The sequence below is a fragment of the Mandrillus leucophaeus genome, unplaced genomic scaffold (genome assembly GCF_000951045.1).
Source record: "Mandrillus leucophaeus isolate KB7577 unplaced genomic scaffold, Mleu.le_1.0 Scaffold327, whole genome shotgun sequence".
Lineage (NCBI taxonomy): Eukaryota > Metazoa > Chordata > Mammalia > Primates > Cercopithecidae > Mandrillus > Mandrillus leucophaeus.
In genome coordinates, this window is record NW_012103443.1 from 971,570 (window position 1) to 1,043,658 (window position 72,089).

Below are 72,089 nucleotides of genomic sequence, written 5' to 3' on the forward strand. Positions count from 1 at the left end.
GAGAAAGAAAGAGAAAGAAAGAAAGAAAGAAAGAAAGAAAGAAAGAAAGAAAGAAAGAAAGAAAGAAAGAAAGAAAGATCAGACTTCAACTACATTGAAGAACAAATGAATCTAATAGATATATGTGGAACATTCCATCCAACAGCAAAAGAACACACATTCTTTGTAAGTGCACATGGAATATTCTCCAGGAAATATCATGTTAGGTCACAAAACGATTTTCAACAAATGTAAGAAGATGGAAATAATATCAAGTGTTTTTTTCCAACCACAATGGTATGAAACTAAAAATCAATAACAGGAGGAAAATTTTTAAATTCACAAATATTTAGAAATGAAACAACACACTTTTAAACAACCAATGGGTCAAAGGAGAAATCAAAAGATAAATTTAAAAAATCTTGAGACAAACGAAATTGGGCACTCAACATACTAAAACATATGCGATGCAGCAAAAGTAGTTCTAAGAGGGAAGTTTATAGTGATAAACATGTACACTCAGAAAAAAAAGGAAGATTTCTAATAATCAACCTTATTTTATACCTCAAGGAACTAGAAAAAAAGAAAAAAACTAAACCCAAAGTTAGCAGAAGGAAGGATATAATGAAGATGAGTGCAGGAATAACTGAAATAGAAACTGGAAAAACAATAGAAAAGCTCCACAAAGCTAAGTGTTGGTTATTTCAAAAAATAAATAAAATTGACAAAACTTTAGCTAGACCAGGAAAAAGAGAGAATACTCAAATAAATACAATCAGAAACGAAAGAGGACATATTACAGCTGATACCACAAAAATATAAAGGATTATAAGACACTATTATGTACAATTTTACACCAACAAATTTGAGAACCTAGAAGCTACAGACAAATTCCTAGAAACATGCAGCCTCCCGAGACTAACTCATGAATAAATAGAAAATATTTACAGACCAATAAAGAGCAAGGAGGTTGAACTAATAATCAAACACCTCCCCAAAAAGAAAAGCCCAGGACATGATGGCTTCTCTGGTGAAATTTATAAAGCATTTAAAGAATTACTACGAATCCTCTTCAAACTTTTCCAAAAAAATTAAAGAGGAGGGAACACTTGCAAACTTGTTTCACAAAGCCAGCATCACCCTGAAATGAAAGTCAGCAAAGACATTAAAAAAAAAGAAAGAAAGAAAATTACAGACCACTGCTCCTGATGAATATAGAAGCAAAAATCTTCAACAAAATACTAGCATATCAAATTCAACAGCACATTAAAAAGATCATACACCATGATTAAGGAGGATTCATCCCTGACATGCAAATATGGTTCAACAGATGCAGATCAATAAATGTGATACACCACCCTAACAGAATGAAGGATAAAAATCACAGGATAATCTCAATCAATGCAGAAGATGCATTTTTCAAATGTCAACATATTTTCATGAAACAAAGTTTCAACGAATTACATTTAGAAGGAATGCACCCTAACTTGTGACAAGCCCATAGCTAACATCACCTTCAATGTTGAAAATCTGAACACTTTCCTCTAAGATCAGGAGCAAGACAAGGATGCTCACTCTCAGGACTTCTGCTGAATATAATACTGGAAGCCCCAGCCAAAGCAATTAGGCAAGAAAAAGAAATGAAAAGCATTCAGATCTGAAAGGAAGAAGTAAAACTGTTTCTGCAGATGACATAATTTTTATGTAGAAAACCCTAAAGGCTCCAACAAAAAAAAAAAACTGTTAAAACTAATACATGAGTACAGTAAAGTTTCAGGATACAAAATTTAGTTGTATTCATAAAAGCTAACAACAAACTCTCTGAAAAATAAATTAGAAAATAATATCACTTACAATAGCATCCCTCCCCCAAATACCTAGGAATAAATTTAACCAAGGAAGTGAAAGATCTGTTCACTGAAACTTATAAAACATTGATGAAAAAATAAAGAAGACACAAATAAATGGAAAGATACCTTCGTGGATTAGAATAATTAATATTGTTAAAATGTCTGTACTATCCAAAATGATATATATAAAACTTTTGATGTTATTTTTCATAGAAATAGATAAAACACACCAAAAATTCACACTAAACCACAAAAAACTCCAAATAGCTAAAACAGTCTTGTGCAAGAACAAATCTGGGGGTATCTCACTATATGATTTCGAAATATGCTACAATGCTATAGTAATTTTAAAAGTATGGTGGTGTATAAAAGCAGATATGTAGACCAATGTAACAGCACAGAGAGCCCAGAAATATGATCAGTTTATCTTCAGCAAAGATGTGAAGACACAATAGGGAAAGAATAGTGTTTTCAATAAATGGATTTTGGAAACTGGATATCCATATGCAGAAGAATAAAATTGAACCTTATTTCATACCATATAGAAAAATCAGCTCAAAATTGATTAACATTTAAACATAAGACCTGCAACTGTTAAAATACTAGAAGAAAACAGAGGGGAAAGATTATTGGTCTTGGCAATGATTTTTTTAATATAATCCCAAAAGCACAGGCAACAAAGCAAAAATAGTCAAATGGGATTGCATCAAACTGAAAAGCTTCTGTACAGCAAAGGAAACAATCAACAAGGGAAAGAGATAACTACAAGATAGGAGAAAATATTATCAAGCTATTCAGCTGAAAAACTGTTAATATCTGAAATATATAAAAAATCCAAATAACTCAATATCAAGAAAACAAACAACCTGATTAAAAACAGGCAATTTAAATAGACATTTTTCTAAAGAAGATATGCAAATGAACAATAGGTATATGAAAAAATGCTCAACATCACTAATCATAAAGGAAATCCAAATCAACACCACAATGAGATATCACCTCACACCTGTTAGAATGGATACTATTAAAAAAGACAAAAGATAAGAGCTGGTGAAAATATGGAGAAAAACAAACACTTGTACACTATTGGAGGGAATGTAAATTAGTAGAACCATTACGGAAGGCAATATGAAGCTTCCCCCAAAAAAAAAGTAGCAGATTTACCATCCAATCTAGCAATCTCATCTCTGAGTATATATCCAAAAGAAATGAAATCAGCATCTCAAAAGAGATATCTGTACTCCCATGTTCATTGTAGCAGTATTCACAATAGCCAAAATATGGAATTAACCTAAGTGTCTATCAATGGATGAATGTATAAAGTGTGATATATACCTATAAAAAATTGAATATCATTCAGCTTTAAAAAAAAAGAAAATCTTATTATTTTGTGATAGCATAGATAATCCTGGAAGATGTTATGTTAATTGAAATAAACCAGGCACAGGAAAATATATACTGCATGATCTCATTCATATGTGGAATCAAAAATAGTTGAACTCATAAAAATGAAGAATAGAATGGTGGTTGCCAGGGGCTTCAGGGTAGGGGAAATGGTGAAATGTTGGTGAAAGGGTACAAAGTTTCAGCTACACAAAATAAATGAGTTCTGGGGATCAACTATAGTACAGCATGGTGACTATAGTTAATAATCCTGTCTTGTATACCTTACATTTGCTAGAAGTGCAGATCTTAAGTGTACCAGGCATATAGACACACAAAGGTAACTATGTGAGATTATGGAAATGTTAATTATATATCAAAACATCATATTACATACCCTAAATTTATTTTTCATTTTTACCTCAATAAAGCTGGGGAAGAAAAAGACCTTTCCAAGAAAAAGGAACAAAAGTAAAAAGGGTAGCTGAATTCTCAGCAGAAATGATAAAGCTTTAAGGCAATCAGATGATATTTTCAAGTGTCTGGGGAAAAGAAAGAAAAAAACAACCAAAAAATGCCAACCTAGATTTCTAATACTCGTAATGACTCAGAAAAGAAGAAAGAAAAATAAAATGCTCTCAGACAAGAATAGAGATTTCATCACTAGTAGATCTTCTTTTAAAAACGCTGTGTATCTTCCTTAGACTGAAATAAAATGATCCCTGAAGGAAGCATTGAGAAGCTGGAAAAAATAAAGAAAAAGAGAAAAGAGAAGCACATGGACCAATCTAAATGAATATTGACTGTACACAGTAATACTACTGATGTCTTGTGGGAGTTACTATGTGTGATTAAAAGATACAACAACATAAACAAAAAATACAGAAGTAAGAAATGGTGTTAAATGTATTCTAAGATCCTTACATTACTCGGGTAGTGACAGAAATAATTTAAGTTGGAAATTAATACATCAAAGATACATGTAGTAACACCTTAGACTAACCTACTGCAAGGACAGTGAAAACTGTAGCAACCACCACTTTAAAGAAGCCAAGAAAGAAAGGAAGATAGGAAAGACAAATAGAACACAAATAAGATAACAGACTTAAATGTAAACATATCAATAACTACACTAAATGTAAATAAACAAAATGCTCCTATTTTTAAAATATCAGATAGTATAAAAAACTATAGGCTGTTAAAAGGGACATACATACTTTAAATACAAGGAAACAGAAAGAGTGAAAGTGAAATGATGAGAAAATATACATTGCAAAATGAATCAAAACAAAGTTGGTATAACTATATTAATCTCAAAAAAAGTAGAAATCAGGAGAGATAAAATAGAGACTTTTCATAATTATACAATATTTGGTTAATAGGAGGATAAAAACTAAATGTATGTATTTAATAAAATAGCCACAAAATATACAGAGCAAAAGTTGGCAGAAATAAAATAAGAGAGAAATCAACAATTGTAGGTGAATATTTTAACACAACCTTCTCTGTAACTAATAGAATAAGTACACCAAAACAAAACAAACATATGATAAGAACACAGACAACATGATTAATACACTTGACCTATATAAGACCACATTCAATGATTACATTTTTTTCAAAAGTATATAGAATATTTACCAAAATTTATGACGTTCTGGGCCATAAAGCAAGTTTTAATAAATTTCAAAGATTGGGATCATGCAGAGTATATTTCCTATCCAGAGTAAAATCAAGCTAAAATTAATACCCACAAACAAGTAGAAAATCCACAAATACAGAAATTAACCAATATATTTGTTGTAAAAACACATAAATCAAACAAAAAATTACAATGAAATAAAAACTATTTTGAACCAAGTAGTATGAAGCTATGATATCAAAACTTATGGGGTGTAGCTACAGCTGCTCAGAGGGAAAATTATAGTCATAAAAACATATATTAGGAAAGAAGAGAGGCTGAAAATCAGGTCTCTAACTATTCAGAAAAAGAAGAATAAATTAAATCCAAAGATGTAAAAGGAAGGAAACAATAAAAGGCAGAAATAACGCAATAGAGAACAAATGTAGATATGATACTAAACGGCCAAAAGTAAATTTTGGAACACTAATCCACTGAAAAAACCAAGTATCAATAACAGGGAGAAGTTACAAGTCACCAACATCAGAAACAATAGGAGGCTTATAACTTCAAATCCTACAGACTTTAGGAAGACAAAAGAAACTATTACAAACATTATTGTAATACATTTGGTGATTTGCATGAAATGTATAAATGCCTTGAAAAACAAAAATTTTCAGATTTGACCAACAAGAGATAAAAAACCTGAATAGTCCTATATCTGCTAAAGAATTTGTGTAATTTGAAACCTTCCTGCAAGAGAACACTACACTCAGAAGGCTTCACTGGTGAAATTTTTCAACCATTTAAAGTAGAAATAACACAAATCTTACGCAAATCCTTGTAAAAATTTAAAAATAGAAATTCATTTTATGAGGTTGGGATAACTTTGATGCAAGACATGATGAGGACATTACAAGAGAGGATAAATACACTATCACAAATACAATGCTAAGTCTTAACATCATTAGCTTCCGAGTCAAGACCAAGTTGGAATTGTTTCAGAAATGCAAGGTTGATTCAATATGTGAAAATTAATTTAATTCATCATAGGGACAAAAAAAAAAGGAGAAAAAACAGATGATTAACTCAATAAATACAGAAAGAGTGACTGAAGAAAATCAACCACCCATCAAACTCCTAGCACACTGAGAATAGGACGGACTTAATCTGGTAAGGGAACCTCTAAAAAGTTAGTGTAAATATGCGTTTCACGGTAAACTGTTAAAAGGTTTCCACCTGAGACTGGTGGACAAAGAAATCCACCATTACTGTTTCTATTCAACATTATATAGGAGGTTCTAGTCAGTTCTGTAAGTTATGGAAAGAAACAAAACTGTGATTATTTACAAAAGATATGATTGTATTTACAGAAAATCCAAAGGGATCTTCAGATAAACTGATCATTTAACACAGTCATTGAATATAAGCTCAACGTGTAGAAATCAATTATATTTCTAATTATCAGCAAAAATAATAGAAAATAGAGTGAAAAAATACAATAAAAAATAATAAATCTACCAAATATGTATAAGACCTACATGCAGAAAACTATAAAACATTAAGAGGTACTACAGCAGACCAATAAGTGGAAGAATAAATCAGGCTCATGAATTAGAAGGCTATTTAAATATGCAAATTTTCTTCAAATAAATCAATGTATGCAATGCTATCCCAGCCAAAATTCCAGTATAATTTTTTTTTGTGTGGGAAATTGTCTAATTTGATGTGGAAAAGCAAAGGCCTATTTTTTAAAGCCTCTGATGAGTTGGATTTTAAGAATAGAAAATAAACTCTATTAAAAGCAGATATCAAACAATATTTTCCTCATTTGAATGCTTGTTTGCAGAGACGAACTATTACAAGTTAGCATTATTTGTATGTGTTTTTTCTTTTTTTTATAATTTCCACGCTACTACCTCTGTCCAGGCATTATCAATTTTTACGTGCAGGACTCAGTAGCTTCCTACTTAGTGTCTCAAATTCCACCTTAACCCTCTTTTATCTAATCTTAAACCAGCAGCTTGAAAGATTCTGTTTAAACATAAGCTTCTGTGATGTTTCTTGAACATATGAAGCACATTTCTACCTCAGGGCGTTTGTACCCACTGGTCCCTCCCTTAGAAAGCTCTTCTTCCAGGTATCCACATGCCTCCCTCTCTCACTATATTTTTTTGTGTGGTTTTTTTTGAGACAGTCTCACTCTGTCGCCTAGGCTGGAGTGCAATGGCGCAATCTCGGCTCACTACAGCCTCCACCTCCTAGGTTCAAGCGATTCTTGTGCCTCAGCCTCCTAAGTAGCTGGCGTTACAGGCGAGTGCCACCACACCTGGCTAATTTTTGTAGTTTTAGTGGATACAGGGTTTCACCATGTTGTCCAGGGTGGTCTCGAACTCCTGACTTTAAGTGATCTGCTCGACTTGGCCTCGCAAAGTGTTGGGATTACAGGAGTGAGCCACCAAGCCCGGACTCCTCTCTCACTTCTTTTTACATCTAGACTCAAATTACTTCCTCTGTCAGGCCTTCTTTACCTACTGTATTTGAAATAGCAACCCCCAATCCTACCCAGCACTCTGGCCGCCTTCTTTGTTTATTCTTCTTTATAGCTACTATCACCTTGAAATAAACTATACATTCTACTTCTTTATCTGCCTCTTTCCTCTAGAATGTAAGCTTTTTGGGCAGAGATGTGTATCTTATTTGTTCCCATCACAGCATCAGCATGTGGCAAAACCTCAATAAATATTTGTTAAATGAATTAAATAAATGAACACATTAATGATGTGAAATACACTTTAAAATTTAAAGATAATTTTCATAGAACAAGCCATTATAATATTTAATTCAGTTTTATTTTACTTTTATATTCTTGTTGGTATTTTTCTCACCAGAGTCCATACTTAGACCTTCAGGGGCTCATAAAGACCACATTTCACAGTGTGACTGGAATGTTCCATGACACGCAGAGTGAAAAGAATGAAAGAGTATAATTCTGCCGAGAGTACAGCATTTTAATGTTGGCTTCAATATTTTTTAGTACATTCATAAAATGTTTAATGAAAGTGTGATAAAAAAGAAGAGTAGTTTTATTAAAATAAAAATAAAAAGTTCTTCTTGTATTGCTTCAAGGGATCATCTTTTGGTTTGATACTCAAAATGAACTGAAGTGAGAGGACAAAAATATGCTCAAAATAACTGAATCACTATGTTATTTATAATCTGTAATGGAACATGTTTCCAAGAAAGTAGGTTATTTCTTTATGCACATATAAATTTGAAATTAGTACAATAAAAAGTTGAACGTTTTTGGTTAAGGAGGACAGTAAGGTCAGATGTCAAACTCATAATAAAAACATTGCTACAGCCAGACCAGAAAGTTACTCTCTGATCTTTTTAAGGTTTTTCAATAAGATTGTCTGATGACATTTTTCCCTCTTTTTCACCATTTATAGCCTCACTCTTAAAAGACTCATTTTCTTTCAAGAATAATCACTGAAGCAAAAAAGAAAATCTCTGCATTTCAACAATAGTTCAGTTTGTTAAGGTTTTAGCTTTAAAAAGAAGATAAATAAGAAAGTCCTTTGGAGAAAAATGACTAATACTGTGCTCTTTAACTATTTCTGGAGTTTCTATGAGTAATTTTGGCACACCACCTTGCAAAATTTTATGTTTTGAATTAATATTCACTGTAAAATAACTAAAAAAACATTACATAAAACTAGACTTTCTAGTAGCCATTGTCATTTAACTTCTCTCTATCTAGAAAAAAATCCCTAATAGCATTTTTAAGGAAAAGAAAATATTATCACGCTTCCCATATTTTTAAGAAATTTATTTTATGATGAAGTATCTTGGGAGATGGTATCAGCACATTCTAAAGCTTCTCAAAGAAAAATGTATGAGGCTGTAAAATAGCATTGGCAAACTTTTGACCAAAAATCAAAATAAATTTCCCAGACTACCTCTTTGACTCCTCGGATTCCTAACGTCCTACTTGCAAGGCAATATGACATTCTAGATAAACATGGATTCTGAAGTCAGTCAAATGCAGATTCAAATCCTAGCTCTGCCACCTTCCAGGGGTGTGAACTTGGACAAGCAACTTAATCTCTCTGGGCTTCGATGTACTCATCAGTAAAATGGAGCTGGTGATACTTCAGGGAGGGCTGCTAAGACTACTTAATGAGGTAATGTATGAGCATGACTGGCAAAGGGTAGGCATTTCAAGAAAAAGAATAAAACGTTTTCCATTCCATCAGTATTTCTTCCCTTCTGCTTTATGTAGAACTTGTGGCATGTCCTTTTCACACCCAATACATGTCTAAACACCATTATTCTTTAATCTGAACATTTTTACCCTGGCCTACCAGCAGCACAATCTTGGGTAAGTGGTTCGTTCATCTGGAGCTCATTTTCTCACACCTTTCCTCTCTCCAGAAAATTTAATAATTAGGAAAAATAAGGCTGGGCAGGGTGGCTCACGCCTGTAATACCAGCACTTTGGGAGGCAAAGGCAGGAGGGTCCATTGAGCCTAGGAGTTTGAGATCAGCATAGGCAACATACTGAGAGATCATTTCTATAAAACTACTAAAAACAAATTATTTGGGCATGGTGGTGTGTGCCTGTAGTCCTAGCTACTTGGGAGGCTGAGGATTTCTTGAGTCTAGGAGATTGAAGCTGCAGTGTGTTAAGATTCCACTGCATTCCAGCCTGGGCAACAGAGTGAGAATCTATCTCAAAAAAAAAAAAAAAAGAAAAGAAAAGAAAAAGAAAAGACAGTTATGAAATCTATACTGCTTACTATGTGCTAGCTCTGTCCTAAGTAACAACTCATTTATTTTTCACATAAACTCTACAAGATATGTGATCTTATTACTTGCATATTACAGATGGAGAGAATAAGAGAAGTGAAGTAACTTGCCTAAGGTTATACACAAGCTGATGTCAGGAGGCAATAATTGAACCCAGAGCCTATACCTGAAGGGATTATGCATCAGTTTATTTTAATTTGACCCCAGACTTTAATCTAAGATGATGTCTTAAGACACTTACTTATCCTTAGAATCTTGGATTAAGAAAGACAAAACCAATAATGAAAGCTAGATGGTTTTTAGCATGAGGCAATCATGAACCGTGTACCCAGAAGGTGGAATGGAACAATTGTATGGTCATCCTTTGCTGGGGTAAACTGTTATTTGCCTGGTTTCCCTAGAGTAGAAAAAGGCTGGGTGAGATCTGAATAGGGAAATTGAGACAAGAAATGTGATCGCTGAAAATAATGTCTTCTGAGCAACTCCCAGCATCTATTCACTTCTTACCAAGATAAATCAAAACTGTGTATCCAGAAAGACAAATAATAGGTAACATTTACTGAATACCTATAGATAATCTTATCTAATCATTACAACCCTTTTTTAAGAGAAATACTTTTTTTTCCTATTTTATAGATATGGAAACTGATGCTGCAAAATGAATTTGCCGATGATAATACAGTTGATAAGTAGTTGAACCAGAGAAAAAAAGTTCTCTATTGATGTCATTGACTGAATCAAGGCAGAAAATATGCATCACAGAGTGTTATAGTTTAGTTCCTTGGTTTAAGATTCCCTGGTTCATTCTACTCTGTACGGATGAAAAAACACTGAGGATGAGATCAATGGAGTGACTTGTTCAATGTCCCCAGATCATTAATGTCAGTGGCAGACTTAGGACCCTACTGTCCTATTAACCTGATCCTGTATTTTTCCCACCACATCGCACTGTTTTTTGCTTGGGGTTATGAGTGATTACAGAAGCCAACTAAACATAAATTTTGAAAGCTTTCAAAATGTTTGTTTTCTGCAGTTAATTTGAAGAGAATGGGGGAGAGGGAGTCAATGTGGTTGGAGAAATTTTGGAGGTGGTTCAAAGAAAATTAAATATGGAGAGAAAGGTCTTAAAAAGTGTCCTTAGCTGGCCCCTAGTGAACACTAGAGTGCTTTGTTCAAAAGAACTCAACTAAAAATAAGCTGGGAAAAATGCCCCTATAGGAAAAACAACATTTCGTGCAAAAGTATGATTTCAATAAGTCAACCGAGTCCAAGTTTAGACTGTGATTCATTTTACAAATGAAGTTACACCCCCAGATCATGTATGCATCCAATTTCAGCCTTTGGCCATATTCTTCATCACTCTTGTGGGACATGTGTTTATTAAATTATAACCCATGCTCTGTTATGTGGTGTGGCCTGTTTATCTTGCAGATCTGAAATAACATAATTACTTAAAGCAAGTTTGAATGGCATATTATTAAATTCTCTGTTTTTTTTCATTTCCACCAACAAAAATTATTCTCATTTTCTAAATTTAAAATATTTATCTCTTTAAATTTTGATACTGTATCTTTGATACATACACAATAGCATTAAAAGTTGTGTGTGTAATTATGCTGTCAAATGGTTTTGTCTTCCCCCTTAATCTTCCTCCAGTGTATTTGGCTTCGACAGAGCGGTGCTGCTAGACTCTAATAAATCATCCCTTCAGGTCTCAAATATTGTGCCATACAAGGGAAATTCAAGAAGGATACATATTATTTTAAGCAAATGCATATAGGCATTTTTTATTTGTATATGTGACTCCATCTTGTTGGCACTTGGACTTAATTCCCTGACTCTGGAAGCAAAGAATAGGCAATTAAGGATAACAGATCCACTCCAAACAAGAAGGTGGTGCTCAATATGTATTGGTTGATTTGACTGTTCTATGCCAGATATATGCCGAAATCATGTACACATAACACAAACGTGTCAAATATCAAGTGTCCATTATGTGCTAGGCATATTCTCTTCAAAACTCATGGCCTCTCTGCAAAGTAAATGATATCAACCTTTTTTAATAGATGAAAAAACTCTGGGGCTCAGAGAGTTTAAACAGTTGAAGGAGGTCAAACAGTAAGTAGCAGAGATTGGGACCTAATTAACATGGGCTGGAAAACACTTTGGAAAGGTTGATTTAAATGATTTGTGCAATGTCAACCCTCAGTGAATTTAAAGAGCATGGGCTATGTCTTGCTCAAGGCACAACTTCTTCCCTCAATTCATGCTACCTTTTGGCTTTTCTTAAAAACCAAAAAAAGAAACAAAACAAAATAAAACTAACATTTATTGAGAATGCCCCTTATGCCAGTTTCCATGCTGGCTCTTTGCACACACTGTTTCATTTACATTTTTAAAATGTTTTGGAACTTCTCTGACTCTGCCCAGCTGCCTCCTGTCATGGCCAAAAGTCCAGACCATTCAGCAAAGAGTCAGATGTTAGTTCCAGTTGAGTGAATTGGTTAGGTCTCAAATCCTTTCTGCTCATCGCCTGTAAAATGGGATAACAATACAGTTCCTGCTTATTTCTGTTTTCAGTTAGGATGAAAACGTCAAAAGAGAAAATATTAGAAAAGAACAAAAGCATATGTGTGAACAATGGTCTTGCATAACGGAGTCACGTTGTACAGTTGTAAAATAGCAAATGTATGTGGTCAGCAAAAAGATGAGGGAGAGAAGGATAGAGTGAGAGAGAATAATTTGACCATGGCCAATCATTCCTCCTGCTATTCTACTCAGTGAGAATAAATCCCCAGTGAACAGGAGATGGGCAGCCTCACTCCCTCCCAGTTCTCTGTGCCTCTTCAAGTGTGAGTATCTCCCAGAGCTGGGTATGGCTTCTAGGGATTAGATGTATGATTTTCTAATAAGATGCCCTATAAATGCAAGCCATCTGGTTCTCCAACAAAGAAACAGTTACTTGTTTTAATGCACAATAAAAAAAAAAAAAAACTGGCTGTGAGAGAAGATATATTCCTCAGGGCCTTTTCAAGAATAATCTAGATTCTGCTTCTCAAACCATCTGTGGTGAAGCACTATTTTTGTTCAACATCTTTTAAACTAATACTTTTGTAAAAAACAGTACAAATTAATTACTAGAAAATAACCACTTGCTTGTATGTCCAGCCATGCCATATGGCTTCTTCACATTCTAATACTTACCTTATTGCTGACCAGAAACAAACAGTTCGAGGATTTATTCATCCCAGCTCATGAACCATTTTCTGAGTAGCAATGATCTAGATTAGACACATTATTTAACTCCAATAAATAATGGTCTTATTCTAAACACAATTCTAAAATTCAAAACTCTTCTTAAAATAGGACTCCACTTTCTACCTGAGTGAAGAATTTTTATTTATTTTTCTCTTTTTTATAAATAAATAAAACAAATTTTATTTTTCTCTTTTCTAAAACTTTTATGTTGCATGCAAAGGGAAACAGGTTTGTTACCTGGGTACGTTGCGTGATGCTAAGGTTTGCGTTACTTACAATCCTGTTACCCAGGCACTGAGCATAGTACTCAACAGGTAGTTTTTTTTCAGCTGTTATGCTCCTATCTCCCTCTCCCCTCTGGTAGTTTCCAGTGTATGTCATTCCCATCTTTATATCCATGAGTACCCAATGTTTAGCTCCCACTTGTAAGGGAGAGCAAACATGTGGTGTTTGGTTTACTGTTTCCGTATTAATTCACTGATGATAATAGCCTCTAGCTGCATCCATCTTGCTGCAAATGACATGGTTTCATCTTTTTTATGGCTGTATAGTATTCCATGATGCACGTGTACCACATTTTCTTTATCCATTCCACTGTTAATGAGTACCTAGGTTGATTCCATATCTTTGCTATTGTAAATAGTGCTGCAATGAACATGCAAACGCATGTGTCTTTTGGTAGAATGATTGTATTTTTTGGACATATACCCAGTAATGGGATTGCCAGGTTGAATGGTAGTTCTATTTTAAGTTCTTTGAGAAATATACATGAAATTGCTTTCCACAGTGGCTGAACTAATTTACATTTCCACCAACAGTGTATAAGCACAGCCTTGCCAACATCTGTTGTTTTTTGATTTTTTAATATTCACTATTCTGATTGGTGTAAGATGGCAGCATGGTAGCAGTACAAAAAGACACATAGACTAATTGAACAGAATAGAGAACTTAGAAATAAAGCTGCACACCTACAGCCATCTAATTTTTCACAAAGTAGACAAAAATAAGTAATGGTGAAAGGACTCCCTATTCAATAAATGGTGTTAGGATAGCTAGATAGCCATGTGCGGAAGAATGAAACTGGACACTTACCTTTCACTATATACAAAAATTAATTCAAGATGGATTAAGGATTTAAATGTAAAACCACAAACTATAAGAATCCTAGAACTAGGAAACACCATTCTAGCCACTGGCCTTGGGAAAGTCCTCAAAAGCAATTGCAACTAAAACAAAAATTGACAAGTGGGCCCTAATTAAACTAAAGAGCTTCTGCACAGCAAAAGAAACTATCAACAGAGTAAACAGACCAGCTACAGAATGGGAGAAAATATTCACAAATTATGCATTTGACAAAGGTCTAATATCCAGAACCTATAAGGAAGTTAAACAATTGAACAAGCAAAAAACAAATAACCTCATTAAAAAATAGGCAAAAACATGAACAGACTTCTCTCAAAAGAAGACATACATGTGACCAACAAACGTATGAAAAAATGCTCAACATCACTAATCATGGAGAAATGTGAATGTGAGTGAAGGCGTTTCATGGCCGTTTGATCTTCCTTTTTTCTTCTCTCCTTGCTGCACAGAGGCCCCATTCTCTTAGGCTCTTGTTTCACCAGTTCAGCCTCCCCTCTAACTTCTGCCTTCAGCCTCATGACAGAGCCCTCTCTTTTGGTATCCTCTGTCCTAAACATCTTGCATTTCTGGTATTTCCTTCCTCATTTCCCATGGCTCATTTTCGTAGGGTCTTGTCAGCAGTAGTTGATAGGCTAATTATGTTGATCAATGAGTTTATGCTGACATGCATGAATTCATGGCTCACCCCAGTCAGTGGAATTCAGTATATAAACATCTGTTTACTTAAGCCTGTTTTGTTTAAGGTATTTTATTTGGAAGGATCTCTTCAAAGATACAATCCCTGCTCTCAAGTGTATCATCATTGTGAGCAAGGCTGGACTCTTGACTCTCTGGGGAATAGAAATATGGAGGCGCCTTAAGAAATAGATGATCCAGTGGCCGAAATCAGCTTTTTACTCTAGTGTATTTTTGGAACCCTTCTCCTGTCCCGTGGGGAAAAAAAAAAATGTTTCAGAGGTCAAATACATTTCAAAACTTCCATAGAGTCTATTTCCTTCTTTGAGGGTCCCATGAAACTTAGCATATTAGAATTCTAAGAAACTTTTCAGGTAGACAATCTAATTTTATTTAAATCATGAGTTTCCCAACATAATATGACCATAAAACTCTTTAGTCTAAAAATACCAGTTAATATCCTTCAAAATTAGTATTCTTCAAAATACACTTGGAGAAATGCTGATTGGGTTAGGATTTCAAGCTTAAAATGCCACGATTGTATTATAGAGCTACTATTGGTTTTCTGAGGTATCATAATGGCATGGGTTTTGTTTTCTCAAAAAGGAGTCCTGCTGTTTAGAGTTGAATACTGAGGTATTTATGGGTGAAATAATGTGGGTTCTCAGATTTTCTTTAAAATATTTCTGAAAAGAAAGAGGGGTTATTGACAAAATGTTAATAACCTTGGTGATTAATACACAGAGGTTCATTAAATTGTCTACCTATTCTATATATGTTTGAAAAGTTCTATTATAAGAATCTTATTTTAAAATTCTGTGATACTTACATTATATAAAGTCAGCCAAACTTCATTAATTTTTTTTTTGAGATGGAGTTTAGCTCTTGTTGCCCAGGATGGAGTGCAGTGGTGCAGTCTCAGCTCACTGCAACCTCCACTTCCCAGGTTCAAACAATTCTCCTGCCTCAGCCTCCCAAGTAACTGGGATTATAGGCAGGAGCCACCACGCCTGGTTAATTTTTAGTATTTGGTAGAATTGGGGTTTTACCATGTTGGCCAGGCTGGTTTTGAACTCCTGACCTCAGGAGATCCACCCTCCTCAGCCTCCCAAAGTGCTGGGATTACAGATGTGAGCCACCGCACCCAGCCCAAACTTCGTTCATTTGTAATTCGCCAATTTAAATTCTGTGAGCATTAGGATGATATACTAGTTTGATTGAACTGAAATTGGTCTTCGCTTATAAAATATATTCAAAATTAATATAAATGTAGAGTTTCCCAGAAATATAGCAGAGAATAGTTTACAAATCCTGGGGGGCTCTGGAGATGCCTGAGTGGCAAAGTGAACCGAGCAAGTAATCAGGTGGGCACATGACCCCTTTCCCAACTCCAATTTTAACCCTTTAATAGAGCAAAAATCTACTCGCTACTTTGTTTTTGTAAAGGGCCTATTGTTTAATTATATAAAAGTATGAAAACCACTGCTGTATACTCAGATGAATGCGGTCTACTGGGTCTAATTTGGTGAAACTCTTCAATGTTTTAATTTGCCTAGATTTTAAAAATTGATAAGTCGAGTTCCCAGGCCCCCTTCCCTGTGCCTTTCCACAGAGGCCAGGGAGGGCTGCCCTTTGGTACTTTGCTGGGTTTGTGGTTTGTGAGTTGGCAGCTTGCTGGCAGCCAGCCTTCTGTCTGGTCTGGTGCATATCACGCCATGGTTCTTCCCCTCAACTGGCAGCAGGTAGGGAACTTGCATGTCTCCAGATGTGATTCTCCATCTTATATTAACACTTGGGGCAGCTCCACACCACCCTTCAAAACCCAGGACTAGGTTTCAGGAAGACTCTGGACTCAGAGAGCTCTAGAAAATGAGCTGTTCCTTTCTCCAAAGTATATTCTAAAAGCTAATTTTTGTCTTGGTCTTAACTGGAGGTATCTTGAAGAGCAAAGAATTCCATCTAGAGGACTTTACAGGATCATTGAAGAACTCAGGAAGGCTTCTAAGTGTTTTCATCAGATGAGAAAATGGAGGCCAGTAAAGAGTTCTTTCTACTGCTCCCCAGGGCCCAGCTCCTTACTATAGGAGGTAGTAAAGGGCTTCAGAGCACCAGCTGTGGGGTCAGATGGTCTCAGGTTTCTCCAACCATGTCACTTTTTAACCTCTGGCAAGTTATTTAGTTCCTCTGAGTCCTAGTTTCCTCATCTCTCGTAAGATTGGGAATAATATCACTTATCCCACACAGTTGCCTCAAATATTTTTATCTGTGCTAAGTGTTTCTCCAGTGTCTTTCATTGTAAAATGAGAGAAAGTGGGATAAGCTCTTTGTATGAAACCTGTCCTGTTACATGGTAGAAACTTGACATACTCTTGCTTTATTGCCCTTGCAGTTCTTCTGATGGTTGTTGGGGTAATGGTTCCTATCGTGAAGATGGAACACCCCTGCTTCTAACAGCTCACTTAGTGAAGAAGCCTGCACAGAAAAATCTCCCTTTCCTGTCAATATTAGTTTCCTGGAAAATCTTAATATAAGAAATTTGGCTCTAGGCTCACTTAGGAATGAGGAAAGCAAGTTCTAGTTGAGGTGTTGACCACTCTGAAGATCCCATTAGTCTCACTGTGCCTTTTCCTGCCATAACATTGTCCCATGACGATCAGTGGTGATCAGAAGGACCTATTGATATCAGACAAAAAACTTCTCATTTATTTAGCAATTAGCTTCTGTATTGATTCCAAGTTTAGAATAAAAACTGAGATCAATCCAACATAATATTTCTCATCCGGTTAACTTAATCTAATTAGTCTGGCGTGACTTTCTGAAAGCCATGGCCACTGGGGCATGCTTCCAAACATCATAGATGGAATGCCATTCCCTGCCAGAAAGTGGACAGCAGTCTTTCCAGGAATTAGACCTGATGTATAGAACTGGTGATTGGTTTCAATTCTTGACTTTTTTGTTCTGGCTATTTTCTCCTTTTATTCCCCCTCCTCATTTCTGATGTTTTTATAGATAGGCATAAGACATTGTCTCAACAAGAGTGAGGTTTCCTCTGTTGATAAACGAATTCACTAAACAGGTTCTCTCTGCTACGAAAGAGCATAAATCTCTATAAAGAGGCTTCAGTTTGGTTTCAGCACATGTGAACAATGAGACAGCCTTAGGAGGTCAACTTTAAATACTTTAGAATGAAGCTTTTTAACAAAGACTCCCAAAGTACAGGCAAGCAAATCAAAGAAAAATGTCAAACTCCGAATACACTCCAAGCCCAGCAAAACGTCAAAGGAGCTGGTAGGAAGGGAAGAATGGGCCTTCAAATCATGTATAGCCAGGGAGAGAGGAGAAAGAAAAGAAGATAGTATCTGATTTATAAATATTTATAAAACAATCATTAGGCTTGGCTGGAACATGCAGTTCTTCTCCGAGTTCACTGGTGGGAAACAATAATAAAATGCAAGGAATTATTCAAATAAAGGCAAGAAAAGATTTAACTCCATATTTTTAGAAATCTACCAACACTCCTCACACCATGTAGTGAAGAAGGGTATAGTAAATGAGCTCTGTGGAATCCTGTACTTGGGCAGTATGGAGGAAACCAGCTCAGAAACAGACTTCAGAGCCATAAATTAGCTTCCAGTCTTACTGGCCAGACCCTGGCCATCAGCATCCACTCTATATTGGTCCTTGGCTAGTGTCCACTCTGCTCCCATTCAGAGCTCTAGCTGCATAGGCCACCCTGCTGCCCCTCTCATTTGTGAACCATGTGGTGACTGCTCAGAACTGGGCCTGAAATAGTTCCTCTTTAAAAGGCCCAGCTTGGGTTCTCTTTTAATCTGGACCAAGACAATTTGGTAATGTGCTTCTGAAAAGGACTTCCATTAGGAAGAATTCATATTTGTTCTGGGCCTGTCTTACCTAGGAATGGGTGAGGGGGCAATTTAAGCCAAAGCTTCCTAACCATTTTGTGACAGCCAAAGGCAAGCTAGGAGTCAGCCAGGAGATATGATGGGCTATCCATCTCTGTAATGCTAAAACATTTAACCTTCTTTAAAGCCACTGCTCAAACAGTTACAGTGATTAAAATTATCTTTAGGCACTATTTAAATCACTGTTTCTAAAAAGGTTCTAAATTCATAATTGTTATTTGACACTTAAGATCCTTAAGCCTCTCCCCAGGGCCATTTACCAGCACATCTATTTGAGCAAAAATTTTTGTCAGTGATGACAAATAAGTTCAAACATATCAGTACATTTTTTGAAACTGTTTTATTTCAACGTTATATGCCAATTTGAGATTGTGTTTTTCCTGTTTATGTTTTTTCTTATAGTAACTATATAATACAAAACTAACTTCGTTCAAGTCCCATTTGACCCCCCCAAAATCAGCCCCTATCCCAGTTTATTCCTGTGTACCATACAAATAATATTTCTTTTTATATGTACCTTAACAAGAAATATACTATATGATGCTTAATTTCAACTCTGTCTCCAGATCTGTTCTAAGTGCTTTATGTATATATACCCTTCTTAATGTTCAGAGCAATCCTACAATATAAGGACTGTTCTTTTTTTATTTATTTATTTTTCTTCGAGACAGAGTCTCCCTCTGTCACCAGGCTGGAGTGCAGTGGTGCGATCTTGGTTTACCAAAACCTCCACCTCCCAGGTTCAAGCGATTCTCTTACCTCAGCCTCCAGAGTAGCTGGGACTACAGGTACGTACTACCACGCCCAGCTAACTTTTGTATTCTTAGTAGAGATGGGGTTTTAGCAAGTTGACTGGGATGGTCTCCATCTTCTTACCTCGTGATCTGCCTGCCTCGGCCTCCCAAAGTGCTGGGATTACAAGCGTGAACCACTGTGCCTGGCCTAAAAGGACTATTCTTATGTTCATTTTACATACAAGAGAACTGAAGCACAGAGAGGCTAAATAACTTGCCTAGGCACATCCAGGAAGTAGCAGAATTGCAATTTTAAACTCAGTATGCTCTTACCACTAGGTTGTCTTGTCCCTCAAAAATGTAGGCAAGCGTTGGTCTATCAGCATGCAGTTTCAGCCATAGAGATGTTGACCCCAATGGGGCAAAATTGGTTCTTGGTGGTCTAAAATATCTTACTCTTTTTATGTATAAAGCACAGATTACATTTAGTACATAAACAGATAGTAGTATATCTAGGAAAAAGAAGATTAGAGAAAACAACGTTCTTCAGTGATCATTAACTTAAAAAGACTGAAAAACATTGGACTATGGGTTATATGAGGAGAATACTACCGTAAGTCTTTCCCTAGCAGCAACCCTCTATTCAAACACACAGACACATGAACCCTCGGATATACCAAAATTATTTCTCAATCAGAGTAAGTGCCTGAATTTTTTCATATTAGAGAATCATTCCTTTAGATTATCATAATACTGCCCATAGAGGACCTTTTTCCAAATGCAAATATCACTGGTATAAGTAGTGTATTAATCTTTTCATATAAATTACTGAAAGTGAGACTAGCAAGTTGCTGAAGAAATAAGAAAAGGCCAAGTCAGATTTCAGGAAAAGGGAAAAACAGACAGGTCAGGTGGGGAGTATGGGGTCTGTGGGCACAGCAGGGGACTTGAGAGTGCAACACAAGGGTATAAGAATTTATGAGAGCAGCAGGTACCTGAGGACCTAGTAAATTGAGATCAAGAAGGTTAAACACAAGAATCACCCTATTTATGACATTTGGTACCCAACAGAATTAAGTTCCCACCTTGGCTCTATTACCCACCAGTTCTGCAGCCAGGGCAAGACACTTACCCTCCCTGAGCCTCAATTGCTTTTTCAAGGAGACGATAGGCTTTAGAATATAAATGCGTGGGAAATGCCTGGAATGGAGTAGGCTCTCATCATACACTAGCTTAAAAGTTGATGGTATTTTTATAATAATCGGATGATTACCTTGCAATTTTATCCAAAGCTAGCCATGTGCTTAGAACAACTGTGCTCTTTCCTCATTGGATTCAGTGAGCAGTCAAGGGAAGCAAAGGTGCAGCTTTTTCTCACTCACCTCCCACAGAAGCTAATTGAGATGGGAGCTCTTTTGGCTTCTCAGTGAATCTCTAATCACATCACTGTACAGACACGTCAAGGCAGCCAAGGCTTTAGAAAAGTAATTCGCCTCTTCATTGTTGCAAATATTTCCAAAGGGAAATTAAGGTGTAATTTTTCTAAATCAATCGAGTGATTGCCAAGACAGAGTAAATAAAGGGTTTTTTCACAGGAAAAAAAAATCAGCAACTGGATTGCTGATAATTCACCCCTTTCATTCCCAGATTCACTGGAGCCTTGATTCAGCCAAACCCGGGTTTCTTTGATTTTGACCTATGTCTTCAGTTCTATAGTTTGGGGAAAAGGATAGGAGATGTGAAAACCTTAGAAGGAAGGCAGTATTTAAGGACATGCAGAAGAACATGAAGAAGTGGAAATTGAGAAGTCATATAGTTTTATTTGGGTCAAATTACTGCAGTACTTATTCCACATGACCACCTCTTCCAAATCTATTATGAATTCCAACACAGCTCTGGAAGACCATGGACTATCTTACAGACTGAGCTACACCCAGACCTGGAGCCAGGAATGTCCCAGCCTCCGGCAAAATGTAAACATTCTCTCTCATGGTTGAATGGGTCCAGGAAGAATCTATTTTTCTTCCCCAAATCTGCAGGGAGAAATATAACATCCAGGTGACCCCAAGAACATAAAATGTTATGCAGTCTTCCATTTCTCATCTTCACATCCTGGGCTCTTCTATCTCAACTCTGGATTTTATGTCTGCACTTGCTAGGATGAAAGTCAACTCTTGCCAATGTCCTATGTGCCTCTCTCTTCCTAATATAAGACTCTAATTCCACGTTTCCTTAAAATGGCTCAGATAGACATTTTTTCATGGCTCTGGCATCCACACTACCCTGATTGTAGCCTGGAGTAAGAGGACAATGGTAGACTCCTGGGCCCCTCCTACCACTCCCATCTTGAAAAAGGAACTGACCAGGGAAGGGCCAGAAAAAACTCACTAAGCATGTGCTGTCCAATACAATAGCCACTAGATGTATGTAGCTATTTAAATTTACATTAATTCAAATGAAATAGAATGTAAAATTCAGTTCTTCTGTCGTACTGACCATATTTCAAATACTCAAAAGTCACATGTGGCTAATGGCTGTGGGGCACACCGAACCCTTTTCTTACACCATATACAAAAATTAGCTCAAGACGGATTAAAGACTTAAATGTAAAACCCCAAAACTGTAAAAATACTGGAAGACAACCTAGACAATAGCATCCTGGACATAGGAATAAACAAAGATTTTGTGATAAAGACTCCAAAAGTAATCGCAATAAAAGCAAAAATTGACAAGTGGGATCTAATTAAGCTTAAGAGCTTCTGCACAGCAAAGGAAACTATCAACAGAGCAAACAGTCAACTTACAGAACAGGAAAAAATATTTGCAAACTATGCATCTGACAAAGGTCTAATATCCAACATTTATAAGGAACTTAAACAAATTTACAAGAGTAAAACAACCCCATTAAAAAGTGGGCAAAGGACATGAACAGACACTTTTCAAAAGAAGACATAAATGTGGACAAAAGCAAAGAAAAAAAATCTCAATATCACTGATCATTAGATAAATGCGAATCAAAACCACAACGAGATACTATCTTTCACCAGTCGTAATGACTATTATTTAAAAAATCAAGAAAATAACAGATGCTGGTGAAGTTGCAAAGAAAAGGGAATGCTTATAAACTGTTGGTGAGAGTGTAAATTACTTCAACCATTGTGTAAAGCAGTATGGTAATTCCTCAAAGAGCTAAAAGCAGAAATACCATTTGACCCAGCAGTCCCATTACTGGGTTCCTACTCAGAGGAAAATAAATCATTCACGTGCACATGAATATTTATTGCAGCATTACTCACAATAGTAAAGACATGGAATCAATCTAAATGCCCATCAATGACAGTTTGGATAAAGAAAATTCGTCGCATATACATCATGGAATACTATGAAGCCATAAAAAAGAATGAGAATATGTCTTTTGCAGGAACATGGATGGAGCTGGAGGCTATTATCCTTAGCAAACAAACACAGAAACAGAAAACCAAATACTGCTTGTTCTTCCTTATAAGTTGGAGCTAAATGATGAGAACTCATGCACACAAAGAGGGAAACATCAGATATGGGGCTCTAATTGAGGGTAGAGGGTGAGAGGAGGGTAGAGGGTGAGAGGAGGGAGAGGAGCTGAAAAGATAGCAATTGAGTACTGGGCTTAATACCTGCGTGATGAAATAATGTGTACAGCAAACCTCATGACTCGAGTTTACCTACGTAACAAATTTTCGCATGAATCCCTGAACCAAAAATAAAAATTGTTTTGTTTTGTTTTGTTTTTTTAAAAAAGAACATTTTCATTATCACAGAAAGTTCTATTGGACAGCACTACTCTAAAGCAACGGGTTCATCATGACGGGGACTCCTCTTTGCAGGAAGGTATTGTTCCCGGGAACAACTGTTGGCTTGAAGTCTGAATATTTTCTTTCCCTTAGGCACTTCTGGACATGACTTCTCTGGGTCCAGGACTTGCCATTTGGGAAACTGATTCTTCTCTTTAGAAATATCCCAATTTAAACCAAGTTCTTCCCTGAGTAAGCAAGAAGGAAGAAATAATATTTTAATGGTTGACATCCCTTTTAAAATTTTTAATTAAATTTTTATTGTGGTTAAACACATGTAACATAAAATGTACTATTTTAACCTTTTGTAAGTGTACAATTCAATGGTATTAAATACATCCACAATGCTGTGGAACCAACACCACTATAACATTTTCATCACCCCAAAAAGAAGCTCTGAACCCATTAAGTAATAATTCCCCATTCCCCTCTTCTAGCCTCTGGTAATCTTCAATCTAATTTCAATGTCTATGAATCTGCCTATTCTATATATTCATAGGAGTGGAATCCTACAATATTTATCCTATAAGCCTGACTTCATCACTTAGCATAATATTTTAAAAGTTCATCCATATTTTAGCATGTATCAGAACTTCAGTCTTACTATGTCTGAATAATACTCTGCTGTATGTGTATACCACGTGTTTTTGAAAAGAAGAGAGAATTTTAAAGCAATCAAAGAATTGAGGTATATTATTTTGCCTTGTTGAATTCTTTACCATTCCACTTACTCTTTTCTGTCAACAAAAAATGGAATTATTTTCCTACTTTCTGCTTCACATCAGAAGGCATTAAAGATTTCTCTGGAGCTGTTATCTTCTGATTGGCAAAACAATTGCACAGGGTCTGGCACAGAGTAATTGTACTATATAAAGGTTTGCTATTGTTATTGTTGTTGTTGTTGTTATTATTATTATTATTATTATTCTGTTGGATCAGCAGTACAGGGCAGATGATCTGAGTCTGGATTTCTGAAAATGCACCTGGCATCATTTCTTAGGCTGCCCCGTGGGCGAGATGGTCCAGTTAGTTGAACTGGACACTGGTAGGACAGCTGAGTTGACTGATCTGATTGCTTTGCTGCAGTCTCAAGTTGTTAGAAAGCCCATCATGTACTGAAGACCAACCTTCCTATTCATTGCTTCTTCCAGTTTGTCCTTGCTCTGCCCCTGGAGAGACACATAGCTGGTATTTCGTCTCACCAGATGACAATGTTCTGGTATTTAAAAGTGACCCTGCTCTTACTATGTCTTCACTTCTCCAGGGTAGTCACACCCACTTTCTCCCTCTGATTATTGTTGCTAGTAGTTTCTGACCTTTTCCTAGCCCAGATTCATTCTCTGGATATATCTTAACTTGTTCAGGACCCTGTGACCCAGGGCTGTATACAGTACACCGAATGTGGTCTGACCATAGAGTATTTCTTAAAGATTGGTGATTATATAGAAATAATTAGGTTGATATATACATGTGCTTATCTACGTATCTCCATTTATATATGGATGCAACAGGTTTAAACACACACATGCCCTCATCCACCCACCCACTCACCCACACAGACACCATTTCATTCCACACACTTTATATGATGGTGGTATGAGTGTTTTGGTATACATGCTCTTCAATCTTCAACATCTCTGAAGAACATAGTGTTCTATTAGGTCAGCCCCCAAAAGGTCAGTGGTGACATGATTCTCTTGCTTGGCTGTAGGGTTGGACAAGGACATCAGTGGTAGTGATGACCTATTGCCTTTGGAGGCTTCCCAGAAGAACCAAGCCTGTTAGCCAGGGAACAAAACATAACGTTTACGGAGCCTGAATGTGAAATATTTCCCTCTTTGAAATAGTGAAGTGGCACCAGCTACCTTGTCTGATACCTCACAAAGGTGTTTAGAACTTTGTTTTTTCTTAGACATATTTCCAATAATTATTTATAAATTAGAGTTGAAAACCTATCAAACATTGTTTTCTCCACTTCTTCATCTATAACAACCCCTCTCTCCTGCTCTCCTTCATTTTTCTCCTAACCCCTCCAAAGCACATTGTAAACACCAATAAACAAAAGTCTTAGAAGTTGGGTAGCTCCTATGCATATGTGAGACGGGACAACAGAGGGCTTAGAAGAAAGCTATAGTCATTTAAAGGGGATGAGTTCAACAGCACGAGTTTGCTACAGCTTGATCAGAGAAGCTGTTGTTTATTATTTTTTGTGTAAACAGAAAATGGGGGAGAAAGAGACACTAAGCTTTAATAATAAAATGACCTTTCTTCTGAGTAGATCAGCTTTGTAAGTGAAAATGATTCAAGGCTCAATCTAATATCTGGGGAATAGAGCCTTCCCTTCCAAAGACAGATGTGATTATGACACATAGTCAACAATGTTTTTCTTCATTATTGTTTGGCCTGAATTTGGGGTTTCTGGGAGAGAAAGGGAGATAAGGGGTTGAGGACTTGGAGAATAATAGAAATTAAATGGGGATGTATCTGTGGTTTTAGGTCTATATTACAGAGTTTTATTGTTGGTTTAGGTAAAATATCATTTGGAATTTATCATAAGAAAGTCTCCTAGGCTTTCTAGTAGACCATTCTCAAATTAAGAGATAGAATCTGAACTTTGTGAGGTGATTTTTCATTAACTTAACAGAAAAACCATACTCTTAGCATGAGGAACTGAAGCCAGGATGTGGGTTTCCTAAGCTACCATAACAGTGCAGTTTAGAATGTGGTGTATACATTATGATTAGTTCATAGACATTTCCTTTATGACATTCAAAATATGACTCTGTCTATTCTAAGGCAACTTTTGGTTTCATTACTTACATGATTCTTATAACTCCATAACAATAAATACTGATTATATAGAAATGAGGTAGCGAGAATGTTCCTTGCCCCTGACTTCAATATCTACTGGTAAGTTATTCAATTTTAAGTGCCTCAAATGGTAATATTTAAAATATGCATAACTGCATCAAATTCTACCACATTACTACAATTACAATGAGAATAAAACAAAACAGGAAGTGACACATAGGAAAGCATTTTGGAATGTTCAAAATAAAGTCACTAGTATATTTAAACTGTTTTAGCCAGAAGTGATTGCTTAGTTTCCTCATGTCAGACAATATACTAAGCACTTTTCTGATACTCTCATTTAATCTTCATGAAAGGCTTATGAAGCATGTACCATTATAATGCCTACTTCATATATTAGAAATGAAGCAACAGGGTCACAATTATAAAGTGAAGGAGTTAAGATTTGGATTTGTCTAATACTAGCACTATTAGAGCCTGTCTCAGCTAGATTACAAGACATTCTCATGTAGCACGGGAAGGAAATGATCTGTAATATTACAGAGTGATCTCAAGGCTCAATCCTCAATGGATATGCCACGAATGTGGTTGTTGGCAGTCTCGGAGATGGCCCAAGGACTCTCATTTCTTAATATTCATGCTCTTATATAATCTCCTCCCCATGAGTAAGAGGAGATTTCATGGATAATTTCTATTGAAGAGAATACAGTAGAAGTGATGAGATATCACTTGCTAAGATTAGGTTATAAAAAGACTGTGGCTTTCATCTTGAGCCTTCTCTCTCCATCCTGGATCACTTCATCCTGGGGAAAGCCAGCTGCCATGTGTGTGAAGCAGCCCCGTGGAGAAGCCCACATGGTAGGGAGAGGAAGCCTGCCAATAGCCACGCAAATGAGTTTGAATGCAGATCTTCTGGGGACTGCCAACAGCCATATGAGTGATCTTGGAAGTGGATCCTGCCCCAGCTGAGCCTTGATGACTATAGCCTTGGCCAAAATCTTGACTTTAGCCTCATGAGAGATCCAGGTAACCTGCTTCTGGATTCCTGAACCACAGAAACTCTGAGATAACAAATGTTTATCATTTATTGTTTTCAGTCACTAAGTCTCATGCAGCAATAAATAACTAATATGAATGGTAACCAAATGACTGGCTGCAGAACTGAAACCTTTTCAAGCCTGCCTCCTTCAATTCATTCAACAAATACTTATTGAGATATTACATGCCAGGCATTAGATGTGGTTCCTGCCCTCAAACGGCTGATCTTCTGATGGGACATGATGTGGCAGGAAAAAACTTTTTTAAAAAAAGTTAAAAATCAAAATTCCTTTTAAACTTCTGGAAAATGATTAGAAAGAGTAGAGATATGGAGCCGGCCTGAAGGGCTCCAATTGCAATCTCCAGATACGGGTCTTTGAGCTTCAGTTTCTTCATCGGCACAGATAAAAAATACTTCTGAAAAGTTTGTATAATTAAATAAAATAATGTATTAAAAATACCTGGCATGATACCTGGCATATATTAGGGTCTCAACAAATGCCAATTCTATGAGTATTACTCTTCCTCTTTTTAATGTAGGGAATGTCATTAGATTGTGAAGGGCTATTGAGTGTGTATAAAGAGATAAGCACAGGGCATGATCCATTTTAGATGCAACCAGAGTACTTATTTCCATTAGTTTCTGTGGATCCTATAAATTATGTTATGACCAGAGGAGATGAAAATTTTATGAAAAACTTTTGAAGTTCTAATTTTTGTTTAAAATGAAAAAAAATTTGACCAATTTGCATCAGTTGCATTAATCTAATATTTATTAAAATATCTAAAGTGATATTTGAAATTGGAAAGACACATACGCAAGCCTAATACCTCCCAAAAAAGTGGAAAATCAGTGCTAGACTGCATTGGATTTTATTTCTCGAGGAACTAAACATGACCACTAGATGGCACTGGAGTCTGATTTCATCTTTCTATTTCCAGAACAGTCCCTGGGAAAACAACGATAAGGCTATCATAAATTTTCTGAGTCAGTTACTTGCTTATCTGATGTGGTACAAGGTAAAAAACATTTCTGTATTGTTTTTCAAGTTCCTAGTAATCCCCTGTCAATAAATAAACATAATGCCCACTCTTAATCTGAAGCCAACTGATCTCACAACTGAGTTTCATGAACCTTTGAAGAGCTTCCTGTAAGTAAATTTAAGTTTCTACAAACTGAATAAATTATAATTTACAACCAAAAAAAAAAAAAAAAAGAAAGAGACATGATGTGCCTCTGCCAAAGCGCTGACTCCTGCTGTAAATTTTCTCTAGCAATTCAAATCTCAGTTATGAAACATCTAGGACAGTACCTGGAAATTCATTCAACAAATATTTATTGAGACTTCCAGCATTCAAAGGCCCACATAGACACCGAGAGGCAATGGACACCCACATGGAGTTCATTTTCTAGGGGAAGACTCAGACAATAAGCAAATGAATAGATACAATAGTTTTATATGCTATGAAGAAAATAAGTGGGTAATGTGATAAAGATAAATAGGGGCAAGTTGAGGCACCTTTGATAAGGTATGCAGAGATCTTCTCTGAAAAGGTGGCATTTAAGGTGGAACTAAAATGACTATATAGAGTCATTCATAAAAGGAAGATTAGCCTGGTCCAGGAACCAAGAGGCAATGAAGAGGAATTTGGAGAGGCATGCAGGCCAGGCCATGGAGTGACTTAGGGTTTGTATTTCATCTTGTTGTACAAGCCACTGAGAGGTTTTAAGCAAGCAAGTTGCACAACCTGATTACATTTTTAAAACATTCTGGCTGTTAGTGGGGAATGGATTGTGTGACACAGGATAACACTAGCAAGTGCTTAATAAATGCATAATGAATGAATGAATGAATGAATGAATGAATGAATGAATGAATGACAGTGCCTACTATGTACCTAGTACCAATAAGGTGCTTTTGATTCACTGAAATTCACTTTACACATTATCACACTGATAGAGTTAGACACTCTTTACACAGGTTCTCAAATTTCAGGGTCCATCACAATCATCTGTAGCACCTGTTAAAACACAGATGACTGGACCACATCTTTTATCATGTTCCCCTCCACCATCACTTCCTCCCACCACAGCTTCTGATTCAGGAGATCTGGGGTGGGGCCCAAGAATCTGCATTACTAACAAGTTCCCAGATGATGCTGATGTTACCAATGTGAGGACCACACTTGGAGAACCACTGCTGTAAGAGGCTGGGCAGAAAATGCCAACAGCTGTTAAAACAAGCAAAAATAGAACTTATTTTAGTTCTGTTACAGTTCAGTCTTCTGGGTGTTGGAGACCACATTCATCCCTTTCTTGTATTACTAAAATGGGAAATACTGTTCATTTCCTGACCAAGGATGATGTCCCTTCCTCCCTTACTAACAGAGCTCGAGTGTTGTTTAAGATTATTATTGTGTCCAAGTTCACAGTTGAATCAGGATTCAATTGAACCAAATGTACCCATTGGTACCAAAGCTACCAGTTGACTTGGTAGCTTTGCCAGATTAGATACTCACTATCCCAGCCTCTCTTGAATGGTCATGGGACCAGGTCTGACCAAGAAGAAGTAATAGAAGCCTGTTGAAGATTCTGAGAAAGACTTTCCTCTTTAATAACAAAGAAAGCAGTGAGAAAAAAGTATTTACTTGTAGGAGACTAATCAGTGAATATTCTCATGCATAAATAGCCACCATTTTAAAAATGTGAATAGCTGTCAGTCATGGTGTGCTGGTAAATGTTAACAACAGGCTCTCAGCAATCATGGGGATAAATTGCTGATTTCCATAGTGTAAATGCTGCCACGATGGCTGATTTCAGGCTACAAATGTGAAATCACTGAACACAGAGTTGCAAATAGATGTTAACAATTGGCTCTCAAGAGCCAGTATGAGCCAGTTGCAGCAAACTATTGCTGGAGATTATAAACCTAAAGATATGGTGCATCTTTCTCTGAAATACAAGGTAAGCAAAGCTAATTGCTCATGTTTTTGGCACATATTCTCTTCTGAAATCTAGTTGCATAAACAGCTGAGAAGGTTCAAGCACAATGTTTAACACAAGAGAATACAACCAGATTTGTGGCTGAAGGAAAGTCCCTTGCCATGACTATTTACATTTTGCTAAAATGTAAACCTAAAAGTAATTTCCTGCACAATTTTTTGCATCATGATAGGAAGTGTTTTTGAAAATGGGGTCGGCCTAAGACTTCTCAACAAACTATACTTCTTATGCAGTTACCTACATTTCTCCTTAGTGTCAAAAGAAAGTAAAAGCAAACTATTTATTTGGGAGTACCTCTGAGGAATTAACAGGTTCAGTTCCTTCTGTAGAGCAGTTGTCAATGTCCTCTTGTTACTACATCCCAGTAATCACTTAAGCATCTGCTCAGCTACTGTGCAAGTTTCCAAGATCTTACAACAAATTTTAGCAAACCCTTTCTGTCTGTTACCTGACATCGCACTCCACACTCTAGTCAAAATGTTTTTTCTCAGGTCCTCTCTACCCTTAATGCAATGCCTTAGGATGAATAGTTTCTCGCCTGGAACAGTTCATCACCTCATTCAGGATTTCCCAAACTTCTCAAATTGCAGGAACAACTTGGGGACGTTATAAATACAGATTCCTGAACCTCATCCCCTGATCTCCTTAATCAGACTCTCCAAGAGAAGGAGTCTGGAAATATGTAATTTTTAGCAAATGTCCAGATAATTTTTCATGATGCAATTTTAGAATAACCCTACCTTATCTGTCTTCTTATTGCTCAACTCTCAGTTTAACCATTGCTTCCTCAGGGAAGCCTTCCCTGGACCCCCAAATAAGATTGGATCCCCTTCCTATCTGTTTTATACTATGCTCACAATACTTTGGACTACTTTTTAGTTTTTACTCAAAAGAACTTTATTGAGAGTCTTTCCTACAAGATTGTGAATTTCATGAAAGTAGAAAGTGTGTCTTCTGTATGACAGTATCTTCAGTGCCTATCACCATCTCTGGCGCATAGTAGATGCTCAGTAAATATAGGGTGACTGATTGTCTCATAGACCTTTTGTTCTACTTCTGTGAAGAGAAACCTAAAGATAAAGTCACATCTTCCTCTAGGAGCATTCATTCATAAGGGCAAGCACATTTTTTAGGTTCACAACCAAAATATATGTCCTTGTACAAGTTCCATACCATCATGGGTCTTGATTTCCTTAGTTTTAAAAGAAGTAGGAATAGATTAAAAAAGAACAGTCCCAGTAGATTTAGTTATGAATACCAGGGGTTGAATGTGAGCCTTAGAAACCTGACGCAATAGGAAGAAGAATATCCTTACCGTAAGGAAGTATATATTTTTGCTTCCAATCCGCAATGGTCACAGATTCCTTATCAGAAATGTCTAACTAACAGAGCTTCCATTTCCTTTCTGGGACAATCTCAGTTCCCACTGGTGCTGTCCCTGGTGGTTTTGGTTGAGTTGAACTTTTTTATTCCACTATCTCCAGAGGGCAAAGGCTCAGCATCAGAATCTAGCACCATGTGTCAAGGCGGTGGTAGTGGAGGCGGAGATCAAAAAAGAGATGCAGCTTTTTCAAAGAGCACCGTATGTCTCTTTTCATTTCCAAACCAAATGAGATGGATTAGGGAATAAATGTAGAATTCGTGTCAACCTCTTGAATCTTAGGGATCAGACACCTTAATTTTATTTTTATGTCTTTCTTAGGCACCCCCTAGGCCAAATGCCTGCCCTTTCACTTTTTAGTCATTCTTATCAGTTCCTTTAGTTAAAATCTAGAAGTATAAATCTTATAGGAACCAGATAGTCACTTGATACCTATTTATTGCATTCATCCTATCTGCCAGACACTACATCTATGAGCTAGCCAAATGGAGGTTATTGTCAGACATGACAAATGAGGAAGAGCCGTTCGAGAATAAGAGGTGACTAAGCTTAAATCTATTCCTGGATCTGGGTACAGTGGCTCCTGCTTGTAGTCTCAGCTATGGGGGAGCCTGAGGTAGAGGATCACTTTAGCCCAGGAATTCAAAGCCAGACTGGGCAATACAGCAAGACCCCATCACTAAAAGTAAAAACAAAAACAGAAACAAAAACAAAACCGAAAAAATGAAAACATTCCTAGGATTTAGAAAACATAAATTTGAACTATAAACCCAATGGATGAGAGGCTTACACGAACTAATGTTGGTCCTAGATTGTTGAAAATGTAGGAAACATTGGAGATCCTTTAGTGCCAGGTTTTAAAACATTTTTAGCTTTGGTTTGAACAAAATCTTATTGGAAGCACACTGTGCAAAATGACCCCAAATAGCTGCTCAGGTTGTCACAGAAGCAAGGATCTTTGGCATCCTATCCACCTTCTCCCAGTGACAGTTGCTGAGGACACTGCAAATTCAGTTGGAAAATCATGCACCTACTAAAACATCTCCATTCTACAAATAGAACTTTGAGGTCCAAAGGGGAAATTATCTTCTCATGATTATAGAACTCAATAGAAGAGCCAGGCCAAAAACCAAGATTTTTGGTTTCTAATCCATGGCCTGGTTCACATCGCTATAGCATAGAATATCAAGCATTCTTCCTCCCTAATGTATGCAGTTCCTAAAATCAGTCCCCTGGTGGGTTGGAGACACTTCCAGAGGTACTTGATACTGTCATTCGAGAGCATCAAAGGAAACAAACAGAAGCCAAACCCAATCCAGTCCAGTAATTAATTAAAGCCAATCAATGTGTGGATAACCACATCCTACTTGTACAGATTCAGAATCTCTATGTATGCAAAACACTTGAAAGTCAGAGAAGTAGAAACTAGAATGTTGCGCGACTGCAACCCCAGCAGAAACATTCAGTTACTCACCCACTGTAAAACTCTCCCCGAAAGGGATTTACATTGTGCCTGGGTGCCCGATGCATTCTCTGGTATCACCAGCCACATTTGAGGTGAAGGGAACCAGAAGAAACTCAACATGTGTCAAGTTTTTCCTACACTTTCTAGTGGGAAGGTTTCTCACCTGCTTTGTATCTATTATTCCATCATCCTAATTAAAATCCCCATACAGTTTTGGGGCAGAGATTACCTAAGCCCAAAGCAAATGAATTAATATGACATGGTACATTAATGTGGGAGATCAAAAAGAAAAGCATTTTCTCTCCATTTTGCCCGGCAGGTTGCATATCGTTACCTGGAAGAGTAATTTCCGACTCCTGAAAAAGGATGCCTTTACTGGCTACTCCTGACAGACAAATTGCATTTGTCCCTTTGTATTTATTTTTCTGTTAATAAAATTGACATCACAATATACTATCCTCAGAAATGAAAGTCTGCCTTTACATTTATTTAGCCATCTTTCATGATTTTTCTTCCAGGAACTCATGTATACGTGGCAAATTTTGTTACTTTGACTAGCCTGCTGCTCTCTGTCAACCACCGTATGTATCTTTTAATTAAGTAGAAAAGAGATCTTAAAAGCTCACATAAGCCTAGGAAACTCTATTTCTGGCTGACAGCAATGTCTCCTCATTTGCTAGCAAAAGCACAGATTGACAGAATGGAATAGATCAAGAAAATTGATCGTTACTCATATGTTGGATAGAGTCAATATATGTAAATCCATCCCTATTGCTGGCAGGCCCTGAGATGCCTGCCATGCAGAACAGACATAGTTACAGGCTGTTTTCTAGTCCAAATGCCAGCCTTTTGCTTTAATGCAGCAAAACTACAGTTATGTACTCAGAAAGCTCTTTTGTATTCATAACAACTGCAGTTTGAATGTGGTTCAGGACAGAGAAACTATATTTACGAGTTACCATCTCTTCCGAGTCAATACAATTTGCAGTAAATACAGTTTAAGTTAGAGCTATGGTATAGATGCTCTGGGAATTGTCTTTGTGATTTTACTGCATTTTTCAGAAGTGTTTTAAATGCTCACTGCTTTTGAGTTCATTTCTTTAAAGTGAACAGCCTCATATGGTTTTTGTGAAGATCAAATGAAATAATAGATATAAAAAAGGTTTTGAAAAAATTAAAAGCATTATGCAAATGGGAGATGATGACGATTATTACCTTTTGTCTCAAAATCCTTTTGCTTAAGGGTGATACTCCCTTGTTATCCCAAGGCCTTTTAAAATCTTGATTTAACCCCTGAACACGGGAGGTGGGTGTTGCGGTGAGCCGAGATCGTGCCTTTGCACTCCAGCCTGGGCAACGAGAGTGAAACTCCGTCTCAAAAAAAAAAAAAAATCTTGATTTAAAATTGTTGGATATTCAAAGTAGCAGTGCCTGAAACACAACGTCTAAGAACATGAAATGCACATTATGTGTTTAGATAGCCCTTAACATCTCAGAGAGAAATAATTGTGAACCTCATAGCATCAAAGAAGAGTCGTGTTTCTTTCCTCGGGAGTAGGACTCAATGGTGTATGAATTTGAGTCTTTCAAGAGCTCTTAGAATTGCTGCCTTCTTTCCTGAACCTAACTAACCTATTTAAAAGCTAAGACAGTGTCTTTTCTATGCTGTCAATTGCCAGAGAACCACAGTTCACAAACACATATATGTAGACCATCATTCAGGCTGATTTAACACTCATAATATATGGCAGCAATCACAGGGAAAGCCTTCTGAAAATGGGACAGTCTGAGCAAGGAAAATGGGGTCTGCTGTAACTTCACCCATTAATTCATTTCCACCCATTCTAGTCACTCCAAACAACATAAGGCCTCTCTTTCAATGTTTCTTGCCCTAGAAGTGGTAAATGCCTCAATTACCCAGGCCAAGTGGCCAAAAAATTTTTCAGGGACAGAATGACATATGAGAGTGGGAAGATTTTAAAGATCTCTCATTTCAGGTCTTCTCCCTATCACCCTCATCACTTTCTCTCCCTTCTATTGTTAGAAGAAAGAATTCTATTGTTAGATTCTACACAGGGCTTCCTCCACTGTCTATGAAATGTGCTCTGGTCTTCCCCATTCTTAGTTTTGCTGGCATTTTTGTTGCTTTCCTGTACCTCCTTTGCTTTCCCTAGTTAACTTTTTGAGGGGGTTTACCTCATCACTTTCGTGTCATGATCTCCAGTGGAATTCCTTACAGTATAACATCTCCTTCGACTGCCCACTTGCTTTCTCAGAAATCCTTGGTAACTTCCTCATTGCTAAGTCCAGTGGTGTTCTCTCCTTTGGCATTCTATTTAATCTTTCTATAACTGTGACATTCTTGATACACCCTTCATTGTAAATCTCATCTATTCCCTGGGTTTTGGTGTCTTGGTCTTCCTCCTTGTCTCTTCTTCACCCTCTGTACGTAGGGACTCCCAAAGTTGCTGATCTTACCAGTCTTCCTTACATTCATTGTGTCCTAGTCTGTTCTGTGCTTTAACAGAATACCAGAGACCAGGTAATTTATTTTTAAAAACAGAGATTTATTTTCTACAGTTCTAGAGGCTGGGAAGTCCCAGGTCAAGGACTCTGTATCTGATGAGGACCTTCTTGCTCTGTCATCCCATAGTGGAAAGCAGAAGGGCAAGACAGCATGCATGAGAAACAGCAAAAGATGGGACTTGTAGCCTCAAGCCCTCTTATAATTGGCATTAATCCATTCATGAGGGTGGAGCCCTCATGACCTAAACACCTCCCATTAGGCTTTATCTTTCAACACTATTGCATTGGGAATTAAGTTTCTAACATATGCTTTTAGGGGGACACATTCAAACTATAGCATATTAAAATCTCTGTCTCAGTGGAGTCATATGCACCAGAGGCTTCTGCTGTCTGGATAGTTAAGACTCCAAGCTACCTTTCTAGCGCTGACCTTTCCAACGCACTTCAGATGTGTTTTTTCTCATTGTCTGGTGGCCATAGCTCTCAAATTTAATGTACCCAAAGCTCAAATCATCTCACTCCCACAAGATATATCCTTTTCTAAATTTTTGTTTTTCTTTCATGTTCATTTTAATTCTCAATCACTTTTCCCCTAATAATCTAGTCTGGAAAACTTTGAATAATTATTGGCCCTTTCCTCTTCATCTCATACCTACACTATATATCCTTAATATTTTCTCAGAATAAAATAATTATAAAGTTTGTAGTATCAAATACCAGCTAGTAATTTAGCTGAGCCTACCAGTACCATAATATCGTATCATTTTTTAAGCTTCCTGTCAGGGAACATTTCAAAGATATGCAAAATAAGAGAAAATAGTGAAATGAACTTCCATGTATCTATAGCCCAGCTTCAATAATTATTACCTCAAGTCTTTTTTCTTTTCTTCCATATTTTTGCCACCAACACCCTGAAATATTTTGAAGAAAATCTCAGATAGCACATCATTTATTTGCAAATACTTAAGTGTATGCAATGGTTAATTTTACGGGTCAACTTGACTGGACTTGGAATGTCCAGAAAGTTGGTTGAACATTATTTCTGGGTGTGTCTGTTAGAGTGTTTCCAGAGGAGATTAGCATTGGAATCTGCAGAGTGAGTTAAGCAAATTTCCCTCCCCATGTGGCTGGGTATCATTCAACCTCCTGAGGGACTGAATAGAGCCCAAAAAATAGAGGAAGGGTGAATTTGCTGTCTGCCTGACTGTTTGAACTGGGACATAGATCTTCTGCTGCCCTCAGTGCTCTTGGTTCTCAGACCTTTAAACTTGGACTGAATCTAGATCATCAACTCTCTGACTCTCAGTCCTTTGAACTGTAGTCCTAGATTTCCTGCATCTCCAGCTTGCAGAAGGAACACTATGTGACTGCTCAGCCTCAATAACTGAGTCAACACTTTATAATAAATTTTTTGCTGTCTCTATACATGTCCTCTTACCTCTGTTTCTCCAGAGAAATCTCAATGAATAGAATATCTCTAAAAGACTAAGATTCTTCAAACTAAACCATTATATAAAGTACCCAAAATACACAATGATCTCTTAATATCATATCTAGTCAGCAGTTTTCACATTCTCTGTTCATTTTAAAAATGTTTTCTTGGAGGAAATGCAAATAATGCTTACACTGTAATTCATTGATATATACCTTATATCTTTTTAAAGTCAAAGTTTCTCTCAATCTCTTTCATCTTTTTTGGTCCTTTTAGTTATTGTTGAAGAAACGACAATTTATTGGACAGAGTTTACCTCAATCTGTATTATACTGAATGCATCCCCTTGGTATCATTGAATATCCTCCTCTGTAACCTGTATTTCTTGTAAAATGGTAGTTATATAGAGAGATATGACCAGCCGAATATACCTCCACCGGAGAGCACATAGTGTCTTATTGTCACACTTTTTGTGATGTTGACAGCCACTGATGATCATTGGCCAGATTCAGCAACATACTAGAGGTTATAAAATGGCGATATTTTAATTATCTCATTGCTTTCTTAGTATATTTGTTATCTAGAGTATTTCGGTAAAGAGAAGTTTTACTTTATCAACTATCTGGCTACTCTAAGATAGCAATTCTCAACTTTTTGGCACCAGGGACCGGTTTTGTGAAAGAATTTTTCCACAGACTGGGAAGGTGGGGATGGCTTTGGGATGATTAAGGCACATTGCATTTATTGTGTACTTTATTTCTACTATCACCACATGGTAATATATAAGAAAATAATTGTAGACCTCATCATAGTGCGGAATCAGTGGGAGCCCTGAGCTTGTTTTCTGCAATGAGATGGTCTTATCTGGGGGGTGATTGGAGACAGTGACAAATCATCAGGCTTTAGATTCTCATACGGAGTGTACCACCCAGATTCCTCGTATGCATAGTTCACAATAAGATTTGCACTCCCATGAGAATCTAATGCTGCAGCTGATCCAACAGGAGGCAGACCTCTGGTGGTAATGAAAGAGATGGAGGGGGGATCTACATACAACTGAAGCTTCACTTGCTTGCCTGCCACTTACTTCCTGCTGTGCAACCCGGTTCCTAACCAGTCATGGACTGGTAACACTCTGTGGCCTAGGCATTCGGGATCCCTGCTCTAAGATACAGGTCATATAAAAATGACAGGATAGCTTAATTATCTTTATTTATTGGTTTAAAAAATAATAAATTTGTTTCCTAGCAAGCTTCAAAATTGACCAATAATTGTGTTTTATTTGCTTATATATCTGTGAACTCAAGGAATTAATCTTATCCGATGTGTTCGAATTCATCAGAATACACTCTCTGGAGTAATTACCCCATCTTTGGCCACTGTGAGCCTCTTCAACTTAGCTGCTGACTCTTTTTGACACAAGCTTAGTCAAGCAACCTTTGATTGCTTCCTTGTTCTCTGGTGCACTGTAGGCTCATCGTACACATTTCTGCCTGAGTTTGCAACCATCCACATCCAAGGAGTAGGAAACAGCGTTTAAAGACTACAACTTGCATGACACGTATGCTTATTATTAATAACTTGATCACTGTTTCTAGGCCTTTTCAGTGGGCAAAACTAGAAGCCAACTTTAATATAATATCCTTATTCCTCATTCCCTCATTTAAAACATAGTCATTATCTACATTGTCAGAGCATGTAGACATTACATACTAGACTGACTCATTTATAGTGTATTTTTGGTCTTGATTGTACAGGCAAATTGATATTTAATGTTCTTTACCCATGCTTTCAGTAAATTTGGTTGTATGAAGCTCATATTTTAGTACCGGGATTTTAAAAAACTTTATAACAATCTTTTATGGAAAAATACTTTTGTAAAATACAATGAAAACAAATTACTTGAGAAATGATTCATGTACTTGGATGTCATGTACTTTATAAAAAATATCCCATGTAGTTTATTTTTTAACACTTCATTTACATCATTTTGATTTGATTTTTTTTCTTCCTTTCCATGTTCTATTTCTCTCATTGCATTATTCTGTTTATTTGCTTTCGTGTTCCTCTTGGCTCAACTTCTTTAGTGAAATGATTTTATTTATTTCTAGTTTTTTCTCAACTTATGTAATCTCTTATTTTAAGTGCCATAAAAATTGTGAACACTTGCTCTTACATCCATTCTTATTTCATTGTGGTTTGGTACACTCCTTAAGAAGAGCACATGAGAACAAGAGAACAATGTTCTCTGTGTTTTTGCATGTTGGTATCAGTTGACCATAGGCTTTTTGTACTTAAAGGTCAGTTTGGCTGAACATAAGATTCTTGGCTGACATTTTCTTTCTGTGAGTATCTTAAATATATTACTATAATATTTTTAGCCCTAAAAGTATGGCTGTTAAAAATTCTGATGACAATATAATTTTCTTTCTACTTATCTTTTTGCTGGGATAGCCTAAAGATACTTTCTTTAAAGGATGGTGTTGGCCATTATGGGTCAAATTTCAAGTCCCCTTAATACATAGTTTCTAATTGTTTTTATTTTAAGAAAGTTTTCAAATTATAATTTCTCTTCAGAGATTCCTTTTATATAACAGTAGTTACCAAATTTGTTGTATCGTGGAAGCAGCAGTCTGGCAAAAACAATGGAGTGTTTCACAGAATAATATTTTTAGATGTATAAAGGAGAACATACAGCATTTCAAAGGAGACTAATTTTATTGAAATACAGTTGTCAAAATAATTTAAAATTATGTTGCGGTAATATATTAACTTCTTTATTAACTATTAAGTAATGAGATATAGATCTTAATTAATAAGATATAAATATAGTTAACAACTACAAATTTTAAAAAGTGATGAGCATCAATGGTATTTGGAGCTATTTTTCCAAACTGTAATTTGGCATTTTGACTTTTGTGATTATTTTTGGTGATAAAATCATAGATACTGTCAATACTACTGTGGTTTAATGCATATGTTGATAATTAAAGAAAAACATTAAATTTCAGCCGGAGGTAGTAAAAATATATACATAATATATTTCTTAACCAAGTTCATTGCACCACCTAAATTTTACCCATAAATCCTGACATCCAAGGACCCTAGGTTAGGAACCCCTATATTAGACATATGTTGAAATTTCTAAACCATCATTTTCTCTCAGGTGCTTTATTTCATAACACTTTATTTACATCATTTTGATTTAATTTTTTTTCTTCCTTTCCATGTTCTATTTCTCTCATTGCATTATTCTGTTTATTTGTTTTTGTGTTCCTCTTGGCTCAACTTCTTTAGTAAAATGATTTTATTTATTTCTAGTTTTTTCTCAGCTTACGTAATCTCTTATTTTAAATCTTCCTTTATCACCTCATTTCTGAGTTATTCTATTTGTGATTTCTTGTCACAGCTTCTACCATTAGCTTGGTTTATTTTAGCTCATTTTGAAATACTGGGCTTCAGTCTTCATCTATTTTTGCAGGCATGTCCTTCTTTGTGCCTCCCAGGTCATAGGGAATTAATTCTGCTTCTCATTCTTCTGAGACTGCATACTTTTTCCTTTGCTCATGCTTAAGTAAATGAGTTTTTGTGTACTTTTAGGAGGGAGGAATGGGCAAAATAACTTTTCTAGATTCATAACTCTAGGACTCCCTCTTCTGTTTCTTACCTTACAGTAATTTAAATATGCATAGGCTTGCATTTTGTGGAATCTCTCTCTTCTATTCCCTAACTCCTTTTCATCTGGACTTTTCTTTTTTTCTTTTTTCTTTTTTTCCTGCTCTTTTTGTCCCTGTTCTTCTCAATATGAAGCTCATGCTAACAGTTTCTTTTGGAGGGGAAGGTTGGCTTGTTATCATCAACGGCTTAGAGGGCCCAGATTACTCCATCACCATTAGATCCTATGGAACATGGTCCCCTTGTTCTCACCCATGACTCAGAGCCTGCAAGACTCTTACCCAGTTCAGTCATTTTCCAGTGTATATCTATAAGAAATATGGAGTACTCTGGTATCAGAATCCTCACAACTCACATTGCCTTTCTTTTACTTCCTTCTACAAAGATGCTGATACTGTGCATGTCTGATGGCTCTCAGGGCTTTTTTCTAATCCCTCATATTTTGGAGTCTTTGGAAATATCTTAACATTTATTGATAGATAGATAGATAGATAGATAGATAGATAGATAGATAGATAGTAGATATGAATATATATTATCTATGGATTTTTTTGAATTTTTTGTCATAGTGGCTCTATTTGTCTTATATAGGGCAGTGATTCTCCACTGGGGATAACTTTGTCCCCCAAAGGAATTAACCAATGTCAGTGGCAGTTTTGACTTTCACGCTGGAGGAGAGGTAATACTAGCATCTAGTGGACAAAGACCAGGGATGCTGTTAAACATGCACAGGATAATTCTTCACAACTAAAAATTATCCAGTCTAAATGTCAATAGTGGTGTCAAAAATGATCCAGTCTAAATGTCAAACCCTGGTCTACGGGAATTTGGGGGGATTCAAAAAATAAGCCACAACTGATATCCTCCCAGTGGCCTCCCAACCTCCTCATCAGTTCTTCATCTAAAAAAATTTATTCACTTCTATCCCTTATTATTTATCCCCTTGTTCAGGCCCATGTTTTTTGTTTTTTGGGTGGTTTTTTTTGTTTGTTTTGTTTTGTTTTTGCTGTTGTTGCTGTTGTTGTTGTTTTGAGATGGAGTTTCGCTCTTGTTACCCAGGCTGGAGTGCAATGACACGATGTTGGCTCACTGCAACCTCCACCACCTGGGTTCAAGCAATTATCCTGCCTCAGCCTCCGGAGTAGCTGGGATTACAGGCATGCGCCACCACACCCGGCTAATTTTGTACTTTTAGTAGAGACAGGCTTTCTCCATGTTGGCCAGGTTGGTCTCAAACTCCCGACCTCAGGTGATCTGCCCACCTCGGTCTCTCAAAGTGCTGGAATTACAGGCGTGAGCCACCGCGCCCGGCCAGGCCCATGTTTTTTTTGACCTGATCTATTGTGCTACTGTGGCCTGAAGCCTGAAGCTGCTCTCGCACTCTTTCCTGTCCAAATCATCCTACCCATGATGCCAGAGTAATTATCACAAAGTGCAGCTCACATGATGCCAAACAACTGCTTAAAGAGATTCTGTGACTTGCTAGTACCTTGTAAATAAAGTTTAATCTCATTATCTGGAGATTCAAAATTTTCAATGCTCTGCTCCCAATTTAACTCCCTGACTTTTACTTCCTCTATTCCTGATGCATGTAACCTGCAATGCAGCCAAGTGGGAATTGCCACCGTTGGACAAAAATGTCTCCTTTTTCTGTATTCTTTGTTAGACAACTTCCTTACTTTGTAGTGCCTTACCATCCCTCCAGCCCCACCCCAAAGCTCCCTTTACAAGAAACCTTCTCCCTATTCCTCTTCTTTCTCCCCTGCACACTCCAACCAATAATGCCTCTCTCTCGAATATCTTAGCATTTTTGATACATTTGTCTTATAGCATTTAAATTATGTATATATATATAATATAAATAAATAAAAAATAAGTTATATATTTTACATATATAAGTAGGATGTATATGTATCCATACTTATATATATGTTGTATTTTTGTGGTGAGAAAAGATTGTGTATTTTTCCTTTTGGTATGGCATTTTCCACAGCACCTGACTGAAACTATCCACACAGGATTGACAAGAATTGCATCCAGATTCTGGGGAGAAATATAGTTATAATTAAGCATTAATCTGGCTGTACTTTGACCCACTTCCTTGTGGCTAAAACTCAATGTGTAAAAATCCTTGCAGAACTGCCATCCCCCTTTGTTACCGTTGTCCGGTGTCAAGTCCCTTCCTTCCCTCCCCAGAGATAACCACCATCTTCAACTTATCATTTCCTTGCATGGAATGATTCTGACCATTTGCATCCCCAGTTTTCTTATAGATAGGACTCTGACACTGGAATCATAAGGCTTCTGTTTAATGATTGCTTTAGATGTTTTTCAGACCCAAATTCCAGCAATTCCCACAGATCTCCACAGATGAATGGGATCAGCATGATAATACAGCTGATTCATCTCCCTGTTTCTTGACTTCACCCTGCACTCTTCAACCAATCAATGATCACTCTTCAGCCAACTCCAAAACCCTTAAAAACCCTAACACTAAATTCCTTAGAGAGATGGATTTGAGGTTCCCTGCCATCTCCTCATTTGATGACCTTTCAGTGAAACCTCTTTCTCAGCTGCAACCCAGTGTCTCAGCGTAGTGACTTGCTGTGTGCATATGGCAATGAACCTATTCTGTTTACATAACAAAGGCTTACACTGAATAGCTGCTCAGTAATATTTGTTAAATAAATAAGTGCATAGAATTGAGACCTAAAAAAGTGAAGACCATCTACAATTCATCTTTCTCATTAATGATAGAAACTAGAAGACATTAAATCAAAACTATGGTAATTTGTTCTTGTATGAGGGTTCTACATAGAGGCAGAACCTATAGGATATATTATAAACATACAGAAAGAGATTTATTATGAGGAATTGCCTTATGTAATTATGGAGGCTGAGAAATCTCACAATCTGCTGTCTGCACATTAGAGTAAAAAGGCTGGAGGAAAACTGAGGGTATAGTTTCAATCCAAACATGAAGGACTGAGAACCAGAGGAGCCGATGAAGTCCTAGTCCAAACCCAAAGGTTTGAGAACGCCGGGGGCTGATGATGTAAGTCCTGCTCTGAATCTGAAGGTTAGAGAACCGCAAATGCCCATGTCCAAGGTCAGGAGAAAATGAATGTCCCAACTCAAGCAAAGAGAGCAAATTCATTCTTCCTCCATATTTTGTTCTACTTGGGCCATCAACACATTGGATGATGTCTACTCAAGTTGTGAAGGCCAATCTTCCTTACTAGGTCTACTCATTCAAATGGTAGCCTCTTCCACAAACACCCTCACAGAAAGCCCCGGAAATAGTGTGTTAACAGCTATATGTGTCTTCCTTAGTCTTTATCTTCCTTCATGTTTCAAGTTGAAACACGAAATTAACCATCACAACTCTTAAGATTGTTTTGTGTAAATGATAGCTATCATCATCATCATTATTGTTGCCAATAATTGTTATTAACCTAGGACTAAATATCAGATGGATAGGAATGAACAGTTTAACCTACACAACATGGTTACTGGTCTCTAGAAGAATCTCTGTCCATGGCTAACTCCTCAGGTGGGACTCAACAGATATAAGATTGAACACTAAGTGTTAATAATAATTGTTTGACACTTCATCTCTCAATGCTTCACATCTCCGTCATCCTGTGAATTTTGTTTTTATGTTGTTATAATTTTTAAAATAATAGGATCACACTCCACAGAAGAGATGTAGTGTAAATCTAGAATATCTTGTCTCATGCCCCCTTTCTTTCCTTTTTTTTTTCTTTAGTAGCACATATTAAGTGCTCTTTATAGCCACAGTGTGGCACACTAACCATTTTGTATAGGTGTGTATTTCTATAGGTAGAACATGTCTGGTGCTGTCCTAAAGGGATGTTATGGGCACTGAGACAGTCCCCACCCTCCAAAATGCATCCCTTCCTACCATTCCTGATATTCGGTGTTCATTGTAGATTTTCTCTTTCATGTTTCAAGCAGGAGTTCTTATCAGTCACTTATACCATGATAGAAATGAGTTTCAGATTCCCTGCCCCCAGAGCCAGAATGAAGACTGTGAGGTCATTGAGCCTGTGACAATGAGAAGGGTTAGAGTACTCCTGAGAACCAAAGGCCAGGCGCAAATGTTGCCATTTTCACAATTGTCATGGGTCACCCTCTTTGCTGTTTCCTTCTAGTCATTGCTTCATTTTACAATTCTCCTACAGCACAATTGGTCACAAGCCTTGTGCTTTTCAAAAATTTCCAGCCAGTAAATAGAAATCTGAAAGATATTTTATTGTTAATTTTTGGAAGAAACAATAAAATATTGTTATTCCAAGTAGGAAGGGTTGCCTATATATCATGTTGACATAGTTAAAATATAGAGATGGCAATTGGAAAAAATCCATAGAACATGATCTTTATGAGTACTAAATGCAGAATGCAGTGAGCACCAGATCATTTGGGAATAAAAATGTTAAGGATATAAAAAGGCGACAGGTTGTTTGATCCTATGTTTTAATCACATTATTTCAAAATATTCAAAATTATTCCTATTTTTCCCTTGGGGATTGAAACTATTCTCTGAACTCTAGACTGTGTCATGTCTCTGAATACTAAATATCAGTTAATAGAAAGCTGTGTAAAATGTGAATGAGGAGCTTTTTACTCATCTGGTTATCTTTGCCACGCACAGTGATTTGGGCTAAGCTCTTACAATCCTGTTTTAATTTCTTAGTAATTTTCTTCTCAGGAATTCCCAGACACTTTACATGCTCACTCACTTGTTATGACACCTGGAGAAAAGAGAAGCTACAATAGGGTCAGATTTCATACTACTATCTTTAGGTTTGTGCCATGCTGAATCCCATCATTTCATGGTGTTCTTGGTGCCTTTTAGAAATGGAATCCACACTGATGAACTCCACATATGCATAGTTCCACAACCTAGCAAGTGTTTTTTTCACTTTATAGACAGAGACAGGGTTATAGATTATATTGCTGTTCAGCAAATATTCACTTCCTCCCCTATTCCTAGTTTCCTGGGAGGAATATACTTCCCCACCCCTTTGATGTTAAGCTTAGCCCTGTCTTGCTTCAGCTTCATGATAAGCAATGTGCAACAGCTCTTGACTTGGGTTTGGCCATCCATGTGATTTGCTTTGACCAATAGGATGTTAACTGATAGGATACAAGACTTGAAACAGGTTTGCATGTTTCCATAGGAAAAAGAGGTCTCAGGTAACCTCTTGTTTAAGGACAAAGAGACATGTGGAACAGACTTTGTTTCAACCTTTATTCAGGAGCCAAACCAGCTGAATCCCAGCAGGTCTATAACACATGAGAAATAAATGTTTATTGTGTGCCAGAAGCATAATTTTGGTGAAGGCTCACTGAGGCCATCAGTCCTGTGCTGAAGCCCTTATCACCTACTAACCAACTACTGCAATTATTGCCCACTTGGCCTCTTTGTATCCTGCCTCCATCACCTCCAATCTCTCCTACCCAACACTGCCACTTTCAACCTCCAAAATCTCTCCTTTCATCATGCCACTGTCTGTATGATGTTTTGGAGATTTTTCTAACTAAGAAGTTTCACAAATCATGTCTCCTGAAGATAATATCCCTTAGATGATAATAAATTAACTCCTTGTTAAAGGGATCTGTAACTATATGTATTTGGGAGACACAGAGTTAAGCAAATGCAAATAAGTTTTTGTTGTGTTGTGTGCGGGTTTTTTCAACTGTAGAACTTCTTGGAGCCTTTAATATAGAAATGTCTATTGTGCTTCTTGAAACAGGGAGCATGAGACCCATCATTTTTAAACTTATTAACCGTGGAACTCTTTTTCCCAGCAATATAAGTTAACCTCTCAAGAGTCACTAGTGTTCCATAGCACACAGTTTGGGAAATGATAGCCTGTATCATAAAGCTAAAAACCTAATATGACATTCAAGACCCTATGTCATAAGGCCCAAGCCGACATTTTTAATCACACTTTTGTAAAGTTTTCAAAAGTTTTCAATTAAAAAATAATGTAATCTCATAATGAAAATTTTGAAAATATAGAAAAATAAAAGAAAGCAAAGAAATTATATATATCATTCAGATATAACCAGTATTTGATTTCCTTTTTATTTCCTTTCAGGCTTTATATCATAAATATTTTATCTGCTTGTGATCAGATAGCATGTTAAATTGTAAACGCAGACTTTATTTTATATTTATGAAATACATTATAAATAAAATGCATTATTGATATTTTATTTTCATTTTTATTATAACATATATCTTGCAAATAAAATTATACCTACTATAAGCTTTGCCAGATATTAATAGATTCACATACATGCCTCGATGCTTATGTTTTTCCAAGGAAAAAAACTCCAACTTTGCAGAACTGCCAACACTCTTTGTGATAACCTTGTTCAAAGTCAAGTCCCTTCCTTCCCCTGAAATAACCACCATCTTGAATTGATGATTTCCTTGAATGCTTTTATAGTCTTACTATATATGTTTATGTGCATAAACAAAATAGGGGCTGAGGGGTTGGTTTTTAATGTTTTGAAACTTTTAAAATTGGAAATTGTACTATAAATGCTCCTTTGTACCTTGCATTTCTTCTCTCACTATTATGTTTTTGGGGTTTTCCCATATTGTTTTATGTAGCTCATGTTTGGTTATAGTAACCACAGTTTAGAGTATACTACAGACTTTGTACTGATTCTTTTCTGTTTATGGATTTTGTATCTAATTTTTTGTCATTATAAGCTGATATGATTAGGCTTTGTGTCCCCATTCAAATCTCATCTTGAATTGTAATCCCCAGGTGTTGAGGGAGGAACCTTGTGGGAGGTGGTTAGATCATGGTGGTGGTTTCCCCCATGCTGTTCTCACAATAGTGAGTGAGTTCTCACAAGATCTGAAGGTTTTATAAGTGTTTGACAGTTCCTGCTTTGTGTGCACTTCCCTGTCTCACCTGCCATGTAAGACGTGCCTGCTTCCCCTTCTGCCATGATGGTATGTTTCCTGAGGCCTCCCCAGCCATGAGGAACTGTGAGTCAATTAAACCTCTTCCCTTTATAAATTACCCAGTCTCAGGTATTTCTTTATAGCAGTGTGAAAACAGACTAATACATAAGCAATGAGCAATTATCTAAAATTATAATTGCCAGCTTATAGATATGTAAATTGGCAACTCTCTTAGATATTGCAATATTCAACTCTAAAGTGGTGGTGCTAATGTATCTTCTCACCAGTAGGGTATGAGAGTTCCTGTATCTCCCCACCTTCAACATTACAGGTGTAGCCAAACTTTTAAATGATTGCCAGTGCTGATGGGGATGAAAAGATACATTATTGTAGTTTTCTGTTAAATGTATTTTATTACTAATGAGGCAGAGTATTTTTTCGTATGTTTACTAGTCAGTCAGTTTTCTGCTTGTGAGTTGCCTGTTTGGATCCTTTGAGTATTGTGGTTTGTTATTCAATTCCTTCCTAAGTATAAGAGTAATATATCCTCAATTATGATAAACTACAGCAAATTGTAAGAAGAAATGAGATTACCTTAAATCACACCACCCACTAGTTAATATTATTAACATTTAGCTGCATTTTCCTCATGGAATTTTAGTAGCCATAATTGTTTTATTTAGTTAAAGTAAAAAGCAGCTGTGAAGAAGGCCATGGTGACAAAATTTTTCACTGGGTTGTTTATACTATGTCCCAGATTAATCCCAATGATTGAAGTTATTCAATATATGTTTGAGAAATACAGAACACCATTAGTCAAGCTCATTGACATTGAAAATGGCCAGAATATAGCTCTTTGCAACTTTGCTTTTATGTAGAACAAAAGCAATTCTTTGTTTCATCATTTTCCAGGCTCTCTGACCCAACATTGTACATAGGTCATCCATTGTTAACAAGCACTTACAGAGGAGAGTAATGTGAATACTACAAGAGTTTTCATCTGAAAGGGAGGGCAGTGGGGTAAACGATACAGCTCATGAGTTACATCTGGTGCTGAAAAAGTGGCAAAGGTAAATGAATGCAGGGAAACTGCAAGGCTAACCCTAGCCCCATAACCCCTTTTGGCTTTGAATTACAAAATCCATTTTATTATTGAGTTTAGCATGCAGTGTGACTTACTCAGCACAGTGCCAAGAATTTCTCTTTTTCTTCATTATTTTCATCTCTTGGATGTTCATGGTATATTTTACATATTTCTAAATAAAGAAGGCTTCCATTAGTGAGTTGTTTCTGAGCCTTTTAACAATGGTGAAGGTCTTTCTGTTGCTGTCACATGGGAAATATAATCTGAATGGCTTTAAAATTCTTTGGTTACAAACTTTTCTCCCAAGAAAATGAAGACTTTTCTCCAGTTCTGGCATTTGCTATTACAGAAAGGTTAAGGTCAGTCTTCGGAGGCAACATTTTTCTTTCTGCCTGGGAGAATGTAGGATTTATTTTTATTCTTCTAATTCAAACATTTTGGCCAGTCATGTTCAAATGTGGTTCTCTTCTCTTTGATTTTTTTCTAGCATACAGTGAATCCTTCTGTTCTGGATACTTAAGTTTTTGTATGACTCAGACAATTTCCTTTTACTTGCCATATGTCTTTGATTATCCCTTCATCTCCACTTGCTCTGGTTTTCTCCTCTTGAGCATGTAAAGTCATTAGATTTCATCTCACCCTCTGCCTCATATAGCTACCATCTCTTTCTTCATCATTTTTATCTTTTTATCCCCTCCTTCTGCATTTTGTTAGAGTTCTAGAGTTAGTTCAATGCATCATTGATTTGCTTTTCTACAGTATCTACTCTGTTCTTTGCTTCTATTCATTTCTATACTGCTATTTCATTTTTGGTGTTCTTGAAGTCCTTTTTGTTCACTCAGGAATCTTCCTTCTCAACTCATCCAATTTTTTTGTTATAATTTTCTGCTTTTCACAAGGTCTGGTTGTATTGCATTCTATTGCTAATGAGTCATTTTTCTAATATTCTCTTTGGTTTACTGGAACAAATCATTTTCCAAGGGTTGTTCCTCTTATATGTGCTTAGGCCAATGCACTCTTTCTTTGTGGTGCACTATGTTTAATATTCTCTCATATTTAATTTTATTTTTCTATTTATTTTTCCTTCAACAAGGAAAGATTTGTATGGATTTCTCTCTCCAATAGACAAAGCATGTGAATTGCCTTCAGTCCCTTTTTTTGTGGGCTTGGATACCAGTTGACTTTCCTTTTTATATCACAGCTGACATACTCAGTGACAGGCATAGTTTCTACTCATAACCCAGAACTTTGTAGGCTTTCATCTACAATGATCCTGCTAGCTGAGAAGGAAATTTCTCCTATGCCTCACTGCATGCTATTCTGACTCTCCGATTATACTCATTATTCAAGGACTGACCTTTTTGTCCAGATATCCAACTGGAAGACACAATGCAGAGTATGAACCAATGGTCAGAAATTCAATTTTGATTATTTTGATGGATAAGATACTTCAGATCACTGAAATGCCTTTTAAGTATTTATTTTGATATTTTTAAAATTGAAACTTTGTTCAGTAGGAAATTTTAAGTACATATATACTAAATTAAAGAGTGTGTCATTGAATACTAGGTAGAGAAGGTTTGCTATTCAACCTGAAGCTCCCTGGCTTCAGCCCATACTCTGCTTTCAAAAATTCCTACCTACTCCCTAGAAGTTAATTTACTTTTATTTATTGCTAATAAAGCAATAAGACTCATTGTTTTTCAGTATTGTGTGGAAGACGCAGAAGAGCAAATATAATCTCACTTCTATGTCTCTAGTAAGTCTCCTTAAATACCCCTGATCTACTTACTCTTAAAGGTACAAGGAGTGGATAAAATACAACTGTAGTGTGTCAATCGAGGTTCTTTGGTAACAATCAGGGTTCTCTGGTATGAGCAACAGAAATTGACTTGGGCTAACTTAAGTAAGAGGAAATATATGGAAAGGATACTGCGAGCTCAGAGAGTTGACTAGTAAGTTGGAGACCGAGTTTGAAAGTGACAGGAGAAATGACAAACTAGGAACTGGGAATCAAGGACTGCAGAAACTAGAGGAATGAACCCACAGCAGGAACAGTCGGGTCATCTTCCAGGGTAATGAAATTTTAATCATGCACCATATGCTTGTTATTTTGTTCAAGGGTCAAATTCTAGGGAGTGAGTGTCCAGGTGGCTTTAGATCACATGCCTACTTTTTTGCTCTGGGACATCAGGGCTCCTCATTAGGATCCCACCATATGGTATGCTAAGGGGAAGAAGTAATCCCCCATAGAAACTAAGGTGCTGGTAAGAGGTGGAAATGGACCCAGGAAACCAAACTCCTGTGAGTGTCCACTGCATGTGAACATTAACCTGCACCTTCAGATTTTACCCATACCATCTTGCATCTTGCATTGATTTATTGTGACATCTTACTTAACTCACTGAATTCTCATTGGCTTTATACCTCAAAATTGGTAATCAGCTTTAGTGTTCCTGGTTTTGGATGGCCTGTTTGGAGAGGTCAGATCTTAGTACATAAAAGAAGAGGATTTAGAATCAGACAATTCCAGAGCCAAACACCAACTGGTCAACTCACTGACTAAGCTATCTTGAACAAGTTACCTAACTTTTCTGAGCCTTCATTTCTTAATTTTTTGTGATATTTTGGATAATTCAATGGGGTGATATGTGTAAAGTTCTTAGAAAATGCTCAATGGTCAGTTACGGTGGCTCACACCTGTAATCCCAGCACTTTGGGAGGCTGAGATGGGCAGATCACCTGAGATCAGGAGTTCGAGACCAGTCTGGACAAAATGATGAAACCCTGTCTCTACTAAAAATACAAAAAGTAGCCGGATGTGGTGGTGGATGCCTGTAATCCCAGCTACTTTGGAGGCTGAGGCACTAGAATCACTTGAACCTGGGACATGGAGGTTGCCGTGAGCTGAGACCACACCACTGCACTCCAACCTGGGCAACAGAGCAAGACTCCATCTCAAAAAAATAAAAATGAAATGAAAAGCTCAATAAATGATAGGTTGTTATTATGGTTAATAGTTGTGAAAATTGTTATTATTCCTAACAGTAGACTAATTCGTGTTAAGTTGATATTCTTCACCTCAATGCCAAATAAGATTTCTTTTTTATTATTATTATACTTTAAGTTCTAGGGTACATGCACACAACGTGCAGGTTTGTTACATATGTATACGTGTGCCATGTTGGTGTGCTGCACCCATTAACTTGTCATTCACATTAGGTATATCTCCTAATGCTATCCCCCCCCGCTTCTCCCCACCCCATGACAGTCCCCGGTGTGTGATGTTCCCCTTCTTGTGTCCAAGTGTTCTCATTGTTCAATTCCCACCTATGAGTGAGAACATGCGGTGTTTGTTTTTTTGTCCTTGTGATAGTTTGCTGAGAATGATGGTTTCCAGCTTCATCCATGCCCCTACAAAGGACATGAACTCATCCTCTCATATGGCTGCATAGTATTCCATGGTGTATAAATTTGTCCTCCAATAGCACCAACCATGAGAAAAGGGAAGAGAGAACTGCAATGATCCTTCCCGTGTCATCCAAACCTTACCTGCAGTGACAAGCCAGGGAGTCCCTTCCTGGTCGGTCTATTAAAGGGAGGAAGGACATTTGCCTTTAAGGAACTTTCAGTCTCATTTTGGAAACCAAACTACTGGATAGAATCAAAGCAATTAGTACCTACCACCCAGAGATCTGATAAAAGAGCCTCCCACAAACATTTATTTCTAGGACAGGGATCATAACTCTGCCTGAGTGGAAAATTTTAACTTACTGTACTTGGAATATCTACTGACACACTATGATATGCACATTTGATTGTGTGCCATGTCACAATTACAGGCAACATGCAAGACAATTCCTAATGTCCATGGGAAGGCGAACTAAGAGGTGTCTAATTGAAAAGACAGGTAGAAGAGACTTCTTATTACTAAAGAGTGTGAAAGTCACTTGATGGGGGTTTAGCCAGACAAGGGATTACATTTATGTAATGATGGAATAGAAGTGGTCCCAGACCTGAGTACCAGGTATTTTTAATCTCAGAATATCCACTATGGGTCTGATGACGAGGGTAGGGACCATCACACCTAAGTGTACATAAATCTGGCACAATCACTGTCACAAAAAGCATTGACTTCTAGAATTGTTGCTACTATTTTAAAGGTTGCACACTGAATTCCTAACCATGGTCACCACTTACATAAATGCCAGGCCTATTATTGATTGCATGTCACAATGCAATCAATAAGGTTCGGAGACTTATTTCTTCACCTCAGTGAATATACAAGATTTCTCAAAGATTAATATGCTTTTGAATCATCTATGGATTTTCTTAAAATGCAGACTCTAACTCAGTAGATCTGGACTGGAGCCTGAGCTGCTGCATTTCTAAAAACTCCAATATGTCCTCAGTTTGTACAGGCATCACTCAAGAGCATGTTTAAACTGTAGATTTCCTACATTTCTCTTCCACAAGGAGTTGGTTTAATGTTACTGTTTAATGTTGCTTTTTTTTTTTTTTTTTTTTTAGTAGAGACAGGGTTGCATCATGTTGGCCAGGCTGGTCTGAAACTCTTGACCTCAAATAATTCCACCCCCGCCCCCACTTAGCTTCCCAAAGTTCGGGGATTACAGGCTTGAGCCACCGTGTCTGGCTCTAATGTTGCACTCTTAATGTGTAGCCCAGGTAATTCTAATGCAGATGGCACTTGGAACATCCTTTCAAAAATATTGACCAAGTTATTATACAGGTATTATTGCCTGGTGTGGTACAGTTAAAGTACAAACTATTCTGTAACAAAGAGACCCCAAACACAATGGCTTAAATAAGATAGATGTTTATTTCATACCCATCTATCAGTCCAAAGATAAGAATTTCAAGCCGCCATGGTAGTTCTGTGCCATGATTTTATCATGACCTAAGTTCCCACTATTTTGCACCTCTGTCTTCCCCCTAGGATGTTGTTCTTGACTTAATGTTCAAATCTGAGTCACAGTTAGATTTGTAGCTCAGCTCATAGGAAGGAAGGCAGAGAAAACTTGAAGAGTGAGCTCTTTTCTTTTTCTATTACTTTGTTTATACTTTATCAAAGTATACTTTACATACAATAAACTGCTTCTATTTAAAGTATGCAATTTGCATAGTTTTGTCATGTGTGTAACAACTCAAATGTCTATTCATAGGTGAATGCATAAGGCATTTCATTTAATCAATGGCCGCAGATTGTTTACACATGACACATTGATGATAAATCAGTTGCACTGGCCACATCAAGCTACGAGAGAGGCTGGATAATCTTGTTTTATACTGGGCAACAATGTGCAAATCTGTATCCCTACACCACAGAGGAGAGAACAGACTTTGTAAGACATCCAGCAATCCACAACTTCTGGAAGCCCCTCTTTATGTCTTAAAAGGCAATACAGCTAGTTCTTCCAGAAGGCCTTTCTGACCCTCAGACCTGTGTAAGCACCCCATTTCTGCCCATTGAAACCTGCTATTCCTGAATCTATCACTACACTTAGAACACTGAACCACTGAAATGACCCCTTTGTATCTTTATCTATATGTAATATAGGTGGTTTCTTTTTTGACAGGTGTCTATCAACAAATGATAAAATTGAGCTTGTACGTTTATGAAATTAATATATGCTTCTTTAAGTGGGACCCCCATCCATTCCTCCTCACTGGGTGGGATCTGTCAGCAAAGTCCCCCAGCCACCCCTGCCCATATTCTACAGACAGAGCTCTGATTGCTCCCCGGGACACAGTGCCCAAGAGGAGGGCATGTTGCCACCTTGGTTGTTTGGATGACTCAGTTGTTCCAGCCTGCATGCTTTGGAGAGTCCAAAAAATCTGAATAAGGAAGGGTCCTCCCAACATAGCACAGCTGCTTTGCCAGAATGTGGCCAGATTGCTTCTTTAGGGAAGAACCCCAATCCATTCCTCCTCACTGAGTGGGACCTCCCAGCTGGGGCCTCTAACCATCCCACCCATATTCTATTGACAGAGCTCTGATCTTTCCCTGGAATGAAGTGCCTGGGGTTGGGGTGGGCCACTGCCTTGGTTGTCTGGACAACTCAACCATTCCAGCCTGTAGGCTTTGGAGAGTCCAAGTTGACAGGGACAGAGGGGTTCTCCAGCACAATACGGCTGTTTTGTCATGCTGTGGCCAGACTGCTTCTTTAAGAGGGACCTCACTCCTCCTCACAGGGCGGGTCCTCCCAGCCAGGGCCTCTGGCCACCCCTACCCCTGTTCTACAATTGACAGAGTTCTAATTTCTCCCTGGGATAAAGTGCCCAGAGAGTGGCGCATGCCATCACCTTGGCTGTTCAAACATCTCAGCCAGTCCAGCCTGTGGACCTTGGAGAGTCCAGAAAAATTGGGGGTTGAAGGGATGCCCAACACAGCACGGCTGCCTTACCAAATAGCAACCAGAAACAGACTGCTTCTTGAAGCATGTCCCTGATCCTGTTCCTCCTGACTGGGTGGGACCTCCCAACTGCAGTCTCCAGCCACCTTCTACAGGCATGTTTGGGCCAGCAGCTGGTCACTAACTTCCTGTGATGGAGCTTCCAGAGGAAGGGGCAGGCTGCCATCTTTGTTGTTTTGCAGTCTTCACTGTTGATACCTCCAGGTATAGGAAAAAGCTGAGGCAATTAGGGTTTGGATGGAACCCCAGCAAACTGCAGCACACCTTCAGAGGAGTGGCCAGACTGTTAAAAGAAAAACAAATGAACAGAAAACAGCAAAAACCAGAAAAACACCATCTAAAGTTCAGTGTATTAGTCAGGATTCTCTACAGGGACTGGACTAATAGGATAGATGTATATATTAAAAGGGGTTTATTAAGGAGTATTGACTCACATGATCACAAGGTTAAGTCCCACAATAGGCTATCTGCAAGCTGAGGTGCAAGGAAGCCAGTCTGAGTCCCAAAACCTCGAAAGTAGGGAAGCCAACAATGCAGTCTTTGGTTTGTGGCTGAGAGCTCCTGGCAAACCACTGGTGTAGGTCCAAGAGTCCAAAAACTGAAGAACTTGGAGTCTGACATTTGTGGGCAGGAAGCATCCAGCATGGCAGAAAAATGGAGGCCAGAAGACTCAGCCAGCCTAGTGCTTCCATGATCCCCTGCCTGCTTTTATCCTAGCTGTGCTGGCTGCTGATTAGATGGTGCCCCACCAGAATGAGGGTGGGTCTGCATCTCCCAGTTCACTAACTCAAATATTAATCTCCTTTGGCGACACCCTCACAGACACACCCAGGAATAACACTTTGCATCCTTCAATACAATCAAGTTGACACTCGATATTAACCATCACAGTCAGCAACCTCAAAGACTGAAGGTAGACAAGCCCACAAAGATGAGCAAGAATTAATGCAAAAATGCTGAAAACTCAAAAAGCCAAAGTGTCCCTTTTCCTCCAGATGATTCCAACACCTCTCCAAAAATGGCTCAGAACCAGGCTGAGGCTGAGATGGCTAACATGATAGAAGTAGGCTTCATAATGTGGATAAAAATGAACTTTGCTGAGCTAAAGGAGTAGGTTGTAAGCCAATGCAAAGAATCTAAGAATCATGATAAAACAATGCAGGAGTTGACAGCCAAAACAGCCAATTTAGAGAGGAACATATCCAACCCAATAGAGCTGAAAAACACACTACAAGAACTTCACAATGCAATCACAAGTATTAATAGCAGAGCAGACCAAGCACAGGAAAGAATCTCAGAGGTTGAAGACTGCCTTTCTGAAATAAGACAGGCAGACAAGAATAGAGAAAAAAACAAGGAATGAACAAAACCTCTGACAAAAATGAGATTATGTAAAGAGAGCAAATCTATGGCCAATTGGTGTTCCTCATAGAGACTGGGAGAATAGAACCAATTTGGAAAACATACTTCAGGATATCATCCAGGAGAACTTCCCCAACCTAGCAAGAGAGGCCCACATTCAAATTCAGGAAATGCAGAGAACCCCAGTAAGATACTACACAAGAAACTCATCCCCAAGACATAATTATCAGATTCTCCAAGGTCAAAGTGAAAGAAAAATGTTAAGGGCAGCCAGATAGAAAGGCCAGGTCACCTACAAAGGGAAGCCCACCAAACTAATAGTGGACCTCTCAGCAGAAACCTTAGTAGCCAGAAGAGATTGGACGCCATATTCAACATTCATAAAGAAAATAATTTCCAACCCAGAATTTCATACTCAGCCAAACTAAGCTTCACAAGTGAGGGAGAAATAAGATCCTTTTCAGACAAGCAAATGCTGAGGGAATTCATCACCACCAAACCTGCCTTACATGAGCTCCTGAAGGAAGCACTAAATATATAAAGGAAAAACCATTACCAGCCACTACAAAAACAAACTGAAGTACACAGACTAGTGACACTACGAAGTAACCACATAAACAAGTCTGCAAAATAACCAGTTAGCATCATGATGACAGAATCAAATCCACACATAATGATACTAACTGTAAATGTAAATGGGCTAAGTGCCCCAATTAAAATGCACAGAATGGCGAACTGGATAAAGAACCAAGACCCATAAGTTTGTTGTCTTGAAGAAGTCCATCTCACATGCAAAGAGACACATAGACTCAAAATAAAGGGATGGAGGACCATTTACTAAGTAAATCAAAACCAGAAAAAAAGCAGGGATTGCAATGCTAGTTTCTGGCAAAACAGACTTTAAACCAACAAAGATTAAAAAAGACAAAGAAGGGCATTATATAATGGTAAAGGGTTCAATTCAACAAGAAGAGCTAACTATCCTAAACATATGTGTGCCCAATACAGGAACACTCAGATTCATAAAGCAAGCTCTTATAGACCTTCGAAGAAACTTGGATTCCCACAAAATAATAGTAGGAGACTTTAACACCCCACTGACAGAAAGCGTATCGAGACAAAAAATTAACAAAGATATATAGAACCTGAACTCAGCTCTCGATCGGGTGGACCTGATAGGTATCTACAGAACTCTCTACCCCAAAACAACAGAGTATACATTTTCTTCACCACATGGCATTTAATCTAAAATTGATCACATAAATTACAGTAAAATAACTCTCAGCAAAAGGAAAAGAACTGAAATTATAACAGTCTCTCAGACCACAGCACAATCAAATTAGAACTCAAGATTTAAAAATTCACTCAACACTATACAATTACATGGAAATTGAATAACCTGCTCCTTAATGATTTTTGGGTAAATAATGAAATCAGGGCAGAAATAAAAAGGTTCTTTAAAACTAATGAGAACAGAGAGACAATGTACCAGATTCTCTGGGATGCAGCTAAAGCAGTATTAAGAGGGAAATCCATAGCATTAAATGCCCACATAAAAAGCTAGAAAGATCTCAAGTTAACAACCTAACATCACATCTGAAAGAACTAGAGAACTGCACAAGACAAAGTTACTCTCTTTCACCACTCCTATTCAGGCAAGGTAAAGAAATAAAGAATATTCAAATAACAAGAGAAAAAGTCAAACAAAGTATTTTTTTTTTTTTTTTTTTTTTTGGAGATGACATGGTCTCATAGCCAGAAAACCCCATCATCTCAGCCCAAAAGCTTCTTTAACTAATAAACAAGTTTAGCAAAGTCTTCGGATACAAAATCAATGTACAACAATTAGTAGCATTCCTATATACTAACAACAGGCAAGCCAAGAGTCAAATTGCAAATGAACTCCTGTTCACAATTGCCACAAAAAGAATAAAATACCTAGGAATAAACCTAACAAGGGAAGTGAAGAGCCTCTTCAAGGAGAACTACAAAGCACTGCTTAAAGAAACCAGAGATTACACAACCAAATGGAAAAACATTTTGTGCTCATTAACAGGAAAAATCAAAATTGGGAAAATGGCTGTACTGTCCAATAGTAATTTATAGATTCAAAACTATTCCCATTAAACTACCATGGACCTTCTTCACAGAATTAGAAAAAAACTTAAAAAAAATTCTTATGGAACTAAAAATAGAGCCTGAATAGCCAAGACAATCCTAAACACAAAGAACAAAGAGGCAAGCATAATGCTACCTGACTTCAAACTATACTACACGGCTACAGTAACCAAAACAGCATGGTCCTGGTGCAAGAACAGACATATCAATTGAACAGAATAGAGAACTCAGAAATAAGACTGCACACTTAGAACCATTTGATCCTTGACAAACCTGACAAAAGCAATGGGGAAAGGAGTCCCTATTTAATAAATGGTGCTGAGAAAACTGGCTAGCCATATGCAGAAAATAGAAACTGGATCCCTTCCTTACACCATATACCAAAATAAAGTCAAGATGGATTAAAGACTTAAATGTAAAACCCAAAACTATAAAAACCCTAGAAGAAAACCTAGGCAATACCATTCAAGACATAGGCATGGGCAAAGATTTCTTGATGAAAATGCCAAAAGCAATTGCAATAAAAGCAAAAATTAACAAATAGGATTTAATTAAACCAAAGAGCTTCTGCACAGCAGAAGAATCAACAGAGTAAATACACAACCTACAGAATGGGAGAAAATTTTTACTGGCTATCCATCTGAAAAAGGTCTAATATCCAGGATCTATAAGGAACTTAAATTTACAAGAAAAGAAAATTAAAAAGTGGGCAAAGGAAAAGAACAGACACTTCTCAAAAGAAGACATACATGTGACCAAGAAACATGAAAAAAAACTCAATGTCACTGACTATTAGAGAAATGTGAATCAAAACCACAATGAGATACCATCTCACACCAGTCAGAATGGTGGTTATCAAATGTCAAAAAACTACAGATGGTGGCAAGGTTGTGGAGAAAAAGGAATGCTTTTACACTGTTGGTGGAAGGGTAAGTTAGTTCAAACATTGTGGAAGACAGTATGGGAATTCCTCAAAGACCTAGAAGAAGAAATACCATTTGACCCAGCAATGCCATTACTGGCTGTAAACCCAAAGGAATATAAATTGAAATCACTCTATTATAAAGACACATGCATGTATATGTTCATTGCAGCACTATTCACAATAGCAAAGACATGGAATCAACCTAAATGCCCATCAACGATAGACTACATCAAGAAAATGTGGTGCATATACACCATGGAATACTATGCAGCCATAAAAAGAAGTGAGATCATGTCCTTTGCAGGGACATGGATGGAGCTGGAGACCATTATCCTTAGGAAACTAAAACAGGAACAGAAAACTAAATATTGCATGTTCTTACTTATAAGTTGGAGCTGAATGATGAGAACACATGGACACATGGGGGAAACAACACACACTGGGGCCTGTCAGAGGGTGGGGGGTGGGAGGAGGGAGAGAAACAGGAAAAATAATGGATACGAGGTTAATATCTGGGTGATAAAACAATCTGTACAACCAACTCTCGAGACACACATTTACGTTTGTAACAAATCTGCACATCCCCCACATGTATCTCTGAACTTAAAAGTTGGAAATAAAAAAGAAAGTTGCTATAATGGCTATGTCCTTTTCAATACTAACAATAACAATATTAATATTAACAATATTAATAATAACAACAATCTGTGAGTTCACAGTTGCCTTCTATGTGCCAAACATGATTTTAGGCCCCCTAAACACTTTCTCTAGTCTATGTTTCATAAACATACTGAGAAGAAAGAATTATTATCCCTATTTCATTGGTGAGGAGAGAGAGCCTTGAAGAGGTTACAAAACATGCTCCAGGTGACCGCACTGTAACAGAAGCAGGACTTCATCTAGGTTTGTTGGAATCCAAAGCCCACTCTTTCCCTTTTGCATACTACTTCTGCACTGCCATTGTTGTGACAATAGATCTCCCTGAAAATGTATCCTATACATTTTGTAATTTTTCCTAGCATTTTTATATACTTTTCTACTTGCTCTGGAATAAAATTTTCCTAAAAGAGCCCAAACTAGAATTCAAGATTGAGCTTATAGCCCATTTAGCAGATGGGAAAACTGAGTCACAGAGACCCAAAATGATTGCTGGAGTCAAATCCTTAGGGCATTGACTTAATGGGCCTCACGTTTCTTGTCTCCCAGGCAGGCAACAATTGTTTGAAAAGGGTATCCGCGATTTAACCAAACAACTCATGATCCAAATACTGACTGTGCCTTTGAATATAGGACCTCAGGCAAGTTCACTAACTTCTCTGAGCCTGTTTCCTCATTTGTAAAATAAAAATAATGATATCCACCTTGTAGTGGTGCTGTATTAGAGATGAACTATGAAAACTACTTCATACACTACCTAGCAAAGACCAGGTGTTCATTAAATGTTAGTTCTCCCCATCGCAGTCAAGCCTTTTTCCTGGAGCACATACTGTCATTTTCCTTTTCTAGGGAAACATAAATTTCTCATTGTAAAAATTTAGAGCTAGGTATATATAAAGTAGAATCCATTCTAAAAGCTCTTTTTTCCAATTCAAGGGAAAAAAAGGAAAAAAGTGCTGAGCCAATATTTCTACTATTCAATCATTAAATATTAATCGATGTCAATGCATTTGAGGGAGCCTTTAGCTGTGACAGGTGAGCCGAAAGTAGAAATTCTGATTTAACGAGGCCTCCCGGCCACTTCGGCAAAATGTCAGGGTGCAAGGTGCGGTGGAGAATAATTAACTGATAAACAACCTTTGGAAAAAGATCAGTAACTCTGAAATTGGAGGCTAAGACAAGGCTTCTCTTATTTTCTCTAGAACATTTTTTTTTCTTTAGGATTTTTCCTTCCTTTCTGAATCGAGCTGGATTCAGTACCCTCTAAGTTGGAATGCCCTTAACTGTTTTGTTTAGATGGGGCTATGAAATGATTAGGTTGTTGAAATGATGAATCAGGGAGTGCTACAAGATTTTTCACAGTCTCTGTGAACAATGCCCCATATCACCCTTACACTGACAGGCTGTATTTTTATATTTGACATGTAAGAGGAACATGGAAAATAACACACTGACAGCACCTTAGATAGCAGTCATACATCTTCCTAACACAGATTGATGGGTGAAAAAGAATATTATTTAGTGAGTCTTTCTTAAGCTCCCTAAGGAAAATATATAGATCCACCAGTGGATTGACTTGAAACGCATATTAACATTCTTTATGAGCAGGAAACTGAAAAGTAACCCTCATCTATTTCTGCACTAGCAAACAGATCAGAAAAATTAGTGGAAACCAATCCAGAACCTTCACATTGCTCATTGATGTGTCATAGTTTGCTCCTTCCTGGTCTAGGAATCAGAGCAGGTGGAATTTCTCCAACGAGACACATTGGCCTTTCTCAATTTCAAACCAAAGGTGAAAGATAAGCTACAGGAAAATTGAAGCTGCAGCTATAGCTGCTCAGAAAACCAAGCTGAGACTGAAAAAAGTACTGAACTGTACGCCTATGAGGTGGCTCAAAGAACCAAGCGGAATTATGGATGCCACATACCAGGGGACATAAACATTAAAAAAAAACCCCCTGTAGTGAATGCCATAATGTGCCAGAAACTCTCCCTTTAGGAAGGCAGGATTTATACCTGCAGCTGCTATGAGTGCTGCTGGTGACCTCAGTTGTCAGCCCTCTTCAGAAAGTGCCTCTGCTAAAGAGAGTTGTTTCACCGAACAGTATGCTGCTTTGATAGAAGAGTCAGTATCCAATGACTGGTCAATCCAGGAGCATAAAAGCCCAGCCCTGGTCCGAAAAAGGAACAGCTGTGGAGTGTCCTCTCAGCTCCAGAGCCCTGTGAGTTGGCTAAGACATTGATTGAGACTTCACCACAGCCTGACTTCTCCCTATGACCAATCTTCCTTCCTTCTCTTTCGTTACACAGATGTCAATTACATGAACATTCACTAAAAAACTTCCTGTGCCTTCATCTCTAGCTCTGAGTTCGCATCCAGGAATAACCAAATTGCGATACCCTCTTCATCTTTAACACCCGAAATGCACTATGTAACTTAAATAGCTCCCAACATTAAAATCCTGTGATGCCATCAGAAATGTGTATGTATGATCAACCAAATCATTTTAAAACCCCAGTCACAGCCACTCCAGTTTTTAAGACAGAAAATAAGAAACAGAAAGATGAGCACCATCATGTGGAAGGACCTATGGCTGTAAGCTTCTAGTTCTATCTTTGGTGCAACAAAGTTTTTTGTTTGTTTGTTTGTATTTTTAATTATATACCTGAGCTGAGGTAAATACAGGTGAAGGAAAACATCCAAGCATTTTAATACCAAAGCTGAATAGCTAAAAGAAATATTTTTTCTATTCTAGATGATATAGAAGGGCCAAGAATGGGAATCTGGATCGTTGGTTCTTAGGATTACAGAGTACCTTGCACTTTTATTTCCAATGGCAAACAATAAGATAGGAAGACTTTGAACTAGCAGTTTATTGACTACAGAGTGGCAGCAAAGAGAATCAGAGACTTGTTTGATATCTGCCAGTAAGTTTTCCACATTTGGCTGTTACTAAGGGAGCCAACTTATTTACAGCCCTATGGCTTCACCTACATTCCCTGGTTTTTCTCTGTTCTCTTCTTGCCTCTTCTGTATTCTATTCCTTTCCATTTCCTCTGCTCTGCTTTTTTCTCTTTGACTCTCTTATTCATCTTCTCTCCCTCCTTCTACACTGGACCATTTTATTGACTAGAGTTTAAATAGTAGTTGAATCCCATAGACTGCTATTTCAGCAATAAAGTACTTATTTGGAAAAAAAAAAAAAAAAGAAGAAGAAGACTTTTCATCTGTGTGTGCAAATGTTATCCAAATATGGTGAACTAATTTATCCTGTAAAACTTAATTAAAACCAATAAAAAAGGAGACAGTCCTGGAGGGAGCAGTAACTCCCTTGGCAGGACCTGGGTGAGACGCATTCAGTTGGGACTATTCTAAACTTAACATTTGATTTGGTCTCATGATTTTCAGGGGCTTTAGCTTGGTTTTATATGCTACTAAAATGCTTTTAAGTAGTATATAATGGTTTACTCCAATTGAGAAAAGTTTTGTTAGATTTCCTCTAAAGTTTCCCACAGGAAAGCCTTGGCTTTTTATTCATGACTAGAATATTTTGTGGCTTTGGAAATAGCCACAAAAATCAAAAGCACCACTTTTGAAGTGTTCCAGATGCCGACAAGTATATTCTCATATATCTTATATCACATCTCTGATTTTGAAATGATTTTGTCTGACAGAGTGAATAAACAAGGTCAGAGTGGAACTTTCAGTAATAGTGACTTGATGTTAACATCCCCATGACACCATAAGTTTTTTTTTTTCCTAATTGCAGAATTCTGTCTTGATAACCTTTAAAATTTCTTGCACCAAAGACAGAAATACAGTAGATATGGATGGAAGGAAGGAAGAATGAATGGATGGATGGATGGATGGATGGATGGATGGATGGATGGATGGATGGATGGATGGATGAATGGATGGAGGGAAGTTGGATAAATGGGTGGAGGATGGATGAACGTAAGGATAGATGATTGAGTCAATCAATGAATCAATGAATCCCAGAGCATTGGGATGCACTTGCTCACATTCTACCTGCTGGAATAAGAATCAGAAGGAAAGGATGAAGCTGCTCCACTAGCACAGTGAAGGGTGGAGTAAGACTAAGTATGGACTTCCAGCAAAATATCATTCTCAGCACCAGCTTTGCCAGGATAAGTACCAAATAAACAGTACATAAATTTGCTTGCTGCCCATTTTGATCAAAGTTTGCCTCATTGGCACTGCAGGAGGACTGCCAGTGGCAATTTTTTTCTATTTTTTTAATGAAAAGTTTAAATAATTTTACATAGAACACCTATATATGTGACCTGGATTCTGCCATAAATATTTCACTCTACTTGTTTTATCATGTAACTCTCCATCTACCTATCTTTCTATTCATCCATCAACCCATCTTATTTTTTGATGTATTTCAAATTACATTGCAGACATCAGTACTTCTCCATACATTCTTCAGAATACATAGCATTGGAGTTCAATATGTGTCTTGAGTCTTTTTCTTTGATGTAAAAGTGATCATTAGCTGAATTTTGACAATTGTAAACACCTGCTTGACCCAAATTCCTATAAAGATATAGAGCATTCCTGTCACCCCAGAAAATTTAGCAATGGAGATTTAAAAGCCTTTGCATTAATTTATTTACCTCTTTACCCAGAAAGAGAATGGTCTGGGTATCGCTTAAAAAGTTTAATATTTGAAAGGAAGTGTTCATCCTCACAAATTGCTTCAGATCTCAAACCAATAAAGAGTTGCTTCACTGTATATTTGTTTAGTGAAATCCAAACTCCAAATGTTGATGACATAGGAGAGATTTATGTGGATGTACAACATTATCTGAAGGTTTAATAAGATGGCAAACAGGCAGGAGAGAATAAAGCAAAATTAGAAATCTAATTTCTTATGTGTGTTTTCATTACTTTTAAAAATAATATGTACACATAATTTGTGTCTGCATAGCATGTATGCTTTGGGATTAATTCATGCTGTGTTCTTTGTGCTAGATGTTCCTGAGACATCACCTTTATAGGAATAAAGGAAAAGCCAACCAAATAACCAAGGAACCTTCAGTGAGGCTGTACTTATTGCTGAGTTGAATTTAGTGCCAAGCTAAATTTCTACCACATAGTACATGTAAGTTGAATCCCTTCCAAATGCAGGGCTCCTTCATAAGTAACTATGTTGACTAATTTCCTTCATCAGGATAATTACACCTAAGGAAAGGGTTCAATTATTCCTACCAAGTGGAATGTTGACATTGTTTAATGAAGAATTAAAGCATGTGGTGACAAACTATGTATTTCGAGGGGAAATAAGGCAGTTACCAACAATCTGTTTCCAAGAAAGAATTTTAAAGCATTTCTGGTATACTCTTAAGCATTCAGAATAAAGCTGTTAGGCATTTCCACAGCAAGCAAGACTCAGCCTCTATCTGAGGCGGTACATGTCAATGAATTGACATCAGCCAGGCACTCATGGGTCTGACGTCATGACTGAAGAGCAGAACAGCAATTAAATTGCGTTCAACTGTTGTCTACTCACACCACCACATTTCAAAGTGACTTTTTTCAGTCATTGTTTCACACAAATGGTAAACCCACGTCACCCTTCATTGTAACAGTAGCACATTTTGGAAAACTGCAATGCAGAAGGATTATATTTAAAACCTCCAGTATATTAACTAAGGCCTCGTATGGCCACTGATGGATAATAGTCCTAAAATTCATTCCTTCATTTGTTCATTCAATACATATTGATCAAGTAATTATGATATTAAAGGTGACATGCTAATTGCTGTAAAGAATTTAAAAGGAATCAATTATAACCCAAAAAGGACTATTCACTCATTAACTGAACAAGTCTCTATTGGGAAGAGAGGCAGACTCTGTGGTTTACTGCCCAAATACTCCTTCAAGACTGAGACACTCATTCCTGGGGCTGCAAGAAGTGTAGAATGTTGGTAGTTCAAAACTGAGTTTCTCTCCAGGAATTCTTCTAGGCTAAAATAAGCTACCTCATCAAATATTACACATCCCACTCTCAGGGAGCAGCTGCATCCAATAACTGATGGTGCTGAGGTAGGAAGGGTCTTCACCCAGTTAGGACAACTATAAAGAGGAGCACAGCTCCATATCGCACCGTAGGGTCAACTGAGGCCTCTCTTGCAACTGCATCACAATTCTACTTCTTCCTCTGTCCTATTCTGCAACTCTCACTTATCAGAGATGTTGTCACTTAACACATTCTTCAATTAACCTCGTGCATGCAAATCTCAACATCTTGGAGTTTGTCTCCTGAGGAAGTCAACTTGAGATAGTATCTGTCAAAGTGGTTCCAGGAACACAACTATAAGATGAGATTTAGAAGGATCACCTAGCCTCAGAGTAAGAATCCTATCACTGGTTATGCAATTTTGAGAACTTGTTAAAATTCCCACTAATGGAGAATTGAGATGAAAATGAAAGTCTAAGGGTGAAATATCACCAATGTAAGATGAGGTGTGAAAACTTGAGGGCCTCCTTGACAATATAAAAAGAAATACTCATCTCTTACAGCCAGAGGACAAAAAACATTGAGGACCTCACAGAGGCAAAACTGCACAGAAGACTGAATTTTCAATGCCAGCATATCTGCTACAGTAAGGGCAGTGTCCTGATCAGGAAGGAGTAGGACATTAAGACTGGATGGGAGCATATTGACTGATGCATTGGAAAATATTGAATCTTTAGGTTCCTTCAGTTTCTCTTGAGCCCTTTAGCCATTCATAAATGGTCCATTCCTCTCTCTTAAATGCTGAATTCATCATGCCACTTTGGTTTGAAGAAGATGCTCAAGCTTCTGCTATGCAAAATGGCACACATCATGATCTACCTGCTTTCCCTCCTGGCCACTGGATCACGGGAAAAGTTACAATACAATACACCTGGGAGAGATCTGGGTCTGCTAAGAGAAACTGATGGCTATATATCAAGGAAACTGCAGTATTTCACTAGCATGTGCCAGCAGGAGCCAGGAAAGTTTATATGAGATAGCATCCCAAAGATTCTGTATTAAGGAGAACAGAAAAAGAAGCTGGAATAGGATGAGTTCACCAAATATGTGAGCACTGTCCTGTGGTACAGGATTTACACCCCATCAAGAACCCCAGGAGACAGTACTAATTCGCTGCTAGGATGGCTCTTGGTAGCCTGGAAAAAGCAGTAGCCAGTACCTAATGAAGTAGAAATGTGACAGATGGTGGAGGGAGTGATCAAAAGGCCTGCTAGGCTGGATATTCTACATAAACCCAGAAAAGGCATAAGTCAATAATGCCCCATGGAAGGGAATAGAGGACAATCTATTTACCAAAGTGATAAGGAACGTGCTACTGAAAGCTGCTTTAAGCTCAGTGACAGCTGTCCTTGGTAGACCAGGGCAGCAAAAGATTCTTTTAAAGAACTAGGCTCCCTGATAACAATGAGGATGAGAGGATCCTCAGCTCTTAGAAGCCAGGTGGCTCCACTTAAATTACAAAAGCAAGGAGGATACCATTCTCATAATATCTAGTAAGGTCAAAGTGGTAGTCAAAGAGGCTAAGCTGGAAATTACAATGAAGTTGGTAAATAGAATAGAATATTCCCAAGATAGATGGGCATCATGTGAGGGTATCATTCGAATTATACAGTGAGAAGAAATCAAAGGCAGATGATCAAGAGGCTGATGGTAGATACCCCAATAAAAATTTACAATCTTTTGTCCAATATCCTGACTGGAACCATTCCCAAACCTAGAATATATTGACTGACAGAAAGGTCATATCCCCAGGGAAAAAGATTCCACAATACCATGGGAAAGTTACTTGATAATGATTCCATCAGTTCATCCATAAAGGAATCTCAAGGCATTTACTCAAATAATTCTACATTGGAAAAAGGTAAATATCCAAATATTTCAAGAACTGTTTGAAAGAGAGTCTAAATTAACACTGATATCTGGGGACCCAGAGTATCATCATGGATACCTGTTAGAGTAGGGCTAGATGGGAGTCATGTAATCAATGCAGTTCTGGCCCAGGTCCTGCCTACTATGAGTCTACTGGGGTCCATGGACCTACTCCCTGGTCATTCTCCCAGACCCTGAATGTATAATCGAAATAAATATACCTGAGAATTGTCAGAACCTATATGTTGCTTCTATGGGCTGTGGGGATAAGAGCTATTGCAGTGGGAAAAACCAAGTAGAAGAGTAAGAAACTGTATTTTTCCCCTTTTCCAACCAAGATATGCCCCTGTGAAAACCAAATGGATCCTGGAGGATGAGAATAGATAACCCAAAATTCAACTCAACAAGTAGCTGCAATTGCAGCTGCAATGCCAGATATATATGTGGTAGGGCAAATTACAATTTCAGCCATATTGTATCTTGATATTAACCTGTCAGATACTTCTTTTCCAACTGGCTCACATCTCTAATCCCAACACTTTGAGAGATTGAGGTGGCAGGATCACTTGAGCCCAGGAGTTCGAGACCAACCTGGGAAACATAGTGAGATGCCGTCTATACAAAAAATAAAAAAGATTAACTGGGTGTGGTGGCACATGCTTGTAGTCACTTTGGCCAGCTACTCGAGAGGCTAAAGTGGAGGGATCAGTTGAGTCTGGGAGACCAAAGCTGTAGTAAGCTGTGATTGTGCTACTACACTCCAACCTGGGCAACAGCGCAAGATGCTGTCTCAAAATTATTTCAAAAAATAACAATAAAAGACAGAGAGAAAAAAGATATAGTCTGAAGGGACCTGAACCATATGTGCCTGGATCAGAACATGAGTCCTCTCAGTCAATGACATATGTCAATTATATGGTATGAATAAGAAGTGGAAGTATGCTACAAAGTCTTGGTAAGACACATATGCTCCAAAAGGTAGAATGATAAACCTTATGAATATTCAAGGGCTTGACACTTGAAGAACATTTTTTGGAGTCTAATAATCTGGGTTATGCTGGGACTTCCCCACCAAAGTAAATGACAAATTATAGCATCTCATAACTTTTCTCCCCAGCCCTCTGGCACCAACTATGAAGGAAGCATAATGCCTTGTAGGTTTTTCTAGCCTCTGGATGTAATGTATTCCACACTTAGAAATACTGTTTCCAGCCAGGCGCGGTGGCTCACACCTGTAATCCCAAGACTCTGGGAGACCGAGGCGGGCGTATCACAAGGTCAGGAGATCAAGACCATCCTGGCTAACATAGTGAAACCCCATCTCTACTAAAAATACAGATAATTAGCCGGGCTTGGTGGCGGGCACCTGTAGTCCCAGCTACTCGGGAGGCTGAGGCAGGAGAATCGCTTGAATCCGGGAGGCGGAGGTTGCAATGAGCCAAGATTGTACCACTGCACTGCAGCCAGGCAACAGAGCAACACTCCATCTGAAGGAAGGAAGGAAGGAAGGAAGGAAGGAAGGAAGGAAGGAAGGAAGGAAGGAAGGAAGGAAGGAAGGAAGGAAAAGACTCTTTTCCCTCATTTACTGAGACGTGAAAGACTTCCAGCTTTGAATGGGTCCCAGAGCAGGAAAGCGATCTGAAAAAAATCTAAGACAGGGTACAAGCAACCCTGACACTTGGGGCACGGACTTACCAAGCCTTATGGTATTAGACGTACCTGTGCTAAGAATGTATGTTATGTAGAGTTTATGGCAAATCGTATTAGGAGAAACGTAGGTCTGTATTTGTAGCAAGGCCATTCTATATACTGCAGAGAACTCTAGGCCATTCTAAAACAGCTCCTTTGCATGCTACTGAACCCTATTACAGATACAGTATTAGATATGATACAGCAACTGCCCATGTGACATGAATGCCCATCCGGGGCTGGCTAACCAGACCCATCAAGGCATAAGGTTCAGAGGGCTCAACAGAAATCCTCATAAGATGGAAGTGGTACCACTGATATCAGACACAAGCAAGTCTAGAGAGCACAAGAAAGCTATACAGGCAAGTGTATCACCCTTAACTGTTGTACCAACTACCTTTCTCTCAGTTTATGCATATGTCCCCACAGCAGGGGGGTGGGTGGAGAGGGAATAGAGCAAGGCACACCACCAGGTGAAAAAGAACGAAAAAGGCCAAATGTGTTCTAGTGTGATGACACATTGGAATCTGCCCTGCACTTTCTTCCTGCATCCTAATTGATGGCTGTCTTATTACATTTGTGCTGATATAACAGAATATCTGAGACTGGGTAATTTACAAAGAATAGAAATTTATTTTTCACAGTTCTGGAGGCTGGAAAGTGCAAGATCAAGGTGCTGGCATTGGGTCTTCTTGCTGTGTCCTTATGTGGTAGAAGATAGAAAGGTAAGGGGACCACACTCCCTCACCAAATCCTTCTATAATGGCATTAACTCATTCATAATGGTGGAGCCCTCATGATGTAAACACTTCCCCAAAAGGTCCCATCTCCTAACACTGTGGCATTCACGATTAAGGTCCCAACACATTAATTTTGGGAGACACATTCCAACCATAGGAATGGTTTAGGAAACTGATTCTCCTGAAGCCATGATGCTGCCTGGAATTTAAACGAAGCAGCTATGTGATCCAAGAACTAGTCACACTACTTCCTCATTTTATTCATTCATTAATTTAATAAATCTTTATTGAACCTCTATTTGTAAAATATTATTCTGAGTACTGGGGATAGAGCAGTGAGTAAAACAGACAAAATGCTTTCCTTTGGGAAGCCTACATTTTAGTGGAGGTGTAAAAACACACAAGCAAAATGAAGATATTACATATTAAAAGAGTAATATAGTAATAAGTGCTTTAGAGAAAGATTTTAAGAAAAAAGAGATTGGAGGTGACTTGCAGGTTGACAAAGTCCAGTTTTAAATAGAGTGGTTCAGAAAGGTCTTAATGAGAAGCTAAGTTTTGAGCAAATAATGGAAATACATGTCTATGGTTTAAGCAATCTAACCACAGGGAACAGTAAATGCAAAGGGCCTGAGGCAGTGGCTTGTCTAGAATGTTCGGTGAATACCAAAAAGGGCAGTAGGGTTGCAATATAGTGAGCAGAGAGAATTTTTGGAAATGAACTCAGCAAGATAATGGGCTACCAGGTTTTACAGGCGTGGAGGCCATTCTAAGGACTTTAAATTTTTCTCCAAGTAAGATGAGGAGCTGTTGCAGGGTTTTAAGCAGAGAATGTACGTGATCTCCTAGATGAAAATAATTTATCTTTTTTTGTGTGTTGAAGATTGACTGTTGCTGAGATAAGAATGAAAGTCTGAAAGTTATTGCCATAACCCAGGGAAGAGATAACGCTGGCTTATACAAACATGACACGTGATGGAAGTGAGAAGTAGTATGAATTTGGATTTTTAAGGTCATAAATAATTTTCAGATTATTGGAATGAGAGAAACAAATGAGTGAAAGATGATTCTAAGGTTTGGGGCCTAAACCAAATGGATGGAGTTTCCATTATTTGAGGTGGAAAAAACTGAGGGGGAAGCCACTTTGAGAAAAAAGATGAGAAATTTATTTCTGTGTATGTTAAAACTGAGACACTTATGGGATAGTCAAGTGGAGATGTTGAGTATGTTGTGGATCCAAATGTCTGAAGTTCAAGGCTGAGGTGTATTACCATGCAGATGGTATTTAGAACCATGAGGCAATTAGATTCCTAAGGGTCTGTGGAGAAGCAAAGGATCCCAAGCAATGACCCTTCAGAGTCCCCTAGCACTAAGATTGGGAACATGAGCAGAAGAAATGGACAAGGAGCAACCGGTAAGTTAGAAAATCCAGCAATGTATGGTGTCCTGAAAGCCAAAGTATTTCTAAAGGATGGGAGGATTATCCACTTCAAATAGCTCTAAGAAATCAGATGAGAACTGAGGAATTGATCTTTGGATTCACCAATGTGAAGGTATTGTTGGTCTTGATAAGAGAAGTGTCTATAGCATTTTCATCAATATTCAAATGAAGAACACATAAGCAGCTTCTCTCTCTCTCTCTCAATTTCTCTTTCATGTCAATTAGTTT